Here is a 68,561-nt window from a genome sequence, read left to right as displayed (position 1 = left end):
TTTACAAATCGAATAGATTTCCTTCCTCACTCCCCCCCAAAATGCAGCCTACGTCTTCAAAACAGAAGCCTTCAGTCTATTTTGCTGAAGGAGGCTGAAAGTCACCATCTGTTAATCCAATCTGCATTACAGAGGAAAGGAAAATCGTCTCATGGGCTTGACTCTTCCTCTCCGCACCCCACTGAGGCTAATTCCTGAGGGTCTCCTGCAGGGCGGCCCCGTGACCTCAATAGGGAATCGAGGTTCTGGTTTGCCCATGACATTTCTTCTGGACCTAAGAAGCAGAGGCGGAATTTATAGGAAGGACCCTGCCTAAATCACATTATGCATGGGAAGTCTAGACAATCAGGCTTGGGAATTTGGTGGGAAGCCAAGAACAGACAGCAGAGAGCGTTCTTAAAGTCACATGTGTGACCGCAGCCCGGCCGGGAAGCTGGGTCTACCAAGATCCCCGCTGGACACTCCCTTCTCTCATGCCGGACCAGTGACTGATGACCTCACCCTTCCCGCTGAACTCGACACTTCCCTCTGTCCTCGCCTCTTTCCTGCCTAATCAAAGTCCCAGGAGGAAGCATTCAATTACCCATCCCATACCTTCCAGAGACTTCCATTAGACATCTGTGGCTCTCCAAGGCTCCTGCTCTGTGAAGGTCTGGGCCCCCTAGTCTTCTAAAAAGTCAGATACCAGCTCCCACCGCTGCACCCACCGTGGGGCACTGCCGCCGAAATAAGGTGGCTGTTTAGATACTGGGAGATCCCCAAATATCAGGCATTGTCTATAGTGTTTAGAGATGCTGAAGTTCCGCAAAGAGCATTCTGGGATGCAGGGGCAGAAGACATGTGTCCTGAGATGGGAGACCAGGGATATCCCTTCACAGAGCAGGAGGCTTGGAGAGCCACAGATGTCTAACTTCCTTCTTATTCAGGGTTGTTTTTAAAACAAAACAGGGGGCGCCTGGGTGGCTCAGTCGGTTGAGCGTCCGACTTCGGCTCAGGTCATGATCTTGTGGTCTGTGAGTTCGAACCCCGCGTCCGGCTCTGTGCTGACAGCTCGGAGCCTGCAGCCTGCTTCAAATTCTGTGTCTGCCCCTCCCCTGCTCACGCTCTGTCTCTCTCTCTCTCAAAAAGAAATAAACATTAAAAATAAATAAATAAATAAATAAATAAATAAATAAATAATGAAACGAAACAAAACAGCAATAGATATTCCATTTTGCCAAGCACTCTTTTTCGCATATATGGGATTGTCAGATGATTTTTTTTTTCCTACCTGGCTCTGCTAATATGATAAATCTCATTAACAGTGTTGTGAATATTAGCCATTCTTCTTTTTCTCCGATAAACTCCATTTGGTCACAATGTATCTTTTTTTTTTTTTTTTAATCTTTATTTATTTTTGAGAGACAGGGAGACAGAGCGTGAGCAGGGAAAGAGCAGAGAGAGAAAGGGAGACTTAGAATGGGAAGCAGACTCCAGGCTCTGAGCTGTCACTAACCCAACGCAGGGCTCCAACTCACAAACTGTGAGATCATGACCTGGGCCAAAATCAAGAGTCAGACACTTAACCAACTGAGCCACCCAGGCTCCCCTAAATTTTTTTTAATGTTTATTTATTTTTTAGACAGACAGAGCATGAGCAGGGGAGGGGCAGAAAGAGAGGGAGACATGGAATCTGAAGCAGCCTCCAGGCTCTGAGCTGTCAGTACAGAGCCTGATGTGGGGCTTGAACCCACAAGCCACGAGATCACGACCTGAGCTGAAGTCGGACACTTAACCAACTGAGCCACCCAAGCGCCCCACAATGTATCTTTTTCTTATATACTGCTGTAATCTGTTTGCTGGTTCAGGCTGGCACATTCCAAGAAAAAAAAAAAAAAAGCTTCATGAAAAAGGTTTATGAGTTCCAGCCCTGCACTGGGCTCTGTGCTGACAGCTCGGAGCCTGGAGCCTGCTTCGGATTCTCGGTCTCCTTCTCTCTCTGCTCCTGCCCCACTCGTGCTGTCTCTCTCTCTCTCAGAAAATAAATAAACATTACAAAAATAAATTTATTTTTTTATTTTTTATTTTTTTGAGTTCAGAATTTGTTTAAAAGTGTATTTATTGGGGCGCCTGGGTGGCTCAGTCGGTTGAGCCTCCGACTTCAGCTCAGGTCACAATCTCGTGATCTCGTGGTCCGTGAGTTCGAGCCCCGCGTCGGGCTCTGGGCTGATGGCTCAGAGCCTGGAGCCTGCTTGCGATTCTGTGTCTCCCCCTCTCTCTGCTCCTCCCCCATTCATGCTCTGTCTCTCTCTCTATCTCAAAAATAAATAAACGTTAAAAAAAAATTTTTTTTTAATTAAAAAAAAAAGTGTATTTATTTTGAGAGAGAGACAGAGAGAGACAGAGAGACAGCAGGGGACAGGCAGAGAGAGAGGGAGAAAGAAAAAAAATCCCAAGTAGGCTTTGCACTGTCAGGACAGAGCTTAAATTTTTTTTAAATAAATAAATTGCTAGAGGATCTCACAGAACTCAGGGGAACACTTAGGTTTAAATGCTATGAGGGGTGCCTGGCTCAGTTGGTTGAGTGTCTGACTTTGGCTTAGGTCGTGATCTCATGGTTCATGAGTTTGAGCCCCACATCGGGTCTGTGCTGTCAGCACAGAACCTGCTTCAGATCCTAGGTCCCTCTCTCTCTGCCCTTCCCCCACTTGTGTGCTCTCTCAAAAGTTAAAAAAAAATTTAATGATATGATAAGGATATGAATCCACAGCTAGATGGGAGAGATGGCTAGGACCAGGTGTGGGGAAAGGTTTCCAGGCTACTCTCTCCCAGGGCCTCGTGTTCACCAACCCAGAAGCTCTCTGAATCTAGCCAGTTCTCCCTTGGGTTTTATGGAGGTTTCATGACATAGTCCTGGTTGACTAACTCCTGGCCATTGGCTGATTCCACCTCTGTGTCTCCCCTCCCCAGAAGCCAGGGAGAGTGAAAGTTCCAACCCTCTGAGCACTTAGTTGATCCTCCCAGAAGCCAGCCCCCACCCTTGGGTGGAGTCCAAAGAGTCACCTCCTTAACGTGACTTCTTAACAAAAGACACATTTATCATCCTTCTCACAGGAAATCCTGCGGGTGCGGGTTTCAAGAGCTGTGAACCAGAACCCATGAATCATGAAAAGTATATATTTGGTCATCTGAAGGACCAAGTACAGATTTATAGATCCCACCACAATACTCAAACATTCCTTAAAAAAATATATATATATATCAGGAGGGGCGCCTGGGGGGCTTAGTTGGTTAAGCGCCCAACTTCAGTTTAGGTCATGATCTCACACTCCGTGAGTTCGAGCCCCGCGTCGGGCTCTGTGCTGACAGCTCGGAGCCTGGAGCCTGGAGCCTGCTTCAGATTCTGTGTCTGCCTCTCTCTCTGCACCTCTCCTGCTCATGCTCTGTCTCTCAAAAATAAATAAATGGTAAAAAAATAAAATAAAATAAAACAAAAAGTCAGGGTACTTACTCTTCTATTTTTTTTTTTTTTTCTGTTCCATTCTGAATGTTCCAGGGTGTTTCATTATTCTATTTGTCTGGCTTTGTGCCAAAACCACACTCACTCAATTACTTGGCTTTGTAAGTAAGTCTTTTTTTTTTTTTTTTAATTTATTTTTTAAAGTAGTATCTACACCCAACATGGGCTCAAACTTAGGGCCCTGAGATCAAGAGTCACATTCTCAAGGCGCCTGGGTGGCTCAGTCAGTTGAGCATCCGACTTCAGCTCAGGTCATGATCTCACAGTTTGCAGGTTCAAGCCCCACATCGGGCTTACTGCTGTCAACACAGAGCCCACTCCAGATCCTCTGTCTCCCTCTCTCTCTCTGCTCCAACCCCACTCGTGCTGTCTCTCAAAAAAAGAAAGAACTTCTTAAAAAAAAAGATGTCCCATGTTCTAGCCACTGAGCCCGACAGGTACCCCTGTATTCCCATCGTCCTACAACATCACCAGATTTCCAGACACGTCTCCAGAACCTTTCAACAGCCCAAACTAAAGCTCTGTATCCCTTAAACACTAACTCCCATTTCTCCCTGCCTCTAGCCCCTGGCGTTCTGTCCTTTAAAACACTAAGTTTTGGGGCACCTGGGTGGCTCGGTCAGGTAAGCATCCGACTTCAGCTCAGGTCATGATCTCACAATTCATGGGTTCCAGCCCCATGTCGGGCTCTGTGCTGACAACTCAGAGCCTGGAGCCTGCTTCTGATTCTGATAATGTGTGTGTGTCTTTCTCTCTCTGCCCCTCCCCTGCTCATGCTCTATCTGTCTGTCTGTCTGTCTCTCTCTCTCTCAAAATATGAATAAGCATTAAAAAAAATATTTAGGGGCACCTGAGTGGCTTAGTCAGTTCAGCGTCTGACTTCAGCTCAGGTCACAATCTCACAGTTTGTGAGTTTGAGCCCCTCATCAGGCTCACTGTTGTCAGCACAGAACCCCCTTTGGATCCTCTGTCTCCCTCTCTCTCTCTGACCCTCCCCCGCTTGCTCTCAAAATAAATAAAACATAAAAAAAAAACTTATTACAAAATTTTTAATAAATTTTTTTTCTAAATAAGAAAAATCTTTAAACACCAAATTTTGGGGCAATTTATTACCCAGCAGTATGTGACTAATACAGAGATGTATAGAAATAGATGAATTTGGGGCGCCTGGGTGGCTCAGACAGTTAAGCGGCCGAATTCGGCTCAGGTCATGATCTCGCGGTCTGTGAGTTCGAGCCCCGCGTCGGGCTCTGTGCTGACAGCTCAGAGCCTGAAGCCTGCTTCAGATTCTGTGTCTCCCTCTCTCTGACCCTACCCCATTCATGCTCTGTCTCTCTCTGTCTCAAAAATAAATAAACGTTAAAAAAAATAAAAAAAAATAGATGAATTTGAGAGGGAATACAGAAGGCAAAGTGACAGTGATGGGGTTTTGGAGTGTTGCGGGTTCAGAGCCCAGAGCCCAGAAAGAATTCTTGAAGACGTCTTCCGTGCAAAAATGGTGATGTTATTAAAGCACGGAGACAGGACCTGTGGGCAGAAAGAGCCACACCGGGGTTGTGCGGAATGACTGGTTATATACAATGGAGTTGGGGGAGGTAGAGTCAAGAGGAAGTTTCTGGGTTTTTTTTTTTTTTTTTTTTTTTAGTTTTTTAAGTTTATTTCTTTATTTTGAGACAGACAGCATGAGTGGGGGAGGCGGCAGGGAGAGAAGGAGAGAGAGAATCCCCAGGCTCTACACTGCCAGGGCAGAACCCGATGCTGGGCTTGAACTCAGGAAACCGCAAGATCATCACCTGATCTGAAACCAAGAAGTGGATGCTTAACTGACTGACTGATGCACCCAGGCACCCCACGAGTTTCTTGAAGGGATTTCCATATGCTAAAGAAGATTCACAGATGGTGAGTCTAGCGATTATCAAGGTAAGGTTGTTTTTCCCTCTAGTAAAGCATTAACTTTAAGACAGTAGGTAGTTCCTGGACATGAGGCTATTTGATAAGGTTGCCTTTTTCGTGTAATTCACTAAGGTATTTATAAACTGATGGAGATTCCTGTCCTGAAGGACTGTGATCTCTATCAGTTACCATTTGGTTTTCTTTCCTTTCCTTTGTCCTTGGGCAGTCAGGAGAGCCTGAGGAATATTGTGCAACTCGATGAAGGCGGCTGACATGCACTGCTGGTGTTGCTGGGAAGGACAAAATTTTGGAGGAAAGGTCGTCTGTTTATTTTAGATGTGTTCAGTTTGGAAAAAAAAAAAAAAAAAAAAAGGAGGCGCCTGGGTGGCTCAGTTCGTTACGCGTCTGACTTCGGCTCAGGTCATGATCTCATGGTTCGTGAGTTTGAGCCCCGTGTTGGGTTCTGTGCTGGCATCTCAGAGCCTGCTTGGGATTCTCTCTCTCTCTCTCTCTCTCTCTCTCCCCCTGCCCCATCTCTCTCTGCCCCTCCCCCATGCTCTCTCCCTGTCTCTCTCTCAAAATAAATAAATACACTGAAAAAATTATTTTAAAAAGATTTATCTGCATATATGTTTCCCCAACTGAAGACTAGGTCCTCCCGGTCTCCCTTACAGCTCTGCATGGCCAGGCACCTAAACTCCGTTCAATGGGATGTGTGCAGTCTCAGAATTATACCTTCAAAAAGAAGGAAGCATGCGAACCTGTCCCCCCTCCCCTCTTCCTGCTAGCTGTAATGCCGTTATAATGGTATGGTCTGGATCACGTGTTGGATCCCAGATAGAAGCGCTTGTTGAAGATGACTGACCAACAAGAGAGAATGACTCCTTGAGACCGTGGAGGCATCATGTCAACCTTGGATTGTGAACATCATGTCAACCTTGGAGAGAAATAAACCGTCTTCTTGTCTAGGCCTGCGTCGTCTAATATGGTAGCCATCAGCCACATGGGGCTATTGGACAGTGAAAGCGTGGCTGGTGTCACACACTGAAAATTTTGATATATTGGATTGAGTAAAATATGCTGTTAAAAGGAACCCTTCCCTTTGACTTCATTGTAATGTGGCTACTAGAAAATTTAAAATTGCACATGTAGCTCACATTAATTTTTTATTGGTCATCGCTGGTTTAGGCCATTGATATTTTGCCTTTGTTATAGCAGCTGAATATCACTAGTAACGGGTCATGTACTCATTGGTGCCACTTGAAGTCACGTGTAGGGGGTCCCCTAGCAAGAGTAGGTCATGAGGAGCGCCTGGGTGGCTCAGTCAGTTGAGCGTCCGACTTCGGCTCAGGTCATGATCTCACGGTCCGTGAGTTCGAGCCCCACGTTGGGCTCTGTGCTGACAGCTCAGAGCCTGGAGCCTGCTTCCGATTCTGTGTCTCCCTCTCTCTCTGACCCTCCCCCATTCATGCTCTGTCTCTCTCTGTCTCAAAAATAAATAAACGTTAAAAAAAAATTTTTTTTTTTTTAAAAGAGTAGGTCATGAGAAGAGCAGGGGCTCTGGAAGAGTTTTGAGGGACTCTAGTATTCAAAGGAGTATGAGCTTGCAAAAGAGTCAGAGAAGGAGCCCAGAGAAGCAATAGGAAAACCAGGAGAATGATGTGCCTTACAAGCTTAGAGAGCAGTGTTTCAGGTTGGAAGGAGGTACCAACTGCATCAGTTACTTGAGAGGTCAGAAAGATAAAAACTGGGGGACCTGGGTGGCTCAGTCAGTTGAGTGTCCAACATCAGCTCAGGTCATGATCTCACAGTTTGTGGGTTCGAGCCCCACCTTGGGCTCTGTGCTGACAGCTCAGAGCCTGGAGCCTGCTTTGGATTCTATGTCTCTGTCTCTCTCTGCCCCTCCCCGAGTCACAGTCCCTCCCCCCCCCCAAAAAATAAATAAACATTAAAAAAAAGTTAAAAACTGAAAAGAACAAAAAGTTGTTCAGAGTGGTAGGGAACTATATTAGTTTGCTAGGCCACCACAAGAAAGTACGGTGGACTGGGTGATCCAGGAATTTATGGAAGTTACAGAAATAAACAGAAATTAATTTTCTCATAGTTGTGCAAGTTAGAAACCCCAGATCAAAGTATCATCAGGGTTGGCTTTCTTCTGAGGTCCCTCCCCTTGGCTTGTAGACTGCCATCTTTTCCCTGTGTCTTCACAGGGTCACGGTGTGAATGCACTTAATTCCACTGAACTGTACAGTTAAAGATGGCTGAAGAGGTAAATGTTATGTTATATGTATTTTTACCACAATTAAAAATAACTATTATTTCTGAAAAAGTCAGTGAAAGAATCTACTCCCGAAACCATTGTTGCACTATAATGCTAACTTGGATGTAAGTTAAAAAATAAATAAATTATTAAAAATTAAAAAAAAATTTTAAGTCAGTGAAAGATTCTTTGAGTGGGAGATGCTGACCACCTAAAAAGAGGAAGAATAGTAATCACAATAGTCAAGGTATGAGAAGGACGTATTTAAAAATCAAAAAGCCGGGGCGCCTGGGTGGCACAGTCGGTTAAGCGTCCGACTTCAGCCAGGTCACGATCTCGCGGTCCGTGAGTTCGAGCCCCGCGTCAGGCTCTGGGCTGATGGCTCGGAGCCTGGAGCCTGTTTCCGATTCTGTGTCTCCCCCTCTCTCTGCCCCTCCCCCGTTCACACTCTGTCTCTCTCTGTCCCAAAAATAAATAAAAAACGTTGAAAAAAAATAATCAAAATCAAAAAGCCATGAAGGCTTGGCATGAGTTGAGAAGAACACCTTTGCAATTGTTAGAGAAAGGTAGTCCCGGAAAGAGAGCCAAGTCTGTGGTTTTAGTAGAGGACATTGAGGGGCTTTCCAGAGGATGGTGAAGAACAACTTTGCAATTGTTAGAGGAAGGTAGTCCTGGAAAGAGAGTCAGGTGTGTGGTTTTAGTGTAGGACATTGAGGGGCTTTCCAGAGGATGGCTTCTATTATCTCTCAAATAAAGGGGGCAGATCATAGGCTGCGAATGCATGGGGCTGGAGACATAAAGGGTGTCAGAGATTGAAGAGGGTAAAAATATTACACTTGTCACCACGGAAATGACAATGAGTTGACCAGGTGATAGCAGTGGGACTGTGGGCAATGCCCAGAGCACGTGGAGTTGGGCCATCACGTATTCATGGTGGAACCACTCTGCCCTGTAACGTGACCTTCTCTAGTAATGCTCACTTGCTTTAGAGACAAGCTCAGGAAAACAAAACAGAACCTGACAGGTGGGCTTTTTCTTCTCCAAGACTGGGGCCTTACAAAGACAGAAGAGTGTGAGACAGCCAACACGGCAAGAGTATTATTGAAATGATGGACCGTGGAGTCGTATCCAAGGGAAAGAGAGGGTGTGCAGATGGGGGTTCCTATCAAGTTGAGAAAAGGTGATGGTGGGGTTGCTGAGAAAGTAAGGTGGCAGGTGGTTGATGTCAGAGGGATGTGGGAAAGTGAGAAGATGGTTGTGGTGGAGGGCACCATCAACGTTGCAGCTCTTACTGTCTCCCAGATGGTTTCTCGTCATGGAGCAAATAGAAACATGACGATATTTTTGCAGCTCACGGAGCTAATTAGATAAGCCTGCCACAAACAGAGGCAGCCAGGCCACTCTGAGAGTCAAGGGAATCAATACCTCTAGCCCATCTATGACCTGTTCGTGGTACATCTGTGACTAGGAGGTCAGTAGATGACAAAAAGGTGATAAGGCCAGAGAACAGCCTGGGGGGCGGGGCGGGGGGGAGGGTGGGTAATTCATTTCAGGGAAGGTGAGAGAAGAAAGAATACCTAAAGAAGTGACTTTGGGGAGCCTGGCTGGCTCAGTTGGAAGAACATACAACTCTTTTTTTTTTTTTTTTTAATGTTTATTTATTTTCGAGAGCGAGAGACAGAGCATGAGCAGGGGAGACGCACAGAAGAAAGGGAGACACATGTCCAAAGTAGGCTCCAGGCTCTAAGCTGTCAGCACAGAGCCCAATGTAGGGCTTGAGCTCACAGACTGTAAGATCATGACCTGAGCTGAAGTCAGGCACTTAACTGACTGAGCCACCCAGGCACCCCTTTTTAACATTTTTTTTTTAATGTTTATTTACTTTTGAGAGAGAGAGAGACAGAGTGTGAACAGGGGAGAATCAGAGACAGAGAGGAAGACACAGAATCCAAAGCAGGCTCCAGGCTCTGAGCTCTCAGCTCAGAGCCCAACGCGGGACTCGAACGCACAAGCCGTGAGATCATGACCTGAGTCGAAGTCAGATGCTTAACTGATTGAGCCGCCCAGGCACCCCCAAGAGCATGCAACTCTTAATCTCAGGGTTGTGGGTTCAAGCCCCATGTTGGGCATTGTGCCTACTTAAGAGGAAGAGACAAGGAAAGAGAAGGAGAAGGAAACAGAATCCCAAGCAGGTTCAACGCTGTTAGCACAGAGTCAGACGTGGGGCTTGAACTCACGAACCGTGAGCTCAAGACCTGAGCTGAAACCAAGAGTTGGACGCTTAACCAACTGAGCCACCCAGCTGCCCCTAAATCAAGGGTTTCTGAGGACTTGAGCAGGGAGGAGCTGGAGTAGGGTGGTGGTGACTGAGAGAGCCAGTATCTAAGATTCCCTCCTGTAGGGTCCTGGTCATGGGTTTCCATCATCTCAAGAAACCCCACCTCCCTGGGGAAAACTGAGATCTACTGCCTCACGTTTGTCCCCGTGTCCACAAGGCTCACTGCTGGAAAGACAGGACACCCAGCAGGGCAACGCCAATTTCAGCTGGTCTCCTTGATGGATGAAATCAACCCAGCCCTTGGCATCTAGAATGACCAATCCATGTATCCAGGTGGGACCTAAAACCAATGGTAAATGTCCTAATATCCTGAGAAGAGAGGGGGGCAGATATTTGAGACAGACCAAAGAGGAGAAGACACACACACACACACACACAGAAGACAAGGGGACATAAAAGCAGGCGGTAGGGGTACCTGGGTGGCTCAGTCAGTTAAGCCGCCAACTCTTGGTTTCTGCTCAGGCTATGACGGTTCACGAGTTCGAGCCCCTCATCGGGCTCTGTGCTGATGGCACAGAGCCTGCTTGGGATTTTTTCTCCCTCCCTCTCTCTCTGCTCCTACCTCTCTGCTCCTTGCTCTCTACATCCCTCTCAAAATAAAGATATAAACATTAAAAAAAAAAACAAACCAGAGGGTAGATATTGGAGTGATGAGGCCACAGGACAAGGAAACCACAGTTCTAAGAAGCTGGAAGAGGCAAGGCACTCATTTTCCCTTAGAGCTTTCAGAGTGAGTGAGGCCCGCTGATGACTCAGTTTCAGACCAAGATCATCATTCAATACCCCATGGATTCCACCGTGGCCAACTGCATGTATGACATAATGGTGATAATGTGTAAAAAGTGGGAAGGAGAAGATACATACACTGTACATCTCATTAAGACACACACATGCCAGAGCATGGGAGATAAACCCCATGAAAACTGGGCAGCCTGTCACCTCAAGGAAGTTGCTGAGAATCCGGTAGTCTGAGGACAGTGGGAATATCCCATTCAGATGAAGTCACTACATCTAGAGAAAAATCCCCATTGGAGGAGGGCATTTGTGCTCACATAGGAGGCACTCATAAATCTTTGTTGATGAATGAGTGAGTTTCCAATGGACGCATAGAAATATCTGTGTGATGTTGATATAACAGAGCCCCTTAAAATCTTTGTAATTCCTGAGTGGTAGGAGATGAGAGGAGGATCTTTTTTATTCAATGTAAACCCCTTTCTTTTAAAAAAAAATTTTTTTTTAATGTTTATTTTATTATTTTTGAGACAGAGAGACAGAGCATGAACGGGGGAGGGGCAGAGAGAGAGGGAGACTCAGAATCGGAAGCAGGCTCCAGGCTCTGAGCCATCAGCCCAGAGCCGACGCGGGGCTCGAACTCACGGACCTCGAGATCGCGACCTGAGCCGAAGTCGGACGCTTAACCGACTGAGCCACCCAGGCGCCCCATGTAAACCCCTTTCAACCACACCTGAGTTTATGCTAATGAATGAGTCTTGGTGAGCCCCCAGCTGGGTGGCTCAGGATGGGGGCTGGATGCCTGAGAAACCAATCCTGGGATTGGATGGTTGGAATTTTCAGCGACCATCCTATATTATGGAACTTCCATAAAATTCTTTTTTTTTTAATTTTTTAATGTTTATTTATTTTTTTGAGAGAGACAGAGTGTGAGTGGGGGAGGGGCAGAGAGAGCCGGAGACACAGAATCCAAAGCAGGCTCCAAGCTCTGAGTTGTCAGCACTTGGGGCTTGAACCCATGAACTATGAGATCATGACGTGAGCTAATGTCAGATGCTTAACTAACTGAGACATCCAGGCACCCCTCCTTTTTTTTTTTTAAGAGATGGGATTTTAATTTTTATTTGTTATTTTTTTTTTTTAATATTTATTTATTTTTGAGACAGAGAGAGACAGAGCATGAACAGGGGAGGGTCAGAGAGAGGGAGACACAGAATCCGAAACAGGCTCCAGCCTCTGAGCTGTCAGCACAGAGCCCAACACGGGGCTCGAACTCACGGACTGCAAGATCATGACCTGAGCCAAAGTCGGACGCCAACCGACTGAGCCACCCAGGTGCCCCTTTATTTGTTATTTTTTAAGTTTATTTATTTATTTTGAAAGAGAGAGAGAGAGTGAATGTGAGCAGGGGAGGGGCAGAGAGAGAGAGAGAGAGAGAGAGAGAGAGAATCCCAAGTAGGCTCCGTGCTGTCAGAGCAGAGCCCAGTGTGGGGCTTTGACTGATGAATGGTGAGATCATGACCTGAGCTGAAATCAAGAGTCGGACACTTAATTGACTAGGCCACCCAGGTGCCCCCCCCCCCCCATAAAATTCCTCAACAATGGGTTTCTTAGCTTCCTGGTTGGTAAACACAGCAGGGTATGGGAAGTGGCATGCCCGCCATATTTTGCCCTATGTGTCTCTCCTATTTGGCTGTCCTCGAGTTGTATCCTTTGTTTTTTGTTTTGTTTTGTTTTGTTTTAAAGCTTATTTATTTATTTTAACAAATTAAATTTTTTTTAACGTTTATTTATTTTTGAGACAGAGAGAGACAGAGCATGAACAGGGGAGGGGCAGAGAGAGAGTGAGACACAGAATCTGAAACAGGCTCCAGGCTCTGAGCTGTCAGCACAGAGCCTGACACGGGGCTCGAACTCAGGGACCGTGAGATCATGACCTGAGCCGAAGTCTGACGCTTAACCGACCAAGCCACCCAGGTGCCCCTAAAGCTTATTTATTTATTTTGAGAGAGAGAGGGCCCGTGTGTGCACGCAAGAGCCCATGCACAAGTGGGGGAGGGGCAGAGTGGGGGGTGGAGAGAGAATCCTAAGCAGGCTACTTAATGTCAGCACAGAGCCCGATGCAGGGGCTCGATCCCACCCCAGGAACCTTGAGATTATGACCTGAGCCAAGATCAAGACCCAGACGCTTACCGACTGAGCCACCCAGGCTCCCGAGATCCATCCTTTGTAATAAATCAGTAATACTAAATAAAGAGCTTGCTTGAGTTCTGTGAGCCATTGTAGCAAATTATGGGCCCCCAAAAAGGGGTTGTAGGAACCCTTGATTTATAGTCAGTCGGTCACAAGTATGGCATGCCTGGGACTTGGACTGGAATCGGAAGGGAGGCAGGTATGGGGGGTCTTGTGGGACTGAGCCAGTACCTGTGGGTTCTGCATTACTTCCAGGTCATGAGGTACCTAGAATCAAATGGAATTAATTCCTTGGCCCCACAGGGGCACCTGGCTGGCTCAGTCGGTAAAGGGTACAACTCATGAGTTCGAGTCACGTGCTGGGTGTAGAGATTACTTAAAGATAAAATCTTTAGGGGCTCCTGGGTGGCTCAGTCGGTTAAGCGTCTGACTTTTGCTCAGGTCATGATCTCCTGGTTCGGTTCAAGCCCTGCATGGGGATCTGTGCTGACAGCTCAGAGCCTAAAGCCTGCTTTGCTTGTGTCTCCCTCTCTCTGCACCACCCCCCTCCGCTCGCATTCTGTCTCTCTCTTAAAAATAAATCAATATTTTTCTAATTAAAAAAAAAAGATAAGATCTTTAAAACAAATCATTGGACACTTGGTTTCAGAAGGGTTAGAGATTGGTCATCGGTATGAAAAAAAAAAAACCATATATTTGGTGTCAGATGCATCAGGAGTGAAAAGCAGCACGTAATCTGTATCCAGGTGAACTCTTCCCAAAAAAACCTCTATTGCAGAGAAGGCTATTAAGCCATCTGGCAGATCAGATGACCTCACAGAGCTCAGCATCAGCCTCCGTGGTCCTGGCACAATGGAGTCATGAACAAAGTGGCCATGGAGGGCTAGGCATGGATTTGCCCCAGCAAAGCTCAGCCAGCTGTGGCACTGGTAACCCTCCCCCACCAACGTTGCACGCTTCCTAGGAAGACCAGCCAAATACCTGGTGGCCTGAGAATTGCCTTGGACTCCTTCCATCATGAATGAAGCGATGACTTCCTCCTGCCTGGAATATTTAAATCTGGGTTGCTATTTGGTTGCCTTGCCTTATCCACTCCTGCCAACAGCCGCATCTATGTACCCGCTGAATGGCCCTATTCACCATCATGTTCACTGTCACACAATATTGCTTCTGATCAAGGAGCTCCGTTTATTAGGAAGTCGGTGGGTGGGTCCGTGCACCCCGTCACCCCTACCCAGCTAGCTTCACAGAACAGAGGTACGGCCTGTTTGGGGCTGGAATACAGCGCCAGGTTGGAGACAACATCCTCCAGGTGGAGGGAGGCTGTCCTACAGGATGGGTAAACACTCTGAACCAGGGGCGCCTCCATGATGCCAGATGACACACACCCAGGAGCCCTAAGGTATCACTTCTCAAGATCACACCCAGTGACTCATTCTTTAAACGTTGGCTTCCTCTTCCTGTCCAGCTGAACTCTGCTGTTTGGGGGAACTCTCTGTTTCCACCAGAGGACAACGTAGTGAATTGTGTGAGTGGAGGCCTCCCCTGAACTATTGGGGGGGACCTCAGGAGCGCCACTGTGGGATCAGGCAAAGATTGGGGCAGGGAGCAGGAAAGAGCTGCCTCTGCACTGGGGGCCAAGGAGATGTGTGAGTGGAGCCTGGGGACCACCCTGGAGGACCTCCAACTGGCACCGTGTCCTGACTCCTTAGGCAGGGCCTGATACCAGGCTCACGGAGACCCCTTCCCCTATGCAGAGCACAGAAGGACAGAGAGGGTCTGTGCCTACCCCCTCCGCAGGGGCACAAAAGCGGGCATGCAAGCTCCGCATCCCTCCCCCACCATCCCATGCGCCCCCCCCCCCACTTCTGCCGCGCTCACGGCGTCCAGCGCGCCCCCCCCCCCAGTCCCTCCCACCTCCGTAGGGCACGCAGCCTGCTAGACAGGGCTCCCGGACCCCTCCCGACCACCCCACCCGGTCGCGACTCGCGCGGGCTGGGTCTCAAAGCCTCCTTGGTTGTCCGCCTGGAAGGCACCCAGCGGCAGCAGGGCCCCGTTAGCTCAGAGTCGCGCACCAACCGCAGCCGCCGCCCAGGCCCCGCCCAGGAGCAGCCGCGAGCAAGGCCGCGCCAGGGACGACTGCGGAGCGCGGTGAGTGAGCCGGGCCAGTAGGGAGGGTCCCAGGCGTCCCGGGCCCCGCCCCGCCCCTACCCCGGGCGGGCACCCCGACCTTCAGCTCCTGCTTGCTTCTGGACTCTGGGGCTCAGTTTCAGGGCCCCAGAGCCTCCCTGAGAAAGGACCCTGGGCCCCCTCCTTGCGCCGGGCCTCGGGCACACCAGCTCCTCGGACCCCTCCCTTCTTGCGGGAATCATGAATCGGACGCCCCCAGCAGCATCCCTCTCCCTCCCCCCACCCCCCCAGCCCCCGGCCCGGTCCTCCTCGAGCTTCCCTGCCCCTCCCTCTCTCCGGGAGCCAGGAATGCAGGCCAAAAATATCTCTCAGCTCCAGACCTGGGAGGCTCGGCTTGCGAGCACATCTGAGCGGATGAAAACCCAGGAGTGTGAGCTTTGATTGCTTTTTGCGTCAGGAATCTGGGCCTCCAGCCTAGGCGTCATTTGGAACCTGGGAGTCCCGTGCTCCGACTCCCACCGCCCGAGATCCAGACATTTTGCTGTCAACATCCCTCCCCCCGCCCCCATCGACTGTGAGCTGGGACCCAGGAGTCCCGTCCACCAATGGGCGAGTCCCAGCTCAAATGAGGATTTGGGGACCCAGGAGTCGGGGACCTCAGCCCAGCTCTTAAAGCCTAGGGATCGGCTCTTTCAGGGACCCTGGCCCACAGACCCCATCAAACTGACAGGCCCGGTGCCCCCACCCACCGCGACCCAGATGTCCAAGATTGCATCCGGCCTGGAAGAGCCAGACTGCAGCAGGCGACGAGGGGAGGGGGCCGGAAGGGAGAGGGAGAATTGAGGGAGGTGATACCGGGGTGGGGACCTGGGCTGGGGGCTCCGTCCAAAACAGACGCCAAACAGACGGGTTGCCATGGCAACGGCCTTCCCGGGCCTCCCCTGGAGACTGCGCTAGGGCCGAGTCGGGGAGGGCAGCCCCCAGGAGCCCCCACACCGCCAGCTGTTGTATCTTCCTGTTTTGTCACCACGGCAACAGTGACCTCAGCCCTCCACCCCGCCCCCCGCGCCCCCCCCCCCCCCCCCGCACTGGCGGGGCCGGAGAGCCCAGGTCCATTTTTCCCGGGGAGGGGCGTGGTCTTTTCTCGGCTCCGCCTCAGGGGCGGGCCTGGGATACCCCTGGCGCAGGGAGTCCCTTTCTCAGCCCTGGCCCCGCGCTCGCGCCGGGTCCCCGGCCCCGCCCCCGCCCCGGCCCCGCCCCCGCCCACCAACCCCACCCAGTTAGCAAACGCTTCCAGTCTGCAGCTGTCGCCTCTGTCTCAGCAGCAGCCGCCACAGCCCGAGAGGTGAGGCTGCGGGGACCCCCCCGGCGCGGACGCTGCGGTCAAGATTCCTGGGTGCAGAGGGAGGGAAGGGCTGGGGTTCCGAATGTCTGAGTGTCTAGAAAGACTGGGTCATGGATCAGGACTCGGATTCTGGAGAGGACAGGGCTTCAGACCTGCACTCACATGTCATCTATCTGAGGGAGGAGGGGCTGGGGGCAGGACTCCTGGTCTGAGGGAGGAGGGGGCTGGGCGCCTGGACTCCCGGGTCTGAGGGATGAAGGGCTGGGGGCCTAGACTCCTGGGTCTGAGAGAGGAGGGGGCTGGGGGCAGGACTCCTGGTCTGAGGGAGGAGGGGTCTGGGGGCCTGGACTCCCGGGTCTGAGGGATGAAGGGCTGGGGGCCTAGACTCCTGGGTCTGAGAGAGGAGGGGGCTGGGGGTCTGGACTTCTGGGTCTGAGGGAGGAGGAGCTGGGGGTCAGGACTCCTGGGTCTGAGAGCGGAGGGGGCTGGGGTTCAGGACTTCAGGGTCTGAGGGAGGAGGGGGCTGGGGGTCTGGACGCCTGGGTCTGAGGGAGGAGGGGCCTGGGGCCTGGACTCCTGGGTCTGAGCGGGGAGGGGCCGGGGGTCTGAAATCCTGGGTCTGAGGGAGGAGTGGCCGGGGGTCTGGACTCCTGGGTCTGAGGGAGGCAGGGCTGGGGGTTTGGACTCCTGGGTCTGAGGGAGGAGGGGCTGGGGGCCTGGACTCCTGGGTCTGAGGAGGAGGGATGGGGACTCCTAAGTGCCCTGGTTGAAGGGGGCTAAAATCTAGCAAGAGGAGGTCCTCACGAGAGGAGACGCTTGCAGCTGGGAGCTTGGGTTTGAGAAAGAGAGGGGTCTTCCCTGCTCCCCACCCCTCCATTCCGAAGACAGAATTCGAACTTCGGGCCAGACAGGCGGTGGGCTGAGGTCCAGCACCGTGCTCGCAAAGGCGAAGAGGAAGCTGGGAAGCTGGTGTCCTAGGCTGGGAGAAGCCAAGGCTGAGGCCAGAGGCCTTGGGTTGCTCAGAGTGGAGGCTGGGGTTCAGGGACGCGATTCTGTGCGGGTGATGGGGTGTGGTGTTTGGCGTGGAGGTGGAGAAAGCGTGGGGCGTGGCCGGGGGAGTCCTAAACTGCGCCCAGAAGGCCAAGGGGTGTTTCCTCTCCCTCCGCCTGTCTTCGGAGATGCATTCCTGAGTTCTGACCTCAGGCGGCGGCTGGAGGCGCGGAGGGTGGAGAAGGACCCCCCCCCTCCCCTCCGGGTGGTCCCTTCACCACCCCCCTCCTTCCTTGGGGCACTTCTGGATTTGTGGCCCGCCCTGTTTCTCCTTCCCCGCTCGGGACCCGGCAGTACCCGCTTTCCAGGGCGCCCCAGCGCAGGCCAGCCCTGACTTCCTCCTAACGGGTTCCCGGAGGGCGTGGCGGGGAGCTGGAGGCGGCCGCCTCCCGCCCAGCACCTCCCAGGTGGCCCCGGAGGCCCAGCCCCCGCAGGGAGACCTGACTTCCGAGGGCCGGTGGGAGGTGTGGCTAGTAATCTCTGGACTGGATTCCAACAGTGCGGTTTCCAGCTTCGAGGTTGGGGTGGGGTGGGGGGGGGCGGGGTTCCCCTAGGCAAACCCGGGGGTCTCTTCTTGGGGTCCAGGCTCCCAGTCCATGCTCTAGGGACCCAGGACTCACATTTTGGAGGCCCCAGAAATTCAGGCTTCGGGCCTCCCTTCCTGGGACCTGGAGTCTGGACTCGCGCCCCACCCCCCTCCCCGGAATCCACAAGTGGGGCGGCGATCCCGGAGGCCGGCGCGGGGCGGAGGTCCCAGCACCGCCCCCTGGTCCCCGGCACATTCCAGATGGCTGGGCCGACTTGAAGCCCTTATAAGGCACGGAGACGCTGCGCCCGGCCAGGCCGCCCGCCCCCGCAGCCACCGCCCAGGGCCCTCCCGCCGGCCGGGCCCGCGACTTTCTTGGGCTGGGGCGAGGTTAAGATCACTCACACCCACGCCGGCCCGCGCGCGGGTCGTGCACTTTCACCGGGTTCCTTCCACTTCGCTTCTGCAGTTTGGGGCCTTGGGGACGGGGCAGGGGCGGGGCTTCCCTGGGGTCACCGCCGGGACCTCTCCCGGCCCGAGGCCAAATCCCCGCCCTGGCTGGGAGGGCGCCGGGGCTGCGGAGGCTGGCGGCGCGTTCTGGGCGGGCTGGTCGCCTGGGTCCCGGGAGGGGCGGAGCGGGGGCTGGGTTGGGCGCGGACTCTCCCTCCCTCCCTCCAGTGCTCTGACTGGCCTTTTCCAGGTGTCTGACCTAATCCACCTCCAGAGCCGGATCTTTCTGCGTCTGGGTCCTCCGCAAAGACTGCTGGTGAGTGGGAGCCGGGACCCCCCGTGTCTGAGGGAGGAGGGGCTGGGGGCCCAGCCTCCTTGGGTCTGAGGGCAGAGGGGGCTTCCCGCCCAGACTTTTGTGTCAGAGGGAGGAGCATCTGGGGGCCTGGACTCCTGGGTCCGAGAGAAGGACCTGGGAGCTTGGTTTCCAAGGAACGAGACCCAGACACCTGTGTACCCGAGGGAGAAGTGTGCCCAGGAGCTGGGCTCCTGCGCCCTCGGGGCCTCTCCTAGGGACAGTTAGGTAAGGTTAAAGCCTGTTCTACTGCCTGACCCTGGAAGGAGGAAGTTTTATTTCCCTGTGGCTGAGAGAGGCCTTCTGAACTTAGGGTGGAAGCTGAGAGACTAGAGGTTTTAGGACCTGGGGGAGGATTTGGACACCTGGTCCCCAGTAGGCTGGACCCTCTCTATTCCTGAGGGTCTGTAGGACAAGGAGACAGAAGGTTCTGGAGGGACAGAAGAAAGAAGTGGATTTCCCAAACCACAGGTGTCTGGTGTGCCCAAGGCTGAGGGCCCAGAGTCCTGGGGTCTGAAGCTGTGTAACAGGACGTGAGAGGTTTCCGTGGAAGGGGCTGGGTCGCGGCGAGCCAAGCTTCTTGGGCGCTCTGGGGAATTTGGAGGTTGGACTCCACGTGCGGGAGGGGCAGAGGGAGGCGGGAGGGGCAGAGGCAGGCGGAAGCTCGGCGTCCCTGGGTGAAGTACTCCACACCCAAATCCCAGGTGGGATTCAGACTGAGGGCCCAGACTCTTGATCTCCGAGGTGAGAGGGCGTGTGTGCTGTGGAGATCTCAGGTCCAGTTCCAGAGACAGGTCGTGAGGGCAGAGGCTCTGATCACCTGTGATCACCTGTGAGTCCCAGAGAACGTTCTCACCCAGGGAGGCTGGAAATGCCTGCAGGGTGATAGAAGGAAGGTGGGCACTTCTTAGAAGATAGAAGGAGCCGGGGGAGTGGAGCCCTGGGTACCCAGAGGGAGGAGGTGGAGCCCAACTGAAGAGGTCAGAACCTCTTGTTCTGACGTGTGGTCGGGGAGGTTTTTGAGTGGCTGGGAGGCTGAGTCCCTGGGGGAAGGAGGGCAGTTTTGAGAGTCTGGGGTGGTTTCACGGTAGTTGGGTTGCAGAGAGAGGGAAGCAGAGACAGCGGTCCAGACTCCTGGGTTCTGCCACAGGATGTGGGAAACCCCAGTCAGGTCGGAGGAGGGGGCTGGCACTTGGGTGACCAACTCAGCCCCTTAGGCCTGCCGCGTCCCCCCCCTCCGCCAGCTTGAGTCCTTTGTCCCCAGGGGAGGAAGGGCTGAGGGCCTGGGTTCCCACATCTGGAACCTTCTTAGGACTCTTCCTTTCCCCTCTTCCCAGCCATGCCGGTGACCGTGACCCGCACGACCGTCACCACCACCATGTCGTCCTCCTCAGGCCTGGGCTCCCCAACCATCGTGGGGTCCCCTAGGGCGCTGACCCAGCCCCTGGGCCTTCTCCGCCTGCTGCAGCTGGTGTCCACCTGCGTGGCCTTCTCACTGGTGGCCAGTGTGGGTGCTTGGACGGGGTCCATGGGTAACTGGTCCATGTTCACGTGGTGCTTCTGCTTCTCCGTGACCCTCATCATCCTCATAGTCGAGTTGGGCGGGCTCCAGGCCCGCTTCCCCCTGTCCTGGCGAAACTTCCCCATCACCTACGCCTGCTACGCCGCCCTCTTCTGCCTGTCGGCCTCCATCATCTACCCCACCACCTACGTCCAGTTCTTGTCTCATGGCCGCTCCCGGGACCACGCCATCGCCGCCACCGCCTTCTCCTGCATCGCCTGCGTGGCTTATGCCACCGAAGTGGCCTGGACCCGGGCCCGGCCCGGGGAGATCACCGGATACATGGCCACCGTGCCAGGCCTGCTCAAGGTGCTGGAGACCTTCGTGGCCTGTGTCATCTTTGCCTTCATCAGCAGCCCGTACCTGTACCAGCACCAGCCGGCGCTGGAGTGGTGCGTGGCCGTGTACTCGATCTGCTTCATCCTGGCGGCCGTGGCCATCCTGCTGAACCTGGGTGACTGCACCAACGTGCTGCCCATCTCCTTCCCCAGCTTCCTGTCCGGGCTGGCCCTGCTGTCCGTCCTCCTGTATGCCACAGCCCTGGTTCTCTGGCCGCTCTACCAGTTCGATGAGAAGTACGGCGGCCAACCGCGGCGCTCAAGGGATGTGAACTGCGGCAACAGGCACACCTCCTACGTGTGCACCTGGGACCGCCGGCTGGCCGTGGCCATCCTGACGGCCATCAACCTGCTGGCTTATGTGGCTGACCTCGTGTACTCGGCCCGCCTGGTTTTTGTTCGGGTGTGAGGCTCCGGCCGGGGGCTCTTGACTCCCCCCTTGTGCCCAGGTTCTCATTTCCTCTTCCGGGCTCCCTCTCTTCCACCTTTCTCCTGTCCTTCCCAATTCCCCTTGCTCTTTTCCGTTTCTTTCGCTTCTGGGCTCCTCTCTCCTTCCCTTCCTGTTTTGTTTGGTTGCCCGTATCCTGTTTGGCCCATTTGCCCTTCTGTTTTCATGGTCTTCTTTTCTGACCTGTTCTGCCTCTCCCGGCTCTTTTCTGGTCCTCTCATTTTCTCATCTGCCTGTGTCTTAGCCACCCCTTCCCGTTTTCTTTCTTCCAATTTCCTTGGGAGCTCCAAGACTCCTTTCTTCTCTACCCCCACCTCCAAAGGTGCTGAGCTCCACCTGTCCCACACCTCTCTCTGCAGCTGTTAATACCCCTGGCCTCCCCGAGGGGCCTCATTGCCAAAGCATGCCTGCCCGCCCTGGCTGTGCCTTGTTGGTGTGTACGTGTGTGTTTGGGGGAGAGGGGGGGAGGGTAGCTAGGGATTGGGCTCCCTTTCTCCCAGGGGAGGGGGGTGTACCGTACAGGTCCCCTTTAAGTTAAAAAAAAAAATCTCTGGAGGCCAAAGATTTTCCGGTGGGTATGACACTTAACCCACAGACAGACCCCGGGTCCCTGGGTCCTGCTCGGCACCCAGCCTCGCCTGAGACTGGCTCCAGAATTTTTGCCAGGCTTACTAAGAATCCACTGCCTAGAGGCCATCTTAAAGGAAATCAAGGGTGAACGTTTTCCAGCCCGACTGCTCTCTGCGTTATCAAAAACCCGTCCGAAGTATTTGTGAGGGGCAGCGATGTGGCCCTCCAGCCTTAGTGTTAAAAATAGCCCGTCCTGCCTTTGCTGGGAGAAAAAAAAATGGCCACTGCCTGCCTTAACGGCAATGCTAGCCTGGGTTTGTTTTTTCTCTTTTCCTCTTCCTGGTTACGAGGGCAAAACTTACATTGAGTGGCCCTATTCTAAAAGGGGAAGTTGCTTTTCAATTTCTTTTTCTTGGGGGGGGGGGGGCGGGGTTGCTGTTGCCTTAGAGGGATTGCATTACTTGGAGTGTGGTGCACACACACATACACACACACACACAGGTGTGTTTCTGTGTGTTAGTCGCTTCCTGTAGCTGCTTCCTTGCTTCTCTGGGACTCACATGCATAACGTCATATATATAAATGTATAAATATATATTTTATTTTTTTTTTTAATTCCCTGGCGCTTCTGGTCCCCATGGGTCCCTTCTGTCGACCACAGAGGGAAGACTTGTCCGTCGCCCTATTCCCACATCCATAATTTTTTTTTTACATCAATATAAAGATAAAAGAAAAAAATTGTGCTTGCTTTATTACTGGGGAGGGCTCCAGGAGAGAGGGCAAGGACTAGATTCTTAGGACTGGTGGGAAAAGGGGACAACTTTAATGTTTATTCTTTTTGTTTTGTTTTGTTTTGAGAGGGAGTGAGAGAAGGGGGGAGCAGGAGAAAGGCAGAAAGAGAGGAAGGCACGGAGTCCGAAGCAGGCTCCGGGCTTCGAGCTGTCAGCACAGAGCCTGACACGGGCCTCAAACCCACAAGCCGTGAGATCATGACCTGAGCTGAAGTCGGACGCTTAACCAACTGAGCCACCCAGGTGCCCCAGAAGGGGACAACTCTATCTTCTGAATCTCCCAATTTACTCTCTCCAACCAGAACTAGTTAGGATCGAAACGGACAAGATTTATCCCTCCTCAGAGTCCAGGAGCACCTCAGAAATAGTGTCTCCATCTGAGTGCAATGTTTCTTCCAAAATCAACTCTTCAGGTTTCCAATCTCAGGAACAGGCTCCTACAGCTGAGAACCCAGGCACTGGCTCTTCCCCGACTTCTGTCAGTGGCTCACCAGCCACTGTCTGTCCTTCCTTCAACTGTCCCCTTCTCCAGGCTCCTGACCTAGCTCAGGTATTTTGTTTCTCCTGAACTAGCATCTCAGCCTCCCCCTTGACTAGCCCACCCCTAGCCCACCTTGGCCCCAGAGGGATGCTTGTAGCATCCAGGTCTGATACTGCCCTCCCCTGCTCAAATCCTTCCACATCCTACTACCCACTGCCTACAGGTAATACCAAAGCTCCAGTCTGGGCCTTCAGGATCTGACCCTGCCTGCGTTGCCATCATCAGCTCCTTCTTTCCTTTAGTTCTAAGCTCCCTGACAACCCTTCCACAGAAGACCTCGATAAAGAGCAAACGAATTACTCCGAGGGAGGGAGGGGGTCCCCCCCCCCCCCCGGAAGGGCGGGAAAGGCTAATTGGAACAGACGCACCGATTTCCAGCCAGGAGAAGTCTCCTTTTGATCTGTGCAGCGTGCACCCCAGAATTCCGACCTACACCGATGCCTGCCTCCTGCAAGGGCGTCTCGCCCCCTCCCCACCCCATCCCATGCTTGAACCCACTCTGGAAGGCACCAGAGAGAGCAGCTCCAGACCCCGGGGGTGGTGTGCTGGTGATGGAGGAAAGCAGCCAAGCAGACCAAGGTGGGATTCTCAGGTCAGCTTCCAGGACCACTCCCACCCCTACACTTGCCCTTGGGCAGGGCGCACGCCTGGAGGTGGCTGGCAAGGCCAGAACGCCCCCATATCTGGGGGGGGGGGTTAGGAGGAGAGTCGGATTCCCTCACCTCCTCTTCGGCTTCGGGAAGCCCGACCCGAACCCCCAAAATTCCCAGAGAAGGTGTGGTGGGCTCCCCGGGTCCCCGCCCGTGGCGCCCCGCCCCCTATCGCGGGGCACGCCGGGAAACGAAGTTCTCCGCCGCGTCGCCGCAACAGGCGGTCCGCAGGCTCAGACTACAGGTCCCAGGATGCACTGCACTCCGCAGCCCGAGGAGGGCCGTGGTTGCCCTTGGCAACAGAGCGGGTCTCCGGGAGCCGGGACCCGGACGCGCACGGGAGTTGGGGGTAGGGGTGGGGGTGGCGGGGCCGGAGCGCGACCTGAGAGAGGCAAAGACGCGGGCAGAGCGACGGACGGGAGACAGGAGGAGACCGACAGAGCGGCACAGGGTTTTCCAGAGCCAGAGAGGGGGAGAGACGTGGAGGGAGGGGGAGACCCCCAGAGACGAAGAGAGAGGTTCATAGCCAGGGAGGGTGAGAAAGGTGGGGGGCGTTTGGGGGGGGGGGAGGGGGAGAAGGAGAGAGACCAATGAACTCATTCAGAGAGAGACCCCCAGCGACAGAGGGTGGGACTGAGCCCAAGAGTGGATCAGCGAGGTTTGCAGAGACAGAGACAAAAGTACTTACAGAGACAGGGACACAGTGGGAGAGCGGGAGAGACAGCAAGGACTGAAGGGGTGGGGGAGACAGAGATTGCCTCTCAAAAGAGAAAGACGCAGAGGGAGGGAGACACAGAGGCCCACAGAATCACAGACTGGGTCCCCGATTGAGAGAGAGAGAGAGTCACAGGGCCAGAAAGACGTACAGAGTCAGGAAGAGGGAGAGCTTCTGGGAGACAGAGAAGCAGGAATTTAGGAGACCTGCAGGGAGAGGCCGAGGGACACTGATTCACAGTGAGACGGACACCTCTGAGAAAGAGAGAGACCCCGAGACCCAGCGAGGGTCACAGGACGAGCGACAGGCATAAAGGAGACACGCAGCAGAGACAGAGAGACCAAGAACAAGAGATCGTCCCAGAGGGAGACGTAGACCCAGGCCGGGAGACAGAAATCAAGGCCTGAGCAGCAGACGAGAGAGTGAGACACCAGGCCTCCCCGTTCAGCACTGGGTCCCCAGCACTGACGGCAAAGTTCGTGTCATGAGGCCGAGTGACACAGTCAGAAACCCCGAGATCCGGGTGGCGTCTCATAGGGCTAACCGGGCCCACCGAGGCCCCCCGGTGGGGAGGAGGACCCGGCCAGGCAACAGGAGGAGGGGGTGGGGGGCGGGGAGGGCGCCTCTCAGAGGATGCCCCCCCTCCCTCCAGCCAGCCCCCGGAGCGGGTGTGCGCACGTGTGTTGGGAGCGGGGAGGGCATTTGTCCCGAGCCTCCGGGAGTGGGGGGGGGGGGGGGGCGGAGGGACGCCTTTAAGCTGAAACCCCGCCCCTCGGTCGTCATGGCAACGCCTCCCCCCAGCCGGGGCTCCCACATTTCAGCAGGTGCTTGAGCTTGGAGCTCCCGCCGCCGCCGCCGCCCTTGCCTCGGGCTCCTCGGCGCCCCTGCCCTCGGCTCTCCGCCCTGCCCGCCCGCTCCCCCTGGCGGAGCGGGCGCGCCCCGGGGTGCCGCTCCCTGCCCTGCGCTCCGCGCCTGGAGGTGCCTCGCCCCTCTCCTTCCCTCCTCGCAGTCTCCCCGTGGCTCAGTGCTCTCCCGAGTCTCCGGCTCCTCGCCCTTCTACCTGTTTGCCCCTGCAAGGCGGGATCCTGGTCCCTGCTACGTTCCTGGGGCCATGGCAGGCCTGGGCCCCGGCGGAGGCGATTCAGAGGGGGGACCCCGGCCCCTGTTTTGCAGAAAGGGGGCTCTGAGGCAGAAGGTGGTCCACGAAGTCAAGAGCCACAAGTTCACCGCCCGCTTCTTCAAGCAGCCAACCTTCTGCAGCCACTGCACAGACTTCATCTGGTGAGGGAAGGGGCTGGGGGCCTGAGGGAGGAGGCAACGAGGGATAGAGACTCCTGTCACCCCAGACCCGGAGTGCTCGGGAAGGAGAGGGCTGCAACCCTGGCGCCTGGTCCTAGGGGAGGAGGGAGCTGGGGACCCGGACCCCTGGGTCTGAGGGAGGAGGGGCTGGGGCCCCGGACCCCAGGGTCTGAGGGAGGAGGGGCTGGGGACCCGGACCCCTGGGTCTGAGGGAGGAGGGGCTGGGGACCCGGACCCCAGGGTCTGAGGGAGGAGGGGCTGGGGACCCCGACCCCTGGGTCTGAGGGAGGAGGGGCTGGGGACCCGGACCCCAGGGTCTGACGGAGGAGGGGCTGGGGCCCCGGATTCCTGGTTCTGAGGGAGGAGGAGCTGGAGGCCTGGGCTCCTGGGTCTGAGAGAAGAAGGACTGGGGGCCTGGGTTCCTGGGTCTGAGAGAAGAAAGGCTGGAGGTCAGAATTTCTGGGTTCCAGTAAACGAGGCAGCTGGGGCTCGACTCCGGGGTCTTGCTACAGGAGGGAGTCAGACGCAGTGTGGCCGGCAGAGGTGGGAGGCCCAGGTACCCTTATCTGCACTGACCTCTGATCCTTGATCTTGCAGGGGCATTGGGAAACAAGGCCTGCAATGTCAAGGTAAGAGCTGGGGATCTGGACTCCTGGGACCTTCAGGAGGGTGGAGGCTGGGGACCCACGGCCCAGGAGGCTTGACACACGTGTTCTTTGGTCCCCAGAGAGGCGCGGGGGAGCCCGGGGCGGGGGGTGTGGCAAAGACACAGCCTGCGGTGGGGAGGGAGCTCTGACGGCGGGGCCACCGCGGAGGTGGTGCTGGGGGCCCCTCCCTCGGCCGGCTCCAGGTGGGGACAGATATTTGGAGAATCTGTTGCCATGGGAACAGAGAGATTTGGAAAAGGGGAGCTGAAAGGGGGGGGCTGGAGATGCGAAGTCAGAGCCCCCCCCCCCTTCAAGCTGCTGTCGCCATGACAACAGCAACAGTCCTAGGCAGGGGCAGGCCCGGGCGGGGTCACCAATGGGCGGGTGGGGGCCGGGCGGGGCTGGCAGTTCTGGGGGGCGGGAGAGGGGGGCGAGTCCTAAAGCACCAGCTGCCACTGCTGAGAACAGAGTGAGTCAGGGAGGGGGAGGCTGCAATGGCGCCCCCAGACTCACTTCTGCCCAAGTTGCTGCTCTCTCCGTTCTATGAGAGGACATCTCTCTGTTTCTCCCTCCTCCTTGGCCTGCTCTTTTCTTGCTTTCTTGTCTCTGTCGACGGGATCCTATTTTCTCTGTGTCCCTGTCTCTCTGTCGTCCTCACTCCGTCTCTGCGTCTCTGTGTCTCCCTTTGGCTGTGTGTAGGCACTGGGTTCTCTCTGCTCTGTGATTCTCTCTTGCCTGTTTTGGGGTCCATCTCTTGAATTTCTGTCTCCTGGTTTTTCTCCCCCATTCCATGTTGGGGTCTCTCCTTTGATTTGCTCTCTATTGAACTCTATTTTGGGGCCCCCCCTCTGGTTTTCTTTCTGTTGGAGTCTCCTTCTCTCTGATTTTCTTCTGTCCATTAGGCTCACTCTCTGTCTCTGTGTCTCTATGATTCTCACCTTCAGTTTGCAGCTTTGTGGTTCATCGACGATGCCACGAATTTGTGACCTTCGAGTGTCCAGGCGCTGGGAAGGGCCCCCAGACGGATGTGAGTGCCCGGACACCTGATTCTTCCTCCTTGGGCCGCACCCCCGCCCTCACCCCCTCGGCGTCCGTCCCAATTTCTCCTGCTATTTTTAAGGCTGGGAGGGGAGGGGGGCTGGAGAGATAGGGGGAGCTAGTCTGGCCCAGATTCCCTGCCCTTGGCCTGGAAAGGGGAAATGAGAGGGGCTGAGACAGGCTGGGGACATAGGTGGGGGGACAGAGAGGAGGCAGGTGTGAGGGGACCAAAGACCAACATTGGAGAGGATGGGCTGTCATCCAGGGGTCAAGAGATTTAAAAAAACAGAGCATTGAGGGACAGACAACTATTGATGCAGATACAGATAAGACAGAATCACAGAAATGCAGAAAAAGATAATGATAGAGACCCAGACAGAGAGACTGAGACGGACAGACAGACAGAGGATTGGAACAGAGACAGCAACGCAGGCGGAAGGAAAAGGCGAGCCACAGGGACTGAGAGAGACAGACAGAGACAAGAAACTCAGAGAGACAGGGCTGCAGATACCCAGAGAGAGAAGCTAGAATAGAAAATGGTAGATATGGAGAATCGCTTAGAAGTTGCCCAGAGGGAGGCAGGCCCAGAGAGACCCTGCAATGCACATTCACACACATGTGCAAGTACAGATCTCTCATGCACACACACGCACACATGTGCATATGCATATGTGTGTGTGTGTGTGTATATATATATATATATATACATATATATATATATCTCCCCCATGAGCACACACATGTGCATTATAGGTCCCCCATGAACACACACAGATACACACACCTCTGTCTCCCTCCCTCCCCTTCACCCTTCACATCAGGGGGATGTTGGATTCACTTACAAGAACAGTGGATCCTATGTGCCCCTTCACTTTCTGTCTGGCTTGGGGGCTTTTCTCTTTGAGCCTCAATTTCCCCTCTATAAAATGGGGCTGAAGGTCTAGTGTTGACCAATAGAGCTTTGTGCAATGATGGAAATGTTCTCTATCTATGCCGTCCAATATGGCAGCCACCAGCCCCGCATAGCTGGCTAGAGGAGCGCTTGAGAGGGGTCACTGTGACTGAGGAATGGAAATCTAAAATTCCATTTAATTTGAATTGATTTAAATTTATTTTTTAAATTTTTTTCATGTTTATTTATTTTGAAAGAGAGAACACATGCACATATGAGGAAAGGAGGGGAAGAGAGAGAGGGGGAGAGAGAATCCCAAGCAGGCCTGCACTCTTAGTGCAGAGCCTGACATGAGGCCCTGAACCCATGAACTGAGACCATAACCTGAGCTGAAATCAAGAGTCAGACCTTACTTAACCTAACCAACTGAGCCATCCTGGCGCCCCGGATTGATTTAAATTTATTTTATTTTTAAAAAAATTTTTTTTCAACATTTATTTATTTTTGAGACAGAGAGAGACAGAGCATGAACAGGGGAGAGGCAGAGACAGAGGGAGACACAGAATCTGAAACAGGCTGCAGGCTCTGAGCGGTCACCACAGAGCCCGACGCGGGGCTCGAACTCACGGGCCGTGAGATCATGACCTGAGCCGAAGTCCCAAAGTCGGATTCTTAACCGACCAAGCCACCCAGGCACCCCAGGATTGATTTAAATTTAAATAGCCACTTGTGGTTAGTGGCTATTGGGTGGGACAGCATTAATCTAGACATACCCAAGCTTGTGTTTTTTGGTTTTTAGTTTTTTTGTTTTTAATGTTCATTTATTTTTGAGAGAGAGAGAGAAAATGAGTGGGGGAGGGACAGAGAGAGGGAGAGAGAGAATCCAAAGCAGGCTCCAGATTCTGAGCTGTCAGCACAGAGCCCAACATGGGGCTCAAACCCACAAACCTGGAGATCATGACCAAGATCATGACCTGAACAGAAGTCAGGTACTCAACTGACTGAGTCACCCAGGCACCGCTCCCCACCGCCCCCAGGCTTGTTTTGATAGTTCAATGAAGCCAAGTGACTTCAGAGTCTAGCCCAGCTTTTGACAGAGGGGTGGAGATAGTTTTATGATTAGCAGATGGAGAAAGAGAATGAAAAATGGCGACAGAGAGAGACAGAAAGGGAGAGAGAAATCTACGGAAGTCCATGGGACATTTTGCCAGCTGGTTAGGCGAAGAAAATTGAAGTTTGCATAGAGAATGTGATTTCACAGAACATATATTGAGCACCCCTTCAGTTCCTCATCTATAGAAGGGGCTGATGATCATGCCTGCCTTACAGGATTGCTTTGAGGACTAAATGAGTCGAGTATTTGGGGCAGTACCTGATATATGACAAGAGACAATATATCCGTTATCATCTTTGTAGAATTATGACTATATCCCATGAAGAAACAGAGGCAAAAACTGAGGAGGGGTCTTCCTCTATATCACTCCAGCTTTTTTTTCCTTCTTCTTCTTCTTAATGCTTTTGATCTTGTTGTAAGTAACGTGGATCAAGGGCTAAGGAAATGGTGAAGGCTTGGCAAGCATGATTTCCTTTAGACCCCTTTCAGGGAGGCCTCATGGACCCATCTTATAGGGAGGATGGCTGGGTCTCTGCAAAGCGGTGGTGGGGTGGGGGAGCCACAGAGCTAGATGGTGGGCAGAGTCAAAATGTGGACGCTAATCTATCTAATTGGAGCTGTGGTCCTGTCTCCTTTTTAGTAGTGATTTCACCTTGAGAATAATAAGGGCTTCTCTCTGTGGAGTGGTGGAGCCTGTGTGTCTGTGTCCGGTGTCCTGCTGAGGGCTGTTATGTAGACCATCACTTAGTGCAGCTGAGTTAGGGTCAGCTGAAGATCTTTAGAGGCCAGGAGCATCGAAAGAGATCACCGCACCTGAGTGTCATTCAAATTAGAGTCCCCACTAAGCTGCAAATTAGGGGACACCTGAGTGGCTCAGTCAGTTAAGCATCTGACTCCTGATCTCGGCTCAGGTCATGATCTCACAGTTTGCGAGTTCAAGCCCCACATTAGCCTCTGTACTGACAGTGTGGTGCCTGCTTGGGATTCTCTCTCCCCCCTCTCCTCTGCCCCTCCCCTGCTCACACACTCTCTCTTAAATAAACTTAAAAAAAACCTGTAAAATAAATAAAAGCCCAAGAATATCCTGAATTTTCACCTCGGATAACTCTTCTTTTTTTATGTTTATTTTTAAGAGAGAGAGAGAGAGAGAGAGGTGAGCAGGGGAGGGGCAGAGAGAGAGGGAGACACAGAATCTGAAGCAGGCTCCAGGCTCTGAGCTGTCAGCACAGAGCCCGACGCGGGGCTCAAACCCATGAGCCGAAATCAGATGCTTAACTGACCTAGCCACTGAGGTGCCTCATCACCTATCATAACTTTTGCAATGCATTCCTAGAAAGAGACAAATACCAACTTATTTAACACTCAGACATGGCCAGGGGTGGGGAAGGAATGTCTTACTGGTGTCCTAAATTCATGCTTAATTGCACTCTGGACATTTAGCATTGCTTCAAGATTTAGATTATTTCCACTGGGTAGAGGAGGACACTGAGGCTCAAAATTGGGCACTAACTTGCCCCAAATCACACAGCTGGTAAATGGCCTCGCCCTTATTTAAACCCAGGTCTATGTGAGGACCACAATAAAATCACTAATAGTAACCACAGCACTAAGAATAACCGTACTTAACACATTTAACATGCCAGGCCCTGCTATGCAGCTTACATTTAATCTTTCTTCTTTTTAAATCATTATTATTATTATTTTAATTTTTAAAGTTCTATTTATCGAAGAGGGAGAGAGAATGAGTAGGGGAGGAGCAGAGGAGAGAGGGAGACAGAGGATCCCAAAAGGGTCCCATGCTAACAGCAGAGAGCCTAACGAGGTGCTTGAACGCACAAACTGTGAGATCACAACCTGAGACAAGGTCAGATGCTTCACTGACTGAGCCACCCAGGAGCCCCCAAATTTATTATTTTTTAAAGTAATCTCTGCACCCAATGTGGGACCCAGACTCACAACCCCCGAGATCAAGAGTCACATGTCTACCGACCCAGCCAGGCAGGCACCCCAACACTTGGTCTTTCATTAACTGAGGGGTCCTTTTAATGGAGAGGTTCTATTCCCCATTTCACAAGGGGCTCAGAGAAGGCAGATCAAGAGTGGGCAGACATTGACAGAGGCTGACAGTGAGGGATCTGGCGTTCATTGTGGCCCACAAGTGCTCGAAAATAGCTTTGGGGAGGGGGGTGGAGCATAGGGACTATGGGACGATGGGAGCCGCCACCACCTTCAGGTTCTGTTCAAATCCCACCTTGTTAGCGAAGCCCACCCTGATCACTCTATGCAAATTTAAACGCCCCCACCCCTGGCTGACACTTGCCTGCTTCGTTTTTCTCCAGAGCACCTGTTACCATGCATCATACTCTTTCATTTATTCAGTGTTTATTTTCTGTCTCCCTTCCCTAGAAAGTAAACTCCATGTGGACAGCAGTTTTTGTTTCTTTGTTCACGGCTGGTCCTGGCACCAAGAACAGTGCCTGGCACACAGCAGGCACTCAATAAATACTGTAGCGTGAATGAGTGAGGAGGAGCAGGACTGGGAGAGCAAGGCGGAAGGAGGAAGCGTTCAAAGGGCTTCTCTCTCTCTCTCTCTCTCTCTCTCTGTCCTTACCCCCTCTGATGTCTCCCCTCGGCCCCCAGGACCCCCGGAACAAGCACAAGTTCCGTCTGCACAGCTACAGCAGCCCCACCTTCTGCGACCACTGTGGCTCCCTTCTTTATGGGCTGGTGCACCAGGGCATGAAATGCTCCTGTGAGTAGTCCACGCTTGCCGCTCCTGGCCGAACCTGGCGCTCCGGGGGGGGTGGGGGGGTGGGGGGGGGTCAAAGCACAGTGTCTGGGTTCCGGGTAGGGCCGGGGGACGGAGTCTGGAGTTGGGGGGCGGCCAGAAGTGCCACCTCCCGTTTTGTCCCCCCCTCCCCTCCCCCAGGCTGCGAAATGAACGTGCACCGCCGCTGTGTGCGCAGCGTGCCCTCTCTGTGCGGGGTGGACCACACGGAGCGCCGAGGGCGCCTGCAGCTGGAGATCCGAGCACCGACCGCGGATGAGATCCACGTCACAGGTGAGGCCCCGCCCCTCTGTCCGGTCCCTCCCCTTCTACCCCCGCCGGAAGGGCAGGGTGCACCTGAGCGGCCCACCCAGCCGAACCGGAAGGTCCCGCCCACAATCCTGACCCCCGTCTGCAAAGGCTGAGCGCCACCCAGCCACGCCCCTTCCAACCTGTAGCCTGGACTCTAGCCTTGACTTGTGACTTTCAGGGCCATTTTTAAAAATTAATTAATTAATTAATTTTATTTTTTTTTTAAATTTTTTTAATGTTTATTTATTTTTGAGAGAGAGAGACAGAGCATGAGCGGAGGGGGAGGGGAAGAGAGAGAGGGAGACACAGAATCCAAAGCAGGCTCCAGGCTCTGAGCTGTCAGCACAGGGCCCTACACGGGGCTCAAATTCACCAACTGTGAGATCATGACCTGACCCAAAGTCGGATGTCCAACGGACTGAGCCACCCAGGTGCCCCTTTTTAAAAAATTTTTAAATGTTTATTTTTGAGAGACAGAGAGAAAGGGCAAGCAGGGGAGAGACAGAGAGAGGGAGACACAGAATCCGAAGCAGGCTCCAGGCTCTGAGCTGTCAGCACAGAGCCCGATGTGAGGCTCGAACCCACAAACCCCATGATCATGACCTGAGCGGAAGTTGGATGCTTAACCAACTGAGCCACCCAGGTGCCCCTTTCAGGGCCTCTTAATGGCCATTTTAGATCAAGGTCCTTGGGAGTGGGGGATGAGAAAAAACCTGGTTCCGAGGGAGGCTTGGGATTACTATGGGTGACGTGGCCAGGGTCCTCACTCTGGGGTCCTAAGGGAGGAGGGGGCTTTGGGTCCGATTTCTGGGTCCCTGGCTGGGGAAAGGGCTTTATGCCTCATCTTCTGGATGCCTGGGTTAGGAGAAAGGCTGGGCGCTTGGATTTGGGATTGCCGCTGGGGAAAACTCCGGGGCCTCTTCCTGGATCTCTAACCCAGCCTACACCCCTTCACTTCCTCTCTCAGTTGGCGAGGCCCGTAACCTTATCCCAATGGACCCCAATGGTCTGTCTGACCCCTACGTGAAGCTGAAGCTCATCCCAGACCCTCGGAACTTGACAAAGCAAAAGACCCGGACCGTGAAAGCCACGCTAAACCCTGTGTGGAACGAGACCTTTGTGTTGTGAGCTTCGGGTGCAGGGGATGCTGTGATGACTGACAGAGAATGATCGGAGGGTCCTGGTGGCCCACAAGACCCCAGAGAGCAAAGTGTGGGAGGTGTTAGGATAGGGGGATCCCAAAAAAAGGCGGTGGGAGAGGGAAGAGAGTGGCTGAGGGAGAGGGCTGGAGTTAGAGAAACAGAGAGACAGACATCTGTGCATTTAATCTCCATCAAAGCCCACTACTTTAGAGTGAAACAGAGATCGGGGGGGGGGGGGGGATTCTCAGAAGAAGGCACAAACCCAAAGAGACAGAATGGGGAGTGGGTGTGAGCAGGGGAGGGTGGCAGGAATAGAAAGAGAAGCCAATCAACAGAAAGACAGAAGGACAGAGACCTAGAGGAAGGAGGGGGGCACAGAGACTCAGGAGAGAGATCTGGAGAGAAAAGACAGGACACAGGGATGGGAAGGAGCCAAGAATGTGGGAGGACCGGAGAGAGACTGAGAGCTGTCTACATGTACTCAAGGTCCTGATATTGGGGGAGACCCCCTTTGTGGAGGATCAGAGACGACAGGACACTTTAGAGAGCAGGAACAGACCCCAGCTCGCCCCAGAAGGGCTTGCCTGCTCCACCAGCACCAGGGATGGGGAGCAGAGGCAGCGGGGAGCTGGACCCTCACTCCGCCGCCCCCTTCCCGCAGCAACCTGAAGCCAGGAGACGTGGAGCGCAGGCTTAGCGTGGAGGTGTGGGACTGGGACCGGACTTCCCGCAACGATTTCATGGGCGCCATGTCCTTCGGGGTCTCGGAGCTGCTCAAGGCACCGGTGGACGGCTGGTGAGGGCTGGGCGGGGGCGGAGGCTGTGCCTTGGCCTGTCCATCTCTGTGTGCAGTCTCCTCGGGCCACCCTCATTCTGCCTCCCTGCACTTCTCCCTCCCTTGTCCCCATCCCTCTCCCCTCCTCCTCCCTTCCTGTGTCCCCCACTCCGTGTCTCTCTCGTCTATCCCACTCTCTCCACTCCGTGTCTTTCTCTCTGTGTCTTTTTCCCCCCTCTGATACCTTTGCCTCTCCCGCGGGTGCCCCCCTTCTGCCCAACTCCTGCCCGACTCTGGTCTCCTTCTGTATGTCAGGTACAAGTTACTGAACCAGGAGGAGGGCGAATATTACAATGTGCCAGTGGCTGATGCTGACAACTGCAGCCTCCTCCAGAAGTTTGAGGTACTCAGGCCCCACTTCTCCCAGGGGGAGCCCAGCCCTGCCACCCACAGTTCAGAGCTGCCCCCTCCCTGCACCCACTGGTTGCCCACTGGTCCTGGGACTACAATTCCCAGAAGACCCTGGCGCTCCCTTCCCCCTGCTTTTCTAGGGGACTCCTGCCCCAGGGTATGATGGGAATTAGAGTTCCTATCCATCCCCTTGGCTTGGGGGGTTGGAGTCCCCACCCCCTGCTCTAGGGCATCCTCCTACCTCTCTCGGGGCTCTGACTCTGGCTTTCTCCTCCACCCCCTCTCCCCGCAGGCCTGTAACTACCCCCTGGAACTGTACGAGGTGCGTGAAGCTCAGGCCTGGAATGGAGACATTTTCATCCCTTGTGGTCTATGTCTGTCTCCCCATGTCTTCTCCCTCCCCTGGTATCAGTTTTCACACCCACACACGCGGGATGAGCACAGGTTTGGAGGTGGTCTTGTGCTTGTTGAGTAAACCTAGCATTCCAGAGGTGAATCTGACCCTTAACCAAGTCCCCAAGGTGGAGACACAGTCACAGATACTTAAATTCCAGGATGATGTAGTGCATTAGAGGTAGAGCACCCCCCCCTCCCCCAGGAGCCTGGAGGAGACACTCATCCAGCCTGGGGGGAAGGTGCTGGGGGAGGGTGAATTCTTGAGGAGGTGACTGCTGAACTGAACTTTTGAGTTTTTCTATTTGTCACTGTGGCCTTTCTCTCCTCCATTCATTTTCTCACTCTCTCAACACCTATTTCCTGTTAGCCAAACCCTGTTCTGGGCATAGAATCAGTCCATTCCCTGGGGAGCTCCGATTTCAAAGTAGGAGAAAGTGACAGATGGAGACATTCTCCTGGAAGGAAGATGTTTGGTAATAGAGGTAGTAGCCTCAGGCACTAGGGAGAATTGGAAGCACCTGGCTCAGCCTGGGAGCGCCAGAGAAAGCTTCCTAGGGAGGGGAGCCCCAGAGGAAGTGCAAGGAGAGGGAGACCATATTTCCAGGCTGAAGGCTAGAAATCCTTCCAGGCAGCAGGAAGAGCAGGCCTGTGGTGGGAGCGGGTGAGGCGTGTCTGTAGCACCAGGAAGACAGTGGGGCTGAAGGGGGGAGAGAGTGGGAAGAAGTAGGACATTAAGCCAGAGAGGGAAGGAGCGTGCCTTGTCCTTCACTGGAAGGATTTTATCTTAAACCGGTGGGCCGTGGGAGCATCGAAGGTGGCCTAGGATGGTTTAGGTCGGAACAAGACAAATGCTGTTTGTAGAGAATAGATGGTGGAGGCAAAGGGGGAAAGAGGGAGGAGGCTCTGTGGAGACTCAGGTGGGAGGAGTGGTAAAGGTGTTCAGGTGCTGGGTGATGTTGAAGATGCAAAAAGGGGGGAGACACAGTCTCTGGCTTTAATGGATTTTGATTTCTGGCTCTGCTGCTTATTTGCTGTGTGACTTTGGGCAAGTTATTTAGTGTCTCTGTGCCAACTTTCTCTTCTCTAAAATGGGGCATGGTGGTGATAACAGGGTTATCTAACAGCATAGAGTGATCTGTCTGAGTGTTAAATGATAAACCCTCCAGGTTATGGAAAATCAGCACAAGTTCTAAAGCCAAGGACGGGGGGGTGCAGAGACAGTTTTCCTTTTTCTCTCCCTCTCTTCTCATCCCTTTCGTTCTTGGCTGCTGTCTCTCTTAGAGACATCTCCTTGTCCCCATCTGGGGTCTGACTACCTTCGGATCTCTCTCCTTTCTCACAGCGGGTGCGGATGGGTCCCTCTTCCTCTCCCATCCCCTCCCCATCCCCTAGTCCCACGGACTCCAAACGCTGTTTCTTTGGGACAAGCCCTGGACGTCTGCACATCTCTGACTTCAGCTTCCTCATGGTTCTAGGAAAAGGCAGCTTTGGGAAGGTTGGATTCCTGGGGCTCTGGGGGAAGGGGAAGATGTCTGGGGAAAGATCAGATTTCTGGTCCTTAGGAAGGAGGTACATGGGGAGGGACACTAGACTACTGAGCCCCCCAGAGGGGGGTCAGTGGGACACCTGAGTGCCTCTGAGAGGACAGGCATAAAGATTCTGATGCTTTCCCTGAGGGAGTGGTCAGCAAAACCAGGGTGCCCAGTCCCTGAGAGAGAGGGGGAGGACCTGGGATTTCATTTCTTTGTGTCTCTGAAGGGGGAGGGCATGGGGGAGGCCCATGATGGACTGGGCCTTTTGGGGCCTCTGTCGCTAGGTGATGCTGGCTGAGCGCAGGGGCTCTGATGAGCTCTACGCCATCAAGATCCTGAAGAAAGACGTGATCGTCCAGGATGATGATGTGGACTGCACCCTGGTGGAGAAGCGCGTGCTGGCCCTGGGGGGCCGAGGCCCGGGAGGCCGGCCCCACTTTCTCACCCAGCTGCACTCCACCTTCCAGACCCCGGTGAGGAAGGAGGGGGCGGAGTCCGGCTCAGGTCGAGCGTCTGCTCTGGGATTCTGAGTTTACAGGCAAAAAGAACCTTCCCCGCCCCCGCACTCTGACTGGGCGTGGCCAGATGGGTGGGATCCTGACTAGGCGGGACCTGAGCCAGCTTGGTCTTGAGTGGGTGGGGTTTTTTTTTTTTTTTTTTTTGAGTGAAGGATTTTTGAGTAAAGGAGTACGTGAGTGGTGTGCCAATAGCTGCGCGCTAAGTAATGTGGTCGTCACTCTTGGATTCTGAGTAAATGTCTCATCAGAAACGGTGCGTGTCCCAAAGATTGAGGAATGGGAAGACAAGTCAGAACCTTCAGAGGTTTTTGTTTGTTTTTAATTTTTTTTATGCTTATTTATTTCTGAGACAGAGACAGACAGAGCATGAGTGGGAGAGGGGCAGAGAGAGAGGGAGACAGAATCCAAAGCAAGCTCCAGGCTCTGAGCTGTCAGCACAGAGCCCGATGCGGGGCTCGAACTCACAAACCGTGAAATCATGACCTGAGCCAAAGTCAGACACTCAACCGACTGAGTCACCCAGGTGCCCCAGAAACCTTCAGAGGTTTGAGAAGGCATGAGTGCTTCAAAAAAGCTCTGTATGGGCACAGTTAGATTCCTGGATTAAAAAAGAAAGAAAGAAAGAAATTAGTATCCATTGCAAATGAGGCCTGAAAAAAAATCTTTGGTTCCTAGCAGGTGGTCAGGATTGCTTTTGTGTGTGAGTAGCTATGGAAAGAGGTTTTGGTATCCTTAGGATTTCCAGGGAATGGTGGGCCTCAGCCTTCAATTCTAAGAGGGCAGGACCAGTTCGGAGTAATAGGGGATATGTCAGGTTGAGATTCTGAGCTGGCTGGGTTAGAATCATTGGGGCCTCCCAGTTCTGATTGGGTGGATCTGGAGCCTTCCAAGTTTGTCTCGAGTGGGCAGGAATGGACGTGTCCTACCCCCTCTAAGCACCAGCACCCCACCTCTCTGGCAGGACCGTCTGTATTTTGTGATGGAGTATGTCACCGGGGGCGACCTGATGTACCACATCCAGCAATTGGGCAAGTTTAAGGAGCCCCATGCAGCGTGAGTCTCAGCTGAGAGAGGAGGGGTGGGGCCAGGGGGACCCCAGCCTTTGAGCTTCTAACTCCCACCTCCTTCTCTAGGTTCTACGCAGCAGAAATCGCCATCGGCCTCTTCTTCCTTCACAATCAGGGCATCATCTACCGGTGAGCAGTCTGGGCCTTTCAGTGGAGGCAGTCAGGCCCCTAGAGGGAAAGGGATCAAACTTACAGCTCTAGGGGCTCCTGGCTGGCTCAGTGCATAGAGCATGCGACTCTTGATCTCGGCATCCTGAGTTCAAGTCCCACGTTGGGCCTAGAGCTTACTTGAAAAACAAAACAAAGGGGTGCCTGGGTGGCTCACTCGGTTGAACATCTGACTCTTGATTTTGACTCAGGTCATGATCCCAGGGTTGTGGGATTGAGCCCTGAATTGGGCTCTGCGTTGATTGTGGAGCCTGCTTGGGATTCTTTCTTTCTCTCTGCCTCTCTTCTCTGCTCACACATGTGCGTGCTCTCTCTCTAAAATAAACAAAAACAAAACAAAGATCAAAACCTTGTAACTCCAGCCCATTGAACGCTACCCTTCCTTCAATGCCTATCCATCCAACCCCCTACCCCCAGGGACCTGAAATTAGACAACGTGATGCTGGATGCTGAAGGACACATCAAAATCACTGACTTTGGCATGTGTAAGGAGAACGTCTTCCCTGGGACCACCACCCGCACCTTCTGTGGGACCCCAGACTACATAGCTCCTGAGGTAACCCTCCCTTGGCTGTCCTTGGTGCTACACAAGTTCGCCGAGTGGGTATGGCCAGTTGTCTAACATTCAGAATGTCGGGGGGCTGACCCTGGGGTCTTTTTTTTTTTAATGTTTATTTTTGAGAGACAGAGAGAGAAGAGAGAGAGGGCGAGTGGGGGAGGGGCAGAGAAAGAGGGAGACACAGAATCGGAAGTAGGCTCTGAACTCTCAGCATAGAGCCTGACTCAGGGCTCTAACTTACAAACCATGAGATCATGACCTGAGCCGAAATCAGCTGCTTAACCAACTGAGCCACCCAGGTGCCCCCTAACCCTGGGGTCTTTGCATGAGTCATGGGTGATCTAACAGCAAACAGAGCAGAAAGGCCTGCGTGTTAGCATTCCAAGTGGGCAGAGCTGGGTGTCTAAACAGGCTAAGTGGGCAGAGAGTTGGGTGAGTGTTCTAAAAGAGTGGAACCCTCTCTAATGGTAACAATTCTCAGACAATAGCACCTGTTACAGGACTATTCTAAGAAGGTGTACTCTTGAGTGGGTGGGGCCTGTGTCTCTCCACCACCCACCCCCCCAGCCCTAAGCATTTCCTGAATATTTCAGGTGGGTGGAATATACTCTAACTTTTTGTTAAAGGGGTGGAGCTAATGATCTGACTGTATGTAAGTAGATAGAGTGTCCTGAGTTTTCTCAGTGGAAGGAGGAAGTGTCATCCTTAATCTTTCTGGGTGATTCAATGCTAATGCCCAAATAATGTCAGTGGTTTCAAAACATGGCTGGGAATCAGAATTACCCGTGGACATTTTGAAATATACACACATATTACTGACTCTCACTCTGGTCTATTGAGGCTGGAATTCTTTAGGGCTAGGGAACAGCCCCCTAGGTGAATCTTAAATGCATCCAGATTTAAGAATCTCTGGTGTCTGAAAATTAGCCCTCATGCACCTGTTATTGTAAGGAGAGGGTCTAGTTACCAGAATATTTTGGCTGGGTGGAACTTTTGACTTGGTCCTTAGATAATCTTCATATTTGGGACCAAAGGAACATTCTAAGTAGGAAAATTTTGTTTCTGAATTTTCCAAAAAGATGGAACTGAAGTGTTCTGAGTGGGAAGAGTTTGTGTTGACAACACTTAGTGTGGGTAGGGTTCTCTGGGGGTGAGGCTAGAGGGGGTCTTAGGCTTCTTTAAGCACAAACCATGATACCTTGCCTTCCATCCTCTCTCACCAGATCATTGCCTACCAACCCTATGGAAAGTCTGTTGATTGGTGGTCCTTTGGGGTTCTGTTGTATGAGATGTTGGCAGGACAGGTAAGGGAAGCTGGGGACAGGCTGGCCTGCCTAAAGGCAACACAGCGGGGGATGCCACCTGTTACAAGGCCTTTATCTTAAAGGAGCAGGGTAGGAAGTGATGTCTGTCATCTAAGGAGGGGTGCTAAGCAGTTGGGAATATCACGCCTGGATAGCGCTGTCCTTGGTCCTGAAGCATTATTTTCCCATAGGCCTGGGGTTCTTTAAATTCGTTGTTTGTTTGTTTTTTAAATCTTTATTTTTGAGGGAGAGAGAGACAGAGTGCAAGCAGGGGAGGAACAGAGAGAAAGACACAGAATCCAAAGCAGGCTCCAGGCTCTGAGCTGTCAGCACAGAGCCCAACAGGGGGCTCGAACCCACGAACTGTGAGATTATGACCTAAGCCAAAGTCGGATGCTTAACCGACTAAGCCACCCAGGCACCCCAGGCCTGGGGTTCTTTAAACGTTTTTTGTTTTTTGTATTTTTTTTGGTGACAAGGACCCCATCTCAGAACAACGTGTTTAATTTTTTTTTAATGTTTGTTTATTTTTGAGAGAGAGAAACAGAGCACGAGTGGGGGAGGGGCAGAGAGCAAGGGAGACACAAAATCTGAAGCAGGGGCTTTGAACTCATGAACTGCGAGATTATGACCTGAGCCAAAGTTGGATGCTCAATTGACTGAGCCACCCAGACACCCCAGAATAATGTGTTTAAATCTATGAAATAAAATAATAGGATTACAAAGGAAATCAGTCATATTGAAATATGGTTATCAAAACTTTAAAATTTTGATTTAACTTAGTTCAGCCAACTAAATACATTTAATTTAAATGTATACAGTTGCCTAAATATTACACATAGGGATGTGGATGTATATGTGATTTCCTATTCATGAATTAAATAGTGATATCTCATGGTGATGGGAAGTAAATAGGCAAGTCTACCAGTAATCTTGAAGTTGAGATGACTAATATTTTGAGATATCTGCAATTCTAATGTGATAAGAAATTATCTGTGATTCCTGTTGGTGATGAAGTTATAAGTACTTCATAACTGTTTGTGGTTTTTGCCCACCATTCATAACTGAAGGGAATGAGAAATTGCAGTTAGTGATTTTTAAACATAAAGATATGCTTTTTTTCCTATTCAAGCTCACAGGCCCCTTCAGTTGCACAAACAGACTTCCTAGAGCCCACATTAAGAATCCTTGCCTTGCTTTTGTGTCTCCTAATTCCAGAAGACTGGAGGCCACTCATCCAACCAGGAGAATGTTTTTACAGTTTTCCTGCACTTTTTCCTGTCTTCTATTTAAATGACATATTGTCTAATTAACACCCTGCTGATTTTGCACAGCAGAGAAAGACAGAACAGCAAAGAGGTGCAGAGAGCTGAGATAGGAAACAAGGTCCATTTGAGATAGGAAACAAGAGTCTGAGAGGAAGGGAGAGAATGCTTTGGTGGTTTGGTCAAAATTTTCCTCAGGATGTTGGAGGGGGGTGTTCATGTTCACGGTGGGTGCTGAGGGTTTGCAAGGTGGGGAAAGGCAGTCTGTCAAGTCCTGACACGTTCTCCTCTCTCTTCCCTCAGCCCCCTTTCGATGGGGAGGATGAGGAAGAGCTGTTTCAGGCTATCATGGAACAAACCGTCACTTACCCCAAGTCACTTTCCCGGGAAGCTGTGGCCATCTGCAAGGGGGTAAGAACCCTCTGACCCCCAGATTCTCCACACAACCCATTTGCCCCACCGCCGCCATCCAGGGTTGCCTGGGCAGTGTCCCTGTGCACATTAGAAAAGTGTAATACAGAGCTTTTGTTAGAACATTAATTACTGACTGCCGTGCTGTCACCTCCTGTCCCATGATGGCCTCTGTCTCCTTCTCTGCTGCACCCACCCCTCAGCTCACTGCAGGGAGTGCTGGAAGGCCAGGGCCTGCCTCTGCAAGGGGGTGGATCAGGTCAACCTAACTCCTGCCACTTTCCCTCCGGGGATCTTGGGCAAGCCACTGACACTCTGGGAGCCTGTCTCCTCTCTTGGGGTTATGGAGCTAATGCAGGATAAGGAGCCTAGCCTATGGCAGCTTTTCCAAGAGCATTAGCACACTTGTGTTTCTGGCTCCTGTCTCCATTCTCTCTGACTCTCACTCTCTGGGTTCTGTCTCTTATCTCTGCCTCCATCTACGTTTGATGGGGCCTCCTGTGTCACTACCATTTCTCTGTGTCCCTTGGGCTCTCTGTCAACCCCTTGTATCTGTGTCCCCCTCTCTCTGGGCATCTGTTACCCACTTACCCCGACTGCCATACACACACACACACACACACACACACACACACACACACACTGGGTCCTTCTCTCTCTGGAACTCTCCTCCTCTCTGAGTCTCTGCCTTCATATTGTGTCTTTATCCTCTCTGGGCTTTTGTCTCGTGGATCTCCACCCTTCTCTCTTTCCGCATCTCTGCCCCCCCCCCCCCCCATCTGCTTTATCTCCCACCTTCTCTGGGTCTCTGCACTCGCCCTGGGTCTCTATCTCTCCCCCCTCTCTCTATGCTGTGTCTCTGTTCTGCTGTTTTTGCTTTTCTGCCTTTCTCGTTCTCTGTGCCTCCCTGTCCGGGACCCTGTCTGTCTGTCTGTCTCTGTGTTTTCCACAGTTCCTAACTAAGCACCCAGCGAAACGCCTGGGCTCAGGGCCGGACGGGGAGCCCGCCATCCGTGCTCATGGCTTTTTCCGCTGGATGGACTGGGAGCGGCTGGAACGACTGGAGATCGCGCCTCCGTTCAGACCCCGTCCGGTTAGCCACCTTGCGGGAACCCTGGTCCCTGGGGATGGGGGACCCAGGAGCTCCCATTCCCATATGTAGAGGTGGGGTGGGGCTCCCTCTGCGGAGACGCCCCAACGGGAGATGCAGAGCCCACGGAGGATGCGCTGATTCCAGAGGAGACAGGACATGGTCACAGGGGACACAGAGGGACACCAAGGAGCAGACGGAATTTCATCTTTCCCTCTCCGTGCTCCCCACAGTGTGGACGCAGCGGCGAGAACTTCGACAAGTTCTTTACGCGGGCGGCGCCAGCGTTGACCCCCCCAGACCGCCTTGTTCTGGCCAGCATCGACCAGGCCGATTTCCAAGGCTTCACCTACGTGAACCCGGATTTCGTGCACCCCGACGCCCGCAGCCCCGTCAGCCCGCCGCCGGTGCCAGTCATGTAATCTCACCTGCCACCACTAGGTGTCCCCATTGCTCCCTCCCCGCACCAGTCTTACACCTTCCCCCCAACCCCCACCTCCACCCCCTTTCCGATTTAGATCTTGCTCCCCAGCATTCTGGCCTCTGCCCCGTGGGTGCTAGATGCCCCTCCCAAGCGTTCCTGGCATTCTAAGCTCCATACTGTCTCTGGAGCCTCACTGTGTTCTAGACTCTGCTGTGCTGAGCCCGGGATTCTCACCCACCTTGGTGTTCTGGACTCTGCGCTACCAGAACCTTCACCACGGTCCCAACTCCGTGGGGTTCTAGACTCCGTGTTGGTAGAATCTCTGTCTCCCCCCCCCCCCTTTTTTTTTTTTTTTCTTCTCCTTTCTTTCTGGGAAATAGTCTCATGGGGTGGGCTGTTCTAGACTTGGATTCTAGAACAACCCTTCACCTCTGACCTGCCCCCCACTCCCCCCACCAACGACGTCCACCCCATTCTGGAGTGAGTGGGAGGCTGTGCCCCCACGCTCCCGTGCGCCTCGTCCACACTCTAGGGATTCCTGGGATGGATGAAGGATCCCTACCCCAGCTGTTCTCAATCAGCTTTTGTTCTAGACGCCCCTACCCCGAACCCGTCACTGCTCGCCTGCCAGGTGCATGGCTCCAGTCCTGCTCGGAACCTCCTCCACCTCCCCTCCCTCTTCCCCTTCCCCCCCTTCCCGTGCCTGCCACTCTGGGGGGGGGGGGGGCTCTGTCCTCCTCCCCCTGCCCACTGCCCTCTTCTTTGGCTCTCTCGCCCGGCCACAGCTGCTGGAGAATAAATTTGGGATGCTGATGCTGGGTGTTGGGATGTTTTCTTCTAAAGCTTGAAGAAGGAAGGGGGGCGGGGTGTGGAGGTGGGACAACGTACACGGAAACGCGCGCGCGCGCGCTCACACACACATACAGGCTGGGGGTGGGGCGGCAGAGAGACAGAGGGAAAGCAGAGAGACCCATAAAGTGGGCAGAACAGACCCACAGCGGGAGAGGGAAAGAGCAGAGACGGGGTGGGGGTTGAGGGGCGCGAGGGCCCAAAGTGGGCACATGCACAAGGAGGTAGGAATGGACACGCAGACCACTGGGGATGCCCGGTGGAGCCCGTCCCCCGCCCCAGCATAGACACAAACATTCACATACTCACCCAGAGCAACGCATACGCTCACAGACACACTGAAACCCAGAGTCTGGCGCGGGGCGGGGGATGGGGGTGGGGGTGGGGGGAAGCAGTCCTGAGCGGGGAGATGACAGGCCAGCCTCCCGTTGAGGGGTCTGGAGACTTGATCGCTGGGAGACCCCACGACAGAGCAGGCAGACACCCAGAACCTGTGAGGTTAAGACTCAGCCACGGAGGCCGAAGACCGGCGGACGCGCCCTCCGGGCCTCTTTGCCTTGACCCACTTGCGGAGAAGGGGGGTGGGGGGTGGGGGGCGGTGGAAAGAAGTCCCAGCCGACTACAGTTCCCAGCAGACACCGCGGCGGCCCCTTCCCCCCAAGTGCGGCCCCTCTCCGCCGGGGCTGATGGAAAATGTAGTCCCAGACCCGGGGCAGGCCGGTTGAATGGTGTGCCTGTGTCTGTGTGTTTGGAGGGGACTGAGCCCCAGAGCTTCGCAGGCTCCCTCGGGGAGCCCCGGCGTCTCCTCGTCTCTGCAGACTCTTGGGTTCCGGGGACTCGGTTCAGTTGGATGCTGGGGACCCCCTTGGCTCCCCCAGCACCGTGGGGGTACCCCCATGCTCTGCCCGCGGCCCCCAGCCCCGCTCCGACCCTCGGCGGGCGGCCTGCCCCTTTAAGAGTGGCCCCGCTGACATCACGGCGGGGGGGGGGGGGGGTGGGCTGGCCCGGCTCCCGGCTCCGCGGCGGCTGCAGGACCCGGCTCCGCTCTGCGCCCGCCTGCTGCTCTGGGGACCCCGGCCCGGGACGCCCCCTCCCGCCTCCTGCAGCCGCCCAGACCCCAGGCTCCGCCCCAGGCCTGGCCAGAGCCCCAGTCCTCCTCAGGGGAGCCCCAGGATTGCCCCCGCGCTCTCTCCTTCTCAGGGTCTCTCTCTCTCTCCCCCCTGTCTCTCTGTCTCTCTCTCTCTGCCTCTTTCCCTAGCTCAAGGTCTCTGGGTCTCAGCATCTCTCAGCCCAGGGCCTCTGAGCGTCTTCCTGTCTCTTTCTGTCTCTGTCTCTCTGGCTTCTCCACTTCCAGAGCCCCGGAATCTCTGAGCCTGAGGGCAGAGGGGGTCTTAGAGCTGATCCTGTCTCTCCTTTCCTCTCTCTCTCTCTGTCTCTTCTAGGCCGTCTCTGTGTCTCCCCTGGTCCCCAGACCTGCGAGTCTCAGCATCTCTCAGCCTCGAGGTCTCCGTGTGTCCCGGACCCTCGGCCCCGTCTCTCTGCCTCTCTGTGCGCCCCTGCCCCTCTCGGGCTCTCTGCCTCTGTTTCTATTCTCTCTCCCTCCCTGCCTCCCCCATTCTCAAGGCCCAGCTCCCTCCCTCCCTGCAGCCTCCCCCTCCCTTCCCGCCCCTCCCCTCCTCCGCAGTAGCCAATGAGCGGCCGCCGGTCCCAGCTCCCGGCGCCGTCCGCCGAGTGAGGCCGCGGGCGCGGGGGGTGGGGGGTGGGAGGCCGGGAGGGGGCCGGGACGCCGGGCTCCGGGGCGGGGGCGGGGGGGCGCGGGCACCGGCGACCCCGGTGGCGGCGGCGGCGGCCGGGGGAAGCCGCGGGGCCGGTCATGCGGCTGCGGGGCCCGCGGCCCGGAGCGTCCGCCCAGCCCTGAGCGAGGTGAGCGCGAGGGGAGGGTCCTGGAAGGAGTGGGGGGTCCCCTTGAGGTGGCTGGGAGCTAGGGGTTGGGACTAAAAGGGCCCTGAAGGGACCTGGGGTGTGGGATTCTGGCGGTCCGGACGCCCGAGTTCGGGAGGCAATGAGGGGTGGGGGGACATCGGGCCTAGGGAATCCGGGAGGACAGGGTCCGAGGGTCCTGGAGTGGGGCAACTGTACTCTTAATGTCCGAGTCTTAGAGACCGTGGGCCCTGAGGAGGGTGCAGGCCAGGTCCTTGAGGGAGGCCGTCCTGGATGAGGGGGGAGGGCCCGGGCCCGGTGAGAGCAGGATGTGAGTCTGAGAAGGGGTCCCCACGAACGGGGAATACGTTCCTCAAGAGATTGGAGGGAGACGGAGTTTGGACTTGGGGCTTGGAGAATGGGACCCCTGGGATCCGAGGGATCCTGAATCCAGAAGAGGCTGCGATACAGAAGGATAAGAAGGTGGCTCCAGGCCTGGGGGAGGGTCCCAAAGGAAAAAGGGCTAGAGGAGAATGAGATCTGGGCAGGCCACTTGGAGTCAGGAGGAATCAGAGCACAGCAGGAGGGGGTTTCTGAGGGGAAGTGAGAAGGGTGTCAGTGGGCAAGGTCCCAGCTGAGAGTCCAAGGAGTCATGGCGGGTGGGGGGAGCTGAGGTCAGCTACCTGGGACTCAGGCAGTCAGGGTGACTGGGGTTTTGATGCTTGTTTCTGAGCTGAGTGGACTGGAAGGGGAGCAAGTAGCTGGCGGTTAAGCCCCGGAGCGTCGGGATGGGGGATGGGAGGAAAAGCTGGACAGAGCTCTGCCAGACTTGCATCCCTGACTCCTCCAGGAGGCTGGGGGTGGGTGAGGGCTCTGGGTGCTGAGATGGGGGGTGGGCGGTGATGAAAGTTGTCTGATTCCAAGATCCTTATTGGCATGGGGCAGAGTTTCAAGGCTCCAAGAATTCTGATTAAAGAAAGCGGGGTCTCAAGTCTTGGCTGCATTGAACGGGGGGGGGGGGGGGGGTGGGCAGAGAGAGAGGGAGACACAAAATCCGAAGCAGGCTCCAGGCTCTGAGCCATCAGCCCAGAGCCCGACGCGGGGCTCGAACTCATGGACCGCGAGATCGTGACCTGAGTTGAAGTAGGACGCTTGACTGAGCCACCCAGGCGCCCCTTCACCTTCCTAGTTTAAAAAGATGGTGGGGATCCCGGGTATTCAGGGACGCAGAGATCCCTGGATGAAATAGGATGGGAATCCCAAGTTGAGTCCCCCCAAATCATGGTATTGTGTGGTGCAGGGGAAAGTTCTTGGCTGGGGGATGGGGGGACAAGAGTGGAAAGTATGGGATTATGAGCTCCCTAGCTCGAAACTCCAGCTCCCCAACTGGAATTTGGAAGGCCACAGCTATGAACTGGAGATCTCTCGTGTTTTGAGGCTCCAGCGTTAGAGGGATCAGAATTTCAGGTTGGATGTGTAATTGGAAGTCCTAACATTGGAAGTTAGAATCTGGAATCTCTGGTAGGGAATTTGGGGACCTTGTGATGGCACATGAAGGGGGAATCATGGACTTCCTGATTTGGGGATTTAGGGTTCAGAGCACTGATCCCTAGTTTGAAAGATGGTCTAGGGTACTCTGGCTAGGGTGCTGAATTGAGGGGGTGGGCGGGGTCCCAGCTCATGGTTTTGACATTCTGGAATCTCTAGCCAAAATCCAGGCTCCAGGTCTCTGAGTCCCAGTGTTCTGGGATCCAGCAGCTTGAGATGGAGCCCCAGCATCCCAGGTGAACCTGCCTGGATCTGGGATGGGGGGGATTAGGGTTCTGGAATCTTACCTCTGAGTCATGGGCCACGATCTCAGATTGAGGTATCAGATTGAGTTATCAAATTGAGGTCAAGGCACAGGAACAGAGTCAGAAGGTCATGGGGTCAAGGTCCTGGTGTCAGAATTGGGTATTAAATGTCAAGAGAAGAGTCCAAGTGTTTTAACTTGGGCAGGAGCCTCTGCTCAAGGTCTTGGTTAGTGGGTCCTTGGTTAGTGGGACCCTTACTTAGGGTTCTTCTTGTTAATGACCCACTTGGGGGGGTTTCTGGTAACTATTCAGAAACAGACTCCAAGAGAAAAGGGTTAAGGTACCACGAGTCAGGATTGGGGAGACATGCCTGGTTCTTATGTTGGAATGCCTGGTCAGTGTAAGTTTGAGTCATGGGACCAGGCTCAAGGTTAAGGATTCTGGTGGGGGGCTCGGGAAAGGGCCTAAGGTTAGGGTTGGAGGGCCTGGTTCTGGCATTGAGAATATGGGAGTTGAGCTTCTAGTCAGAGTCATGATATTTGGGACCCAGGTCCAGACACATGGTTGGAGCTAAGGTCCAATCTCTGGATCTGGGCTGAAGGGTTACAGTTGAAAATCTTATTCTGGGGCTGGCGATCTGGTGTGGGGCCTCTCATCAGGATCCAGAACACAAGTGTCACGTGTGGGAAGGCCAGGCCTGGGGTTGAAGGTCAACAGTTGATGTCACTGGTTCCCATCCAGAAACGGGGTCATGGATTAGGGCACAGAGGTCAGAGCCTGGGTCCAGTGTCCAGGTGTTTGCTTGGGGTTGGGGAATCTAGTTAGCCCCACCAGGGCTCTCCAGGACACCAGCTTTCTGTCTCTCACTCAGGCCCCGCAGGGCGCCCCCCGCCGCTGACGATGAGTCATTGCAGCAGCCGCGCCCTGACCCTGCTGAGCAGCGTGTTCGGTGCGTGTGGCCTGCTGCTCGTGGGCATCGCGGTCAGCACTGATTACTGGCTGTACATGGAAGAGGGAACGGTGCTGCCACAGAACCAGACCACGGAGGTCAAGATGGCCCTGCACGCAGGCCTCTGGCGGGTCTGCTTCTTTGCAGGTACGGACCTCACCTGCCGTCCATTCAACTGCCCCTGCCTTGCCTGGGACCCGAGAGCCCTTACCTGTACTTCTATCCCTTGGGTTCCAGAAGTCCAGAAACTGGTCCTGTTTTTCTCCTGGAGACCCGACCTCTAGCCCTTTATGTCCTGGATCTGAGAGCCCCATGCTCACACAATTCCAGGGTCCCTAATCCCTGGAGAGTCCATCAGTCCTTGTCTCCTGGACAGTTCCAGTGTTGAATGGGCAGAATAAAAACCCTGCCTCTCCGGAACTCAGGAGCCTCTCATCCAGCTTTACCTTCTTGTCTTCCCCCCCTCCAGGCCGGGAGAAGGGTCGCTGTGTGGCCTCGGAGTATTTCCTCGAACCGGAGATCAACTTGGTGACGGAAAACACGGAGAATATTCTGAGTGAGGGGAAGCGGGGGCGGGGGGCAGGCAAAGGGGGGCAGGATCACAGGGAGAGTCCTGGGAGAAAGGGCAGCACCAGGGAAGGGGTGGGGTGGAAGGGAAGGAGTGGAAGCTTGAAAGAAGGCAGAGGCTGGATGAAGAGAACCGTCCAGGTTGATGGGGCGGGGACTGAGCAGTGGGTGGAGTCAACAGGAATGGGGTGGGGCCAAACCAAAAGGGGTGGGGCCTGGGCTAAGGAATGGGGCCAGCAGTGGAGGTATGGGAAAGGGGAGGAGCCACAAAGGGGGTGGGGATGGTGGGAGTGGAGAGTTAGGGGGAATGGGAAGGTGTCACCCCCCCCCCCAGAGTCTCCCCTCACCCCCTGTCTCTCCCTTTACCCCTCTCTCAGAGACGGTGCGCACAGCCACCCCCTTCCCCATGGTCAGTCTCTTCCTAGTGTTCACGGCCTTCGTCATCAGTAACATCGGCCACATCCGCCCACAGAGGACCATTCTGGCCTTCGTTTCTGGTATCTTCTTCATCCTCTCGGGTGAGCCCAAGGAAAGGACTTAGGGGCTGGGGGACTGTTGCTGGTTCCAGGAACCTGTGGTCTCTCTTCCACTAAGAAAGCCGCTTCCTTGCTGTGTGATCTGGAGGGGTTGCAGAACCTCTCTGAGCCCCCACTTTCCTTCTCTGTGAAATGGAAATCACAGCACCCATTTCACAGCTTGTTGGGAGGACCAAATCATAGCGAATGTTTATGGGGTGCTAATTAGGTATGGGGCTCTGTTCTGATGCTCTCCACAACCCTGTGAGGTGAATGCTATCAACAGCCCCATTTTACAGATGCAGAAACAAATGATCAGAGAGATGAAGTAATTTGCTCAGGCCCATACAACCAGTGACACAGAGCTGGGACTCAGCCTCACACCTTTCGCCTCCAGAGGCTGTGTTTTTTAACCACTCCCGATATTTTAGCAGTTAACATATCATAAGGCTCTTTATTTTCTGTGCAACATTGTATTCGAAAATTTTTCAAATAGAAAAGTGGAAAGGATTTTGGAATGAACACCCATGGACGGACCCACCACTTAGAGTCAACTGTTACCCTATTACTAGACTTGCTTTGCCCCGTATCTGTCCATCTATCTATATTTCTATCCATCCATGAATCTACCTTTATTTCTTTATGCAGTTCAAAGAAAAGTGTCCATAAATCTCACCCAAAGTATTTCACCATGCACATCATTAGCTACATTTCAATATTTGTTTGTTTCTTCTTTTGAGACATGAGGATCTTTTGCACAAGTGATCTCACACCTTTTCCATCACATCTTTGCCAGGGAGTGTTATTATTAGCACTCACTTGATAAAATGGGGGCACTGAGGCCCACAGTTGTGCAGGGAGTTGCCCAAGACGCATAAACTGGTGCTGGGGGACCGAGTGTCCTGAGCTCCCCTGCAGAGTTCTGTCTTAGGTGTTACCCTCCTCCAATGTCAGCACTGCATGGTCCATTTCAGTCCATCTCAGCTCAGTTCAGCCCAGGTCAACTCAGCCCTAACACATTTAACTCATCAATCTGGTCCAACTAACCCCAGTGTATTTTGACTCAGTTCTTCAACTTGGCTCAGATTCATTCAACATAATTTAGTTACACTCCATTCGGGTCCTTCTAATTCAGTTGATATTTTATGAACAAAGCCTGCATACGTCTCATTTCCATTCTGTCCCCTGGGTCCTGCACTTGGATCCCTCTGTAGTGTTGGCTCCACAGATAGTTGAAGATGGATGTTTGGGTACCCCCAATCTCCTCCCTGCTCCTCAGCCAGCTTTCTCCAGGCCAAACCTCCCCCCTGCCTCCAACCTAACCTGAAGAGACGTTTTCCAAAGAAACCAGGGTGCAACCTGCCTGTAAACTTGAATCGCAGCATGTGGAGCCAGACACTGAGCTAAAATAAGGCACATAGAATATCACCATCCCAGAGCGTCAGAGCCGAAAGGGCTCATCGTTTTTCATATGGAAAAATAGTGTCCTAGAGAGAGAGAGGAAGTGGGGCGAGGGTAGTCGCTTTTATTCAATCTACCCAAAACACTAGAAGGAAAATCCCATTGTTTGCTGTTCACAGAAGGGGTAGCGTAGCCCAGTGACACAGTAGTCGGTTAGCATAGAGGGTGTTCTCCTCCCAAAACCCAGGTTCATGCTCCTGTGGTGCCCCAGGACCTGACTTCCCAAGATCAGGCTGAGGATCGATGGTGCTGTCATGGCTGGAGGTCAGGCCTCTGATGTACCAACAGAGCAATTTGGGGAGATTGAAGACTGCTTCCTAAAGCCCTTCCTTGAGTTCATTTCACAAAATACGGCCTATGGTCATGTGTTTTCAAGGTTTTGGGGTGTAGTGACCGACAGTTCATACTGCTGTGAACCTAGAAAACCCTGCATTCAAATTCTTCCCCTTAACTTCATGGGCTACAGTATGGAATTGCTGAGAGGAAATATCTTTTTTTTTTAATGTTTTTATTTTTATTTTTGAAGGAGAAAGAGACAGAGTGTGAGCAGGGGAGGGGTAGAGAGAGTGGGAGACACAGAATCCAAAGCAGGCTCCAGGTTCTGAGCTGTCAGCACGGAGCCTGACATGGGGCTGGAACCCACAAGCTGTGAGATCATGACCTGAGCTGAAGTCAGACACTTAACTGACTGAGCCACCCAGGCACCCCTTTAAAAAAATGTGTTTTTTTTTTTAAATTTTTTTTAACGTTTATTTATTTTTGAGACAGAGAGAGACAGAGCATGAACGGGGGAGGGGCAGAGAGAGAGGGAGACACAGAATCGGAAGCAGGCTCCAGGCTCTGCGCCATCAGCCCAGAGCCCGCCGCAGGGCTCGAACTCACGGACCGTGAGATCGTGACCTGAGCTGAAGTCGGACGCTTAACCGACTGAGCCACCCAGGCGCCCCTAAAAAAATGTTTTTAAGTTGATTTATTTTGAGAGAGAGAGAGAGAGAGAGAGAGAGCACGCAAGTGGGGGAAGGGCAGAGAGAAAGAATCCCAAGCAGGCTCCACACTGTCAGCCCATGGGGCTCGAACTCATGAAACCATGAGATCATGACCTGAGCTAAAACCAAGAGTCAGACGCTTAACCGACTGAGCCACCCAGGTGTCTGGAGAAGACAAATCTTAGGGAATACCAAACCCATGTAGGGCCAAATGGTACCTATTTCAGGCTTTGTGAGCCATAGGGTTGTGGTGTCAAAACAACCAGAGGTGCAGCGGTGGGCATGGCTGTGTCCCAGCGATACTATTTATAGATCTTGACATTTGAGTTCCATGTAATTTTCACGAGCCATGAAATATTCTTCTTGTTTTGTTTTGTTTTGTTTTTCTCACCATTTAACAATGGAAAAACCATGCTTAGCTCACAAACCATACAAAAACAAGTGTTGGAGCAAACGGTAGTTTGCTGACCCCTGGTCCAGATCATAGATGTGAAGGGCAACCATACATATATACATACATGGTACTAATCACAGCAACAGCCAAAATAATAAGCACTTCATGGAGTGCCATGGTTTGGGGAAGTCTTAAGTGCTTTATGCAGGTTATTTCGTTTTCTTTACCTCGTAAGGCAGATGCCACTGTGATTCTCATTCTCCAGGTGAGGAAACAGAAGCACTCACAGGTGACCTTGCTCCATAGTGGAAGCAGGATCCCCCACCCAAGCTTTCACTATGGCACTGTATTGCCCCACCAAAATGAAAAATCACACACAAAAAATGGGGCACCTGGTTGGCTCAGTCAGTAGAGCATGGGACCCTTGATCTTGGGGTGAGTTTGAGCCCCATGTTGGGTGTAGAGATTACTCAAAAAAAATAAGAAAATAAAAAATAAAAAGCTTTTTAAAAAAATCATAAAAATTAAAGAGATTTAAAAGTAGAGGAAAGGATGGAAACAGTACCAGCTTCTTAGATCCTAGAACAGAATAATCTAGTCTATCTGCCTCATGTTCCCAGTGAGGAAACCAAGACTTGGAGAGAGAGACAGGAGTTAGTTGCCCAAGGGCTGGTAAATGGTGGGTTTGGCATTCAATTCTGGATAAAGTGGTGGGAGATTTGGGGCAGGGGAGGGATTGGGTCACACCTGGGTGCTAAGCATCTTTCAGGGAGCATGTTGGGAATGGACTAGTAGGGGGAAAAGAAAAGAAATTGGCAAACCAAGGAGGAAGCTTATGCAGTGGTTTGGGCAAGAGCAGCTGGGGCCTGAGCTGGGCTAGGGATGGAAAGCTAAAGGCAACAGGATGACTTTGACAGAGAAGTAGATCGACAGAAGAATCAATAGAACCAGATGACTGACTCGATATGGTTGGTGAGAGAAGCAGGGAGGAGGATGGAATGTCATTGATTTTCTTTTTCCAGGTCATAAGAAGCATGCTTCCCATGCAAAGCCCATATTAACCCCTGACCCGCAACATGCATCTACTCATTCATTTGCTCATCAAACATTTACCCAGACATCCTACATGCCAGGTCCTGAACAGAGCACTGAAGATGTGGCTGAATCCTAAGTGAGAGCTCACATGCAGTCAGTTACAAAACAGCCCCAATTACCCAGCAAATCAAAACTACACACTTGCTTAAATCCCTTCAATGCTCAGTGGATTCCCATTGCACTTAGAATACATCCAAACTCCCCATGCTAGCCTACAAGGTTTTCCATGATTTGGCTACTGCTCAGATCTCTGACCTCATTTCCTAACCCACTAACACTCTCTTCATTGCTTACAACCTCAGCCACACTGGCCTCCTTCTATTCCTTGAAAATGCTCATCTCAGTCCCATATGAGGACTTTGCACTCATTATCCCTTCATGCTTGGAAGTCTCTTCCTCCTGGTACTCAAAGGGCTTGAACTTTCTCCCTTCAGAGTTTGTCTCCCTGACAACAGTATGTAATATTGCCTCACCCCCACTATACTATGTACCACATTGCAAACTTTATATTTGTTTCATCACACTTATTGCTATTGTCATCTTATTTGCTTCCTGCCTCCTACCAGAATGTACCCTCCAAAATACATGGACACTTACAAACATTCTCTCATTTGTGTCTGCAAAGCCTAGATGAGTTTCTGGTACAAACTACACATTGAAATATTTGTATGAAGGATGAATGATAAGGACAGCTTAAGGCATTCTGGGAAAGGGGAAGATGTATTAACTTGGTACTGTAGGGTGGTGGAGGGTGGTGGTGGAGTGACCTGGGAGGGCTTCCAAGAGGAGGTGACATCTGAGTAGATGAAGCTGAAAGGGCGAGGGGGAATTTTTCAAATGAAGAAAGAATAGTGCCTTCTACGGTGGTGGAATTCACAGCAGGTGTTAATGCCCTAGAAAGCATCTAAGGCAGAGGTAGACTCATGTGCAGCTCTCCATGGTCCTGAAACCGTATTGTTCTAAGGCCGGGTTGTTTCTATTCAGCTTGGAATGTAGGTGATTCTTGCCTAGGGTGATATTCTGAACCAGATGTGGGGCGAGGTGGGGGGGGGGGGAATGTAGTGGGAGTTGGATCACAGAGAAAGGAAGTGGGGAGGGAAGGAGGGAGAAAGAGAAGAAAGGAGAAAAAAAGGGGAAAGATTATTTTTGGAGAACCAGAGCCACTACAAAATATCCAGGAAGTAGAAAGAATGATGAGAATAACTTTTGCTATTGTTTTTACATGATTTTTAATTACTAAAAACAAAAAAAAGCAAAAAAAAAGCCACAAAAAATTCTCTCTCTTTGGAAATATTTGTTTATTTGTTTCCTTATCAACCTTTGTTCCTGACTTGCCTTATGCAGAATGTCTGTTGTTTAGAACTGTAATCTAAAACGGAATCAAGGTGGTTAGCAGGAGTCAGATCGCAGAATCTGGGATGTCAGGCTGAGGAATGAAAAACTGCACAACAGGGAGCCAAGGAAGAATTTTGACAAGAGAAGGCTAGAGTTTGTATGGGTTTTAGAAAGAACCAGTACCTAAAGCAGGGAGATAGGGATTTAAGGGCAATGGTATAAGCATTGACAATAAACCTTAACTGGGCCAGAGGATTTGTGGTTACAAGAAGGTTTTTTTTGTTTGTTTGTTGTTTTGAGAGAGAGAGAGAGAGAGAGAGCAGGGGAAAGGGGCAGAGGGAGAGAGAGAGAATCTCAAGCAGGTTCCACACTAAGCGCACAGCCCAACACAGGGCTCTATCCCATGACCCCGGGGCCATGACCTGAGCTGAAATCAAGAATATGGGGCCCCTGGGGGCCCCTGGGTGGTTCAGTCGGTTAAGCAGCTGACTTCGACTCAGGTCATGATCTCGCGGTCCGTGAGTTCAAGCCCCGCGTCGGGCTCTATGCTGACAGCTCGGAGCCTGGAGCCTGTTTTGGATTCTGTGTCTCCCTCTCTCTGACCCTCCTCCATTCATGCTCTGTCTCCCCCTGTCTCAAAAATAAATAAACGTTAAAAAAAAAAAAAGAATATGGGGCACCTGGGTGGCTCAGTCGGTCAAGCATCCGACTTCAGCTCAGGCCATGATCTCACTTTTGTGAGTCCGGACCCCACATTGGGCTCTGTGCTGACAGCTCAGAGCCTGGAGCCAGCTTTGGATTCTGTGTCTCCCTCTCTCTCTGCCCATCCACTGCTCTCTCTCTCTTTTAAAAATAAATAAATGTAAAAAAAAAAAAAAAAAGAATTGGATGCTCAACCAACTGAGACACCCTGTTACCCCACAAGAAGGGGTTTTGATTTATGAGAGATTCAGGAAGTAAAATGGACATAACTTGATGACTGAGAATCTTTGGTGGATGAGAGAGAGAGAGAGAGAGAGAGGGAGAGAGTAAAATCAGGATGACTCCCCTGGTACCTGACTAGGGTACTAGGGACATGCGTACTTGAGTGAGTGTGGATTGTAGGATTCCTTTGCTATTTCTTTTCTTTAAGCCTGGTCATCTTTCTGGATCTATCTTGGATGCTTTTCCACCACACTTTGTGGGCCCACTCTTCTTGAATACCAAAATTATGGAATTCTAGAAATTGAAAGTGCTATGGATGTTCAGAGCAAGGAAAAGTTAATTCCTAGAGGAAATGGAGAAATGGGGGGATTTAGCGTGCATTCAAAAAAAGAAAGCAACTAATGAGCTTTGCTAGAAGCTCGAGTTGCTTGGCAAGTATACTCATCCATTCAACTGGTATTTATTATTGTGCTACATGATAGCGATGCAAACAGGAACAAGGTAGTCTAGTTCCAAGCATCCCAGTGGGGGAGATGTATGGTGGAAACAATTACAGATACAAATTACATGTTAGGTAGTAATCAGAGTGACAAAAAAATAGGACAGGGGAAGGAGAGTAATGGGGGGCATTATCTCAATCACTCCAATCTTTTTTAGATGTTATTTTTTGAGAGAAAGAGAGAGAGAGAGAGAGAGAGCGCATGAGCGGGGGAGGTGCAGACAGAGAGGGAGACATAGAATCTGAAGCAGGCTCCAGGCTCTGAGCTATCAGAATGGAGCCCAATGAGGGGCTTGAACCCACCAGCCATGAGATCATGACCTGAGCTGAAGTTGGACGCTTAACCAACTGAGCCACCTAGGCGCCTCACTCCAATTTTTTTTAGTTTATGCATTTATTTTGAGAGGGCAGGGGCAGAGAGAGAAGGAGAGGGAGAATCCCAAGCAGGCTCCCCACTGTCAGCCCAGAGCCTGATGTGGGGCTCAATCCCACAACCGTCAGATCATGACCTAAGCCAAAATTAAGAGTCCAATGCTTAACTTACTGAGCCACCCAGTTGCCCCAATCCGTCCAATTTTTTAATGAAAACTTTGAAATCAATAGAAGAGTGCAATGAGCATTGTATACTTTCCTCCACCTGAATCCTGCACTTTTCTGATGTTTTGCCATATTCTTTCTCTTTTTTTCCACCCTCCTCTTTTTCTCCCCTCTCCCCATGCTTTTCTGGGACGTTACCATTTATTTATTTTTTTTTAACGTTTATTTATTTTTGAGACAGAAAGAGACGGAGCATGAATGGGGGAGGGGCAGAGAGAGGGAGACACAGAATCGGAAGCAGCCTCCAGGCTCCGAGCCATCAGCCCAGAGCCCGACGCGGGGCTCGAACTCACGGACCTCGAGATTGTGACCTGAGCTGAAGTCGGACGCTTAACCGACTGAGCCACCCAGGCGCCCCGACATTACCATTTAAAATTAAGTTATGGACATCACAATAGTTCATCTCTAAACACTGTAGGATGCATCTCTTAAGAGGAAAGCATTCTACTACACCACCATTATCATACCAAGAAATCTTCCAGTAATGCCATAATATAATTTATTCCATTCGCAGACTGTCCCATTGTTTCAAGAATGCCTTTTATAGCTCCCCTCCCCAAACCAGGATTCAAGCTTGGTTCACACACAGCATTTAGTTCACGTCTCTTTTACTCTAGACTAGTTCCCCCACTATTTTTTTTTTACAACACTGACTTCTAAAATGTACTTCATTATAAAAATACAGAAAGAATAGTATAAATAAGTGAAATCCCGTGTATCCTTCCCTCAGCTTCAAAAAGTTACCAACATATGGTGAATCTTTTTTTAGTCCCACGGCCGTATCTCCCTTCTGCACTTCGCTACGTTATTTTAAGGCCAGCCTCTGCCATTAAATCGTTTTTACCCACAAATATTTCAGTATATCTCGGAGAAGTAAGTACTTTGTTATTTAACATAGCCATCATGCCCAAACAATTAAGAATAGCTGCTTAATATCATTTAATATCTACTCAGGGTTCTCCTTCCCCACATATCTCATAAATAACTGCCTTTTTACAGTTAGTTTGTCGCAAATCAGGATTCAAATTCCACCTGTGCATTTAGCTGATAGATCTCTGAAGCGTCTTTTAATCTATAATAGTCTCTCTCCTATTTTTTCCTTGCCACTTATTTGTTGCTGAAATCTGGTCATGTGTCTTGTAGAATTCCCACCTCCAGGATTTTTCCCGTTGCCCTCTCATGTTGTGTAATATGCTCATTCATCCCTGTGTTTACCTATAAAACTGTTGATCCAATCCAGGTTTATGGGTTTCCGGTGTGTGTGTGTGTGTGTGTGTGTGTGTGTGTGTTTGGCAAAAAAATACTTCAAAGATAGGTGGTGCTGTTTATATCCTACCGCACTGCATCCAGAGACACAATGCCTGGTTGTCTGTCTTTGGGGGGTGTTAAGAATGATCACTGGATGCAGTGTTACTGGCTTGACCCATATCACTGTCCTTTGGAAGCCTGCTGACCAAGGTGTCAGTTACTATAGAAGGTCCCCGTCTTAGATCTGTTTGATTGTTTTTCCATGGCGTCGTTTGATTTGTTCCTTGTTGCTTGCTTTCTCTGTAAACTGGGAGTCATGTCTACACTAGAGGCTTTATTAGATCCAGGTTAAAAATGTTTGGCAAGCAGATACAGAGGAGTGCTGCGTTCGTATGTCCCATCACTTCGGGTGGTGAATAATGTCAGGTCGTTCCCTGTGACGGGAACAAAGTTTGAAACTTTGGTAAAGGTAATGGTCATCAGGGCTGTTCATTGAAAAGGGAGTTTCCTCTTTCTAATGAATAAGTGATTTCCCGGGTGATACTTTGGTACCTTGGGGAGGAAAAATCCTGTTTTGGAATACCTAGTTTGTTGAATTTCTTTTTGTTGTTCTGGAAAAAAATTTCAACCTACGGAAAAATTAGCCAAAAATAATGCAGTAAACTCACATATACCCTTCCGGTGGACCAAATTTTAATGTTTTGCCATGTTCTCTCTCTCTTTCTATCCATATTGTATCTGAGATATATATATATAAACCTAAATATATGTATACACTTGAACATAAGTAGCAAACACCTCACCCCTAAATACTTCAGCAAGTATCTCCTAAAAACAAGTGTATCCATTCCCTTTTCTTTCATTTTTAATGTTTTTATTTATTTTTGAAAGAGAGAGAGAGAGAGAGAGAGACAGATCATGAGCAGTGGAGGGGCAGAGGGAGAGGGAGACACAGAATCCAAAGCAGGTTCTAGGCTCTGAGCTGTCAGCTCAGACCCTGATGCAGGGCTTGAACCCACAAACCGTGAGATCATGACCTGAGCTGAATTGGACGCTTAACCGACTGAGCCACCCAGGCGCCCCTCCATTCCCTTTTCTAACCACAGTACAATAATCAAATTCAGGAAGTTTAACATTTATACAATATTATAGCTAAAACACCATCCATATTCAAATTTCACCAATGGTCCCAATGCTGTCTTTTGTAGTCATTTCTGCCCCCTCTCATCCCAATTCAGTTTGCAATCTAGGAGCATACGTTGTATATCCCCATCCTGTCTCTTTCATTGCCTTTCATCTTTTATATAGTTCCTGTGCCTTTTTAAAGAAGAAATATCTTTCATGTTGACTTTTTTTGAAGAGCTCAGCCAGTTGTCTAGTGGAATGGCCACAGTTTCCTTAGGAGTGGATTCAGGTTACACATTTCCAGCAGGAAGGCCACGTAAATGGAGTTGTGGCACGCTCACATCAGGAGGTAATGGTGTCAGTCAACTCCACTATTGGTGATGTTCGTTTTGGTCACTTGCTTGAGATGGTATGTTAAGTTCCTTTATGATAAAAGAAGCTTTTATTTTATTTATTTATTTATTTTTGAGAGAGAGAGAGAGAGAGAGAGATGAGTGAGTGGGAGAGGAAGAAGAGAGAAGAGAAGGAGACACAGAATCCAAAGCAGGCTCCAGGCTCTGAGCTGTCCAATGCGGGACACGAATCCACGAACCTCGAGATCATGACCTGAGCCAATCTCACAATCCCTCAGTCATGAGATCATGGTCCATGAGTTCAAGCCCTGCGTGGGGCTCCGTGGTGACAGCTCAGAGCCTGGAGCTTGCTTTGGATTCTGTGTCTCCCTCTCTCTCTGACCCTCCCCCCCAAAAAAAAAATAAACATTAACTTTTTAATGTTAATTTATTTTTGAGAGAGAGACAGAGTGCTAGCAGGGGAGGGGCAGAGAGAGAGGGAGACACAGAATCCAAAGCAGCTGTCAACACAGAGCCTGACACAGGGCTCAAACCCATAAACTGTGAGATCGTGTCCTGAGCTGAAGTCAAATGCTCAACTGACTGAGCCACCCAGATGCCCCAAGAACCCTCTTCATTTTTAAAAATATTTATTTATTCTAGAGAGAGAGAGAGCACTAATGGGAGAGAAGCAACGAGAGGAGGAACAGAGGATCCAAAGTGAGCTTGGCACTGACAGCAAAGAGCCCAATGTGGGGCTCGAACTTACAAACCATGAGATCATGACCTGAGCCAAAGTCAGACATGTAACCACCCAGGTGCCCCAGGAACTCTCTTCAGACTAGTCCCTGCATCCTTTTCTGATATGTCCCCATCATTTTTTTTTTTTTTGCATATTTCTTTGCTTTATGGCACAATTACACTTTTATTGCCTCTCCCCCAGGCTTCAAATTAGCTACTTCTTCTGGAAGCCCTAGCTTATTATTTAGTGAGGGATGATATTAGAGACCAAACTCTGGGTGCTTGCTGTGCTCATTGCTGCTGGGGTGTCACTGCTGCTAGGATGCTTCAGGGCACAAAGTGGGGGATCATGTGCTTGTAAAACAGGAGTTTTATACTGACGCCCCAGGGTTCTTCCTTACCTCACCCCATTCTTATCTGTGTCTTCCTTTCTTCCAAATGAAAAATTCCAGCTCCCTAAATATCAGTATATTTGAACATTTGCTCAACCCTACACTGCTTAAGAACTGCTACCTCTAGACCACTGCCCCCCAAATCCACTAAGGTTCAAGATTTCTCTGCAGATCTTTTGTCTTTAGAGTGAAATATATAATCAAAGTACCGTATTCAAAAGTCACTTGGAATAATACTTTTACTCCTTCCTGTGGTTGTGCTACTCGTTTGATACAAACTTAGCTTCATTTATTTTTGTTTGTATCCAATTTTAGGTTTTTCTCCATCCTTGTTGATTTCATCTTTTGAACATATAAAACATTAGCATTGTTCCAAGGGTCCAGATCATGCAAAAATCAGCAACGCCACTTTTCTCTCATCCCTTCCTTCCTCTTCTCCCTTATCTCCTGCAGGCGATCAGCCTCGTTTTTGTTTTCCTTACCATGTCTCTTTTTGCAAAAATAAACAGATGCACATATGCATTTTATGTACTTTTTTTTTTCCTTAAAAGCTAGCATTCTGTATACTCGTAGATTCTTCTGCGCATTACTCTTTCTTGTTGTTGTTGTTGTTAAGCTGAGTGACAGTGTCTGGAACTCTCACTGAATGGCACACCAGTTCATAGAGACCATCCTCATTCTCATTTCACAGTGGCACAGTCGTCTGCTCTGGGATGTGTTACAATGTATCCCACTCATCCTCTCTGTAAGTTCATCTAGGTCATTTCCATTGTTTTGCAGTTATGAGTAATGTGGTGAATTAACATGTGCATATGCGCTTTTGTGTGGTTGGACAGATAGCTTCAGGGTAAATTCTTATGCGTGAGATGGCTGAGTTAAAGGACAGATACATGTGTGGTTTTGTTAGATTTGGCCAGATTCCCCTCCACAGGGCCTGGGCCATTTTACACTCCCACTAGCAACACGTAAGAGCTGCCGTTTCCCCAGCTTCACCAAAAGAACATGTTGTGAAGGTTATTAACTTTTGGTGACCTGATGGTTGAGAAACAGTATCTCTTCACGGTTCCCATTTCTTCTATTCTGAGTAAAGGAGCATTTTTAAAAATGTTTATTTATTTTGAGAGAGAGAGACAGAGAGAGAGAGAGCAGGGGAGGGGCAGAGAGAGAGGGAGAAAGAGAATCCCAGGTAGGCTCTGCACGGTCAGCACAGAGCCCGATGCAGGGGTCCATCTCATGAACCCATGAGATCATGACCTGAGCCAAAACCAAGAGTTGGATGCTTAACCGAATGAGCCACCCAGGCACCCCAAGAGCATTTTTTTTTAAACAAGGAGCTCAAAGAAGGGACAAAGGAAGAGAGATGTAAATGAAGTGAAAGAGAGACTTGGAGAAGCCTGGAGGAAGAGTCTTGCAGTTGGAGGGAACAGCAAGAGCAAAGGCCCTGAGACAGAAATAAGTTGGACAAGTTTAAGGCAGGGTGAGACAGTCATGCGATCTAAGTAGAGGGAGCTCAGAGAAACTGACCAGGGATGAGGCTGGTGACACTCAGATCGTGTATGCGTTGCAATTCAGGGGTCAGGAAAGTTTTCCTGTAAAAAGCCAGATATGAATATCCTCAGCTATACAGGCTGTGCTTGCCACTGTGAGTGCGGGCCACACAGGAGCAAAGGGGCGTGGCTGTGCACCAATAAAATTTTATTTATAGACCCTGACATTAGAAATTCATATACTTTTTTCTTAAGTTCACTTATTTATTTTGAGAGAGAGAGAGAGCACAAGCTGGGGAGGGGCAGAGAGAGAGAGAGAGAGAGAGAGAGAGAGAGAGAGAATCCCAAGTGGCCTCCACGCTGTCAGCACAGAGCCCAACGCGGGGCTTAAACTCAAGAACCGCGACATCATTACCTGAACTGACACTGAGAGTCAGACGCTTAACCGACTGAGCCCCGCAGGCCGCCCCTGAAATGCATATACTTTTTGAACTGAGGTATTCTAATTCAGAAAACATAAAGTTGGTATGATTCAGTGGTTTTCGTATATTTGCAAGGTGGTATAATTATCCCTATCACCCGATCTCACAACATTTCATTACTCCAGAAAGAAACCTCTTACCCTTTAACAACAGTCGGAATCTCCCCTCCACCCCATTCCTTGGCAGCCGCTAATCTACTCTCTGTGTCTACGGATTTGCCTATTTTCAACATCACATATAAATGGAACCCTACAGCACGCATCTGTCTTCCTTCTCTTGAGCTTATTTTCTAAGTTCATCCACGTGGCCGTATATATCAGTATGCCGTTCCTTTTTTTGGCTGAATAATATTCCTTTATACGGCTATACCACATTTTGTTTATCCACTTAGTTGATAGACATTTGGGTTGTTTCCGCTTTTCGGCTATTAAGAATGCTGCTACAAACATTCATGCAAAGTTTTTGTGTGAACATATGTTTCCTATTCTCTTGGGTGGAGATCCCCAGTGGAGGAATCGCTGGGTCATGTGGTAATTCTATCTTTAACACTTTTAGGAACTGCCAACTGAAATTCGCATACTTTTTACATGCCACAAAATATCATTCTTCTTTTGATTTTTTTCCCAACAATTTAATTCTATGAAAGCCATGCTTAGCTAGAAGGGCCATACAAAAACAGGATGTGGGTGGGATTTAGCCCATGGCGCATAGTTGCTTGTTGTTGTTATTATTATTCATACAGTCTCAACCCAGGCCTCATCCTTTAGGACTCAGACAAAGACCATTCTTCCAGGAAGCTTTCCTTGGCTTCCCCTGCCCCTGCCTCTGTCCCTGCCCCTCACCTATGTGGGCTGGTGCCTCTTCTGCACCTAGAGAACTCTGTGCTACTACTTCCCTTACTGTGCATATCACCGTGTATGCCACGACTGACCAATGCCCACATCTGCCTTCCCCAATTGCTCTGTGAGCTCCTGGACAGCAGATTAGGGGAGGAGTGAGGAGAGGAAGTTCATTCATCTCTGCGATCCCTGCACCCAGCCAAGGCCCAGCACAAGGGGCTTCAGGAAAAAAAAAAAAAAAAAGGAATTTAGTTCAGGACCCAGCAGGGAAGAGAGGGGAGGGGGCAGGAAGGGGCGGCAGTGATATGGGGGAGGGGCTGGGGCTGGAGCAAGGGATTCACTGCTAACGGCCCAAGGGCCCCCTCTGCTCCCCCAGGCCTCTCCTTGGTGGTGGGCTTGGTCCTTTACATTTCCAGCATCAATGACGAGGTCATGAACCGGCCCAGCAGCTCTGAGCAGTATTTCCACTATCGCTACGGGTGGTCTTTTGCCTTCGCCGCTTCCTCCTTCCTACTGAAAGAGGTGATGTCTGCGGGCCCCAGACTTGAATGGAGAGGGCTCTGGGGGGCCCTCATTCCTGGGTCCAGGAGGAAGAGGAAGCTGGGGGTGTAGACTTTGGATTTAAGAGGGAGGTGGCAGCTGAGGGCCTAACCTCTGGGTCCTGGAGGAGGGGTCTGGGAGCTCCCAACTTCTGGGGTCCTGGGGGAGGAGGGGCTGGGAGGCTGGACTCCTGGGTCTGAGCGAGATGGGGGTGGGGGGTCTGGAGTCTTGGGGTCATCGGGAGCTTGGGGTGGGGGGCCAGCCTCTGGGACTCTGATCATGCGTTGCCACAGGGGGCTGGCGTGATGTCCGTGTACTTGTTCACCAAGCGCTACGCGGAGGAGGAGATGTACCGTCCGCACCCGGCCTTCTACCGCCCGCGACTCAGCGACTGCTCGGACTACTCCGGCCAGTTTCTGCAGCCCGAGGCGTGGCGCCGCGGCCGCAGCCCCTCCGACATCTCCAGCGACGTCTCCATCCAGATGACTCAGAACTACCCTCCAGCCATCAAGTACCCGGACCATCTGCACATCTCCACCTCGCCGTGCTGAGGCCTGCCCCTCGGAGCCCCCCTCTCCTCCTCTCCCTCCTCCTCCTCTTCCTCCTCCTCCTTCTCAGGGGTCTCCAGCCCCACAGCTCCGCACCCTCCCTCCGGGCTTCGGGATGCGTCCCGGAGGACTGCGTGCACGCTACAGCCGCGTCCGCTTCCCGGTGGCCCCGCCCCGCCGCCCTAGCCCCTCCCACTTGCCAAGGGCTCCTCCCCCTATCGGTCCCGTCCACTTGCAGACGGCCCCGCCTGGGGCCCGACCCTTTCTCTCCCTGGGGCCCGACCCTTTCCTCGGGCCCCGCCCCGCCCTCCAGTCTCCTCCCCACCGCTTTCCCTCCTGTGCGCACCCAGCGCGCACCCAGCGCGCAGGGCCCGCGGTGCCCAGCGCCCACCCACCCTGAGCCCCGCAACCCGCCGCCGCCTCGCCGCAGGGGCGCTGGGCTGGAGAGTAGGTTCGGCAGCCGCCTGGAATGCCAACCATTCTCTTCTCCCCTGGGCCCCCGACTTCTCTCTTCGCCCGCCCACTCTCATCTCCCGACCTTCCCGGTCCTTGGATGCGGTGGGCGGCCTTCCTGCTGTGCCCGCGGCTGCGGGGTGGAGCGGGGCGCTGGACGCCGGGGCGCGGTTAACCTGGCGTTCCCTCCCTCCCCGCCCCCCCACAGTTCTCCGCTCCCCTGGGAGGCCCCGTTCTTCCTCACCGGCTGGGCTCTTCTGGACCTCTTGAAGGTCGCCTGCCTTTTAGGGGGCGCCGTCTAACGGATCTCCTTGCTTTCTCAGCTGCCCTGGGCTTCTTTTTCTTCCTGCTCTTCTTCCTCTTCCTCCACTCTGTCTCCCTCCTTTCTGCCCGCGCATCCAAAGCCCCTAGGTGCATCTAGCCCCGCACACCACAGGACAGGGATGGAGACCCTACGGTTCGAGGGAATTCCTCTGTGCCACTTCCACACCTGTGCCCGCCTCTTCCCCCTCGAGGCCCCGTCGGGGGAGGGAGAGGCAGTAGCGGGGGTCGAAACCCCCCAAACCTCGAAGTCTTCCATTTTCTGGCACTCCCCCCTCATTGAAGTCCCCCTTCCCATCTCAGAACCCCCCCCCCCCAACTCTGGCCTCTTTCAAGGGTCCGTCCGCCCCCTTGGACAGATTTGGGGGGAAGGTCACCAGAAACTCGCCCTCCACCCTTATTGGGGGGGAGAGGGCGAGGTAGCACAGTGTTGTACAACGATCCAGAAAGGCCCCCGGGGTGGGGGGAGGGGGGCAGGGGGAGGGACGGGGGCTTTTAGTTTGCATCTTAAGTGGGAGGGGGGAGGGGGGACTGCAGCAGTTAACCTGTCTTTACGCAGCGATTTTTAACGAGGCTGGGGGGAGGGGGGCTTTGGGGTGGGGGAAGGGGTGGGGTGGGGGGCCTGGCTCTGTTATTTGCCGTGTATCATATGTAAATACCAAGAGAAACTTCAATAAACTTTATTTCAAACACGTCTCCGCCTGCCCAGGGGGAGGGCATTGGATACAGGGTCTGGGGTCCAGGTCTCTATAACCCCCAGGGGTCGGGGCCTCGAGTCCTGCAGAATAAGGTTAGATTGGTTTCTGTTTAAGTTGCTTCATCATCGTTATTAACAGCAACTCTTTATAATTCGGTGCGTGTAAAGCATGTAGGACAGCAAATGACACCCACCAGGACCAATAAAAATTAACTCTTGGTGTTAACCGTGACCACTTAGAGTACTGTTACTATTACTTGCCTCCCTTCTACATTCATTGCTTCATTTAGTTTTCTCCCCAAGCCTTCACGTTGAGTTTGCGGAAGTCATTTTGCAGGTAGGGCCACGGAGGTGAAATGACTCACCTGGGGTCACAGGTGGAAACCCGGCAGAGGCAAAGCTGAAAGGAGATTCATCTGGTTCCAAAGCTTGAGCTTCCTTCCCCCTGCACTGGGAACCAGTGGGTCTTCTTAAGGCTTGATTCTGTGACTGTGCTGAGAAATCAATGCCACCACGTAGGGCGCCTCTACTGTGGGCTGCACACTCCCCTCCTGTACTGGATCTCACCAGATGCTCCCAACAGCCCTGTATCAGAGGCTGCAAAGCGAGTCCTGAGATCTGTGATCTCGCCTGCTCCACTGAGGGACTGAAAACAGCCTGGATGCTTAACGAGCTGCTTCTTGAAGTGTCTTCCAGAGGAGACACAGTGCTAGCCCTTTGGCTCTTTGCCTTGTCCGGGCTTAGCCTCTTGGGTACAAACAGGACAGCTCTGGCCGTCACCAACACACTTACCAAGCTACCATTAGGTGCCAGACACTGCTGCACGCTTTCCATGGGTTCTCCCAAACCTCCTGGGAACGAGGCTTTGCAGACGGCCCCACTTTGCAGATGAACCGGCACTGGGCACTCCCCTCGGGGAACTGAGATCACCCAGCCGGTAAGGAGCAAAGACTTTCCACCCAGGCCTGTCCGATCCCAGAACCTACTCTCTCTCTCAGCCACTATGTTTCACTACCACGACTTTGATGCAAACTCATTCTGTGACCTTGAGAAGTCTTTTAAACTCTGGGGCTTCAGTTACTTTTTTTCTGTAAAAAGGAAGGGGGATGGGCTAGAAGGACTCCAAATCCCTCTGGAACAGGGAGAGTGGCAGGGGCAGGTTAGCAGGAAAGTAAGATTCAGCAGGATCAGACTCCCTGAGGGAAATACTCTGAGTCATTTCCAATGATTTCAGGAATTTCTGGAGGTCATGCTTGAGAGCTGGGGTGGAAAGATGTTTCAGCTTCTTTGTCAAGACGAATCGATTCCTAGTGGCAGGCTGGAGCTCCGTGTTGAGAAAGGTTCTGCATATCTTCTCAGTGGGAAAGGATCTCCCATTGATTGGTGCTGTCTTGCCCACAGGAAGGGTAGTTTCAGCGCAAGTGCTGGGTATTTGCAAATTTTGTCCAGAATTTGACAACCCAGCTTCCTAAACGTATACCTCCCTTTTTTATTTTTATTTTTTAAAGAACCAAGCTAGCTTTTCATTTTCTTTTGTTTTGTGTTTTTTACATTTTGAAAATGGAATGGGATCTTAAAGATTAAAGATTTGCTTATCTTTAAAAAAAAATGTTGTGAGGGGCACCTGGGTGGCTCAGTCGGTTAAGCGTCAGGCTTCGGCTCAGGTCATGATCTCATGGTTCGTGAGTTCAAGCCCCGCGTCAGGCTCTGTGCTGACAGCTCAGAGCCTGGAGCCTGTTTCAGATTCTGTGTCTCCCTCTCTCTCTCTGACCCTCCCCCGTTCATGCTCTGTCTCTCTCTGTCTCAAAAATAAAAATAAACATTAAAAAAAAATTATAAACAAAAAAAATGTTGTGAGAGGCGCTTGGGTGGCTCAGTCAGCTGAGGGTCTGACTTGCATTCAGGTCGTGATCTCTCGGTTTGTGAGTTCAAGCCCCTTGTCAGGCTCTGTGCTGACAG

General features: G+C 52.2%; 3 protein-coding genes across 8 annotated transcripts; all 3 read left to right on the top strand.

Moving 5' to 3' along the window:
• Positions 1–14,330: 14,330 nt before the first annotated feature.
• Positions 14,331–23,320, top strand: MYADM (myeloid associated differentiation marker). Of its 4 annotated transcripts, XM_053905806.1 has the most exons (4): positions 14,331–14,443; positions 14,948–15,066; positions 18,667–18,732; positions 20,106–23,320. In XM_053905806.1, exon 4 carries the CDS (start codon positions 20,108–20,110, stop codon positions 21,074–21,076), a length of 969 nt encoding a protein of 322 aa, XP_053761781.1. In that variant the 5' UTR covers positions 14,331–14,443; positions 14,948–15,066; positions 18,667–18,732; positions 20,106–20,107; the 3' UTR covers positions 21,077–23,320. The 4 variants fall into 4 exon arrangements, with proteins under 4 accessions (XP_053761781.1, XP_019292322.1, XP_019292323.1 ...); XM_019436777.2 differs by lacking the exons at positions 14,331–14,443; positions 14,948–15,066 and adding an exon at positions 16,199–16,390; XM_019436778.2 differs by lacking the exons at positions 14,331–14,443; positions 14,948–15,066 and adding an exon at positions 17,988–18,356.
• A 1,872-nt stretch (positions 23,321–25,192) lies between these two features.
• PRKCG (protein kinase C gamma) lies at positions 25,193–44,326 on the top strand. Of its 2 annotated transcripts, XM_019436782.2 has the most exons (18): positions 25,193–25,663; positions 26,279–26,310; positions 27,273–27,355; positions 32,013–32,124; positions 32,302–32,433; positions 33,419–33,575; positions 34,255–34,389; positions 34,684–34,771; positions 35,072–35,101; positions 36,518–36,670; positions 36,992–37,180; positions 38,187–38,278; positions 38,359–38,421; positions 38,878–39,016; positions 40,243–40,323; positions 41,892–41,999; positions 42,952–43,092; positions 43,323–44,326. In XM_019436782.2, exons 1-18 carry the CDS (start codon positions 25,494–25,496, stop codon positions 43,509–43,511), a joined length of 2,094 nt encoding a protein of 697 aa, XP_019292327.1. In that variant the 5' UTR covers positions 25,193–25,493; the 3' UTR covers positions 43,512–44,326. The 2 variants fall into 2 exon arrangements, with proteins under 2 accessions (XP_019292327.1, XP_019292331.1); XM_019436786.2 differs by lacking the exon at positions 36,518–36,670 and having other exon boundaries at positions 25,194–25,663.
• Positions 44,327–46,116: 1,790 nt separating this feature from the next.
• Positions 46,117–65,256, top strand: CACNG7 (calcium voltage-gated channel auxiliary subunit gamma 7). Of its 2 annotated transcripts, none has more exons than XM_019436781.2 (6): positions 46,117–46,285; positions 48,947–49,171; positions 49,494–49,580; positions 49,969–50,088; positions 64,420–64,565; positions 64,877–65,256. In XM_019436781.2, exons 2-6 carry the CDS (start codon positions 48,976–48,978, stop codon positions 65,132–65,134), a joined length of 807 nt encoding a protein of 268 aa, XP_019292326.1. In that variant the 5' UTR covers positions 46,117–46,285; positions 48,947–48,975; the 3' UTR covers positions 65,135–65,256. The 2 variants fall into 2 exon arrangements, with proteins under 2 accessions (XP_019292326.1, XP_019292324.1); XM_019436779.2 differs by having other exon boundaries at positions 46,124–46,285; positions 49,969–50,109.
• Positions 65,257–68,561: the final 3,305 nt, after the last annotated feature.

This window comes from Panthera pardus, unplaced genomic scaffold, assembly GCF_024362965.1.
Source record: "Panthera pardus isolate Hobbes unplaced genomic scaffold, ASM2436296v1 HiC_scaffold_18, whole genome shotgun sequence".
NCBI classification, from domain to species: Eukaryota; Metazoa; Chordata; class Mammalia; order Carnivora; family Felidae; genus Panthera; species Panthera pardus.
This window is presented reverse-complemented; position numbering and strand designations above follow the sequence as displayed.

Coding starts and splice junctions, on each gene's coding strand:
- MYADM (XM_053905806.1), top strand. CDS start 20,108: ATGCCGGTGACCGTGACCCGCACGACCGTCACCACCACCATGTCGTCC.
- PRKCG (XM_019436782.2), top strand. CDS start 25,494: ATGGCAGGCCTGGGCCCCGGCGGAGGCGATTCAGAGGGGGGACCCCGG. Junction 27,356..32,012: donor GGAAGGGCCCCCAGACGGAT/GTGAGTGCCCGG, acceptor CTCGGCCCCCAG/GACCCCCGGAACAAGCACAA. Junction 39,017..40,242: donor CAGACTACATAGCTCCTGAG/GTAACCCTCCCT, acceptor CTCTCTCACCAG/ATCATTGCCTACCAACCCTA.
- CACNG7 (XM_019436779.2), top strand. CDS start 48,976: ATGAGTCATTGCAGCAGCCGCGCCCTGACCCTGCTGAGCAGCGTGTTC. Junction 50,110..64,419: donor TATCTTCTTCATCCTCTCGG/GTGAGCCCAAGG, acceptor CTGCTCCCCCAG/GCCTCTCCTTGGTGGTGGGC. Junction 64,566..64,876: donor CCTCCTTCCTACTGAAAGAG/GTGATGTCTGCG, acceptor GCGTTGCCACAG/GGGGCTGGCGTGATGTCCGT.